Source organism: Hermetia illucens, chromosome 2, assembly GCF_905115235.1.
Source record: "Hermetia illucens chromosome 2, iHerIll2.2.curated.20191125, whole genome shotgun sequence".
Classification (NCBI taxonomy): domain Eukaryota; kingdom Metazoa; phylum Arthropoda; class Insecta; order Diptera; family Stratiomyidae; genus Hermetia; species Hermetia illucens.
Window position 1 is genome coordinate 109,995,360 of NC_051850.1, and position 72,089 is coordinate 110,067,448.

Below are 72,089 nucleotides of genomic sequence, written 5' to 3' on the forward strand. Positions count from 1 at the left end.
TATCAAATATAGTCATGTGGGGCGGGGTATTGAAGGTCCCGGTCGGCACTTTTCGAAACCAGTCTTAGTTTTGACATTCGTTAGACAGGTGGGCAGTACGGGGGATTGAAAGTGATCTTTCTTTTAAGGGGCTATTCTCAGAAACTACTCAACCGAAAATTCTGAAAAAAATCGGGAGACTGCCACTATATGATGCCTGGGCTCATAAATACCTTCCATACCAATATTCGTTCAAATAAAGTTAATAATAGTATATTACTATAATTTTTAGTAATTGGCTGCAAAACCCCTCTTAAATTCATCCCAGCACCCAGCACTATAATATAGAGCACTATTATAAACAAAGTTATAATACGCCAAAGTTGTTGCTTCTTTACTAATTCAATGTCAATATCACCTGAATGTGCATACTCTCATATACATTTGCATATATTACGTGCTACGTACTAGGAAATACACAAAACCTTTCGTACCTGAAGCGTTCAGCTTCCTGTTTCCCGACTTGTTTGTATCTGTTCTTCGTGTTTGCTAATAATATTAAACTTAGAGTATGAAGCGTATGGGGATGACTATTATCAATACAGCGCTTCCCATCAAATGATTTATTTAAATCATTTCTAAAAACTAGAGGGCAATGGAATTTTTAACTATGTGGCATGGAGCTGTCATGCACTCGTCGCTCTTCACATCTTCTTTTTTTTCTTCAGCCTTTGTCCCGTTCAAAAGCGGGGTCAGCTCGTCGTGATCGGTTTCGCCATTTTATTTTATCAAACGCCTGATCTGGATGTAATCGCGAGGCTTTTGAATCCCCATCCAGCGTATCAAGCCACCGTTGTTTCGGCCAGCTTTTTGATCGTTTACCGTTGATTTCGATGTTCAGACCAATATTGGCAAGTGAATTCTCGTTAGCGCGAATTATGTGAGCATACCATCGAAAACGCCTTGCTCAGAGTTTCTCCATGATTAGCGCAACACCATATCGATATCCGTATTTCGGATGTGGTCAAAACGTTGCACGCCACCAGTTCAATGCAACATTTTCGTTTCCATTACTGCAAGACGCCGTTCATTGCCTTTTATAGTCGGCCAACACTCACAACTATAGAGAGCGGCAGACAGACGATATTGCAGTAAATTTTAGATTTGAAAGGTTCGCTGATACGCCGATCACAAAGAACACCAGTTGTGGAATACCACTTCATCTAGATCGCATTAATGCATGAAGTAATTTAATAGCGCAGTTCTCCATTGGTTGATAGCATTGACTCCAAGATATTTAATTTGCTCAGTTCTGGGCAGGTTACTGAAGCTGACAGCACTGAGCAATTTAAATATCTCGAGTCAATGCGGTCAGCCAATGGAGAACTGCGTTATGGTCCTCAGAAAGGGAGACACAAAACCTTTTATACCTGAAGCGTCAAGCTTCCGGTTGCACGACTTGTTTTATATTGGTATCTTGTATTGATACTTTTACAATTTATTACAGACAAAGTCTATCTGAAGCTAACAATCATCTAACCAACCGACGAATTATTTGACAATATCAAAAATTTCTACATAGAAAAGCTTAAACTAAAAAATGTCAGTAACAAGGCAATAAAATTATAGAGTGTAAAATTAAACGTTTCCCAAATCTGCAAGTAAAAAAATCTTTTCCTGGTGAAATGGAAAGCTAAACCTAGTTTTCCGGAATTACGATTATAACTTTAGAATCACAAAAACGGCTCAAGAATGAATCGACGGTGCTGCAGTTTGTGTTTGCCTAAAATGCCTCCTTCGCAACACATGGATCACATAGCCTGGTCACCGGGACAAGAAATGAAACCCCCGCTAAAAGGACACGGAATTGACGATAATATTGACGTTATGTACGCAAAATTAGTTGATGTTATAGGCATCATGTTGTAAGATTTGAATTACTAATGTAAATTTAACTGTTGGTCTGACTTTCTTCTTTTGACTTAACCTAGTTTTGCCTTGGTAATGATGTTCAAATTCTGGATCAAGGCCGCACTATATGTGATCTGGAGCTTCCACGCTTTGAGAAAGGCTGACAGGTAACTGGTTGTGTCCACTTTTTATTATGAAAATATGTTTGCATCCGTCAAGCCTTGATGAAAACTTATTGTTAGAAATCAAGGAAAATTTTTAACAGTTTTTCTTTTCTTCTAAAATTTGTTCACTTAATTCAAATTCATAATCATATAAAACGGTTGTGCGGATGTGGATAATACGTACATTAATAGTTTTTTCGCATGTTCTGTGGTGAATGGTAATAATAATTCTCCAAATATATTTTAGTTATACCTAGGCCAGCCTACTTGAAATTATCTCAAACTTCTATTCTCAGTTTCCAAATGGTAGATTTCTTCATTAAAAAATGGTCTTTAAACGATTTGTAGTTGGAAGGGATATGAAAGTTATTTTCATTTTCGAAAGCAAACTTACGTTTGGGTGAATTTTCTGGGAGATGGATCATTCCATCTGCAATTGAATGGAATTGATACCAATGCTATAGTATACATCAGTTGGGTTTCAACTGACAAACACTATACGAGTAATCAGATTAGAATTAGGAGTTGTCTTCTAGATGTGCGTAACCAGAGAGGCGCTGAAATTGGCCTCGAAACGAATCCCCACCTGATGATTGCTTACCTCTGCTTGGTGGTTCTATCTGCCCCTTCTCGTAGGATTAGGGAGCTCCGACCCCCCAGGTTCAACATTGTTCGCTTGTATAATCCAGCTGCTGCTCGACAATGAGAGAGCTATCTTGCTGATTGGACGGCGGATGCACTGAGTAACCAGGCTGAGAATATCGATGAGTATTGCGCTGCATCGAAAATGTTCTTTTCTCGGGTGCTACGCCGTTCGTCGGCTACGTCCGGAGAAGGACCCATAAGATCTGGCTGACTACGGAAGCGGATCCACGAACGGTGACCGGCGCATAATACTCTCGAAATCTTATATTTAGCTAGTCTGCGCCGTGATAAAGGAGAATTTGTTATTGCGCTGGTCAAGGAAGCGGAAGATGCCACAGAATTCAATCATTTGAGAACTATACACCGCATATGAAAGAGCGTGCATATGGTCGTAAATCTTTCGATGGTTCTGTGAAGAACGTTAACGGAGGACGGAGGCAACTGGAGGGCATTCGGTGAAGGTCCTCCACTTGTGGATGAAATGGTTTGTTACCGTAACATGTGGAAACGGACTGTTCCTCCAAGCAGAAGAGAAATCGTTTTGGCCATGAATGCGCTCAAACGGAGAAAAACAAAAACCGCTGGACTTAATGGCTTCCCACAAAGTTATTTATCGTTGTATTTGCAGTTACTGTAGATTTGCTAAGAGAGTAAGTTGATTTCTCAGGATCCTCCTACATTGACCAGATCAACATCCTACTGATCATTTTGGAACAGCGCACGGAATTTAGATCTTCGTTTCCCCTGCGTTCATCGATTTCAAGGAAGCTTTCGAAAGTGTGAATAGAGAGTGCATCAGCCGCCTTCCGAGAAAGTAATAGGTATCATAAGAGCGACGTATGATGGCGCAAAATTTCACGGAGGATTTTGTGGTCCAAAGCGGAGTCCACCAGAGTTGCATCTTGTCACCGATATTATTGCCCGGAAAATGTGGAGGAGTTCAATGTGCGATGGCATCTTTTCTGAAACATATCGACTACCTGAGTGAAATTACGCACTATTTCTAGCGATTAAATTATTTGAAATAATTAAAACTTGCTCTTTCGCTAGTGTTATTTATTGGTCTTGCAAATACTGATACAGGGAACACTTATTCACTTCAACAGTGCAAACAAGTCTTGTTATCTTAACACGGAGGTCAAGTCTACTCTGTTCTAAGTGTTCTTTCTGTGTTACTTTATGGGAATAGCACATGGAAAGTGAACTCTACTGTTACTGAAAAGTCCCATGCCTCTGTAAAGACCTGTCTGTGGCATATGATCGGAGTACTCTGGCCAAATGAAAAACTTCGTTCCCGTACTTGCCTAACATCCTTATGCACTTATGCAGCAGAATCGACGCTCCCATTATAGCGGATGGGAGAGTCGCCCCAAGGACACTTGGCGCAGAACAGTTGAGAAGGAATGCAAGTGTCTCGAGAAATCGCGAGGGAAACTGAAACACTTTTCAGGTAACCTCGAAACTAGGATGTCTGGAGTTTGTTAACAGGCCTAGTCCGAATACTGATTGTTGCGTGGTTGATGATAATAATGTAAATAAAATAACAGTATACTGCAAAGTTTCACAAATTTACTAAGCTCCATCAACATAATTTCATAATAGTCGTGATAATATAGAGCCAATTTTAAAATGTTTGGTAAAAAGCCTGTTACTACTACTTCTTCCCAAAGCCAAATGACATTAAACTCGAAAGTCTGACTTATAGAAATTTAATAAACACGAAGTTTTTTTTATCAGTTGCAAACTAGAATGTAGTTGTCAGAACCTTTCGTTTAATGATATTTCTTATTTGGAAAGTCAAACAAGCTGTCTTGCAGTTCCTTACTAAAGATTAGTAATAGATACATACCGTAAAAGTCAGGCTCTGTTCTAATCGATCTATTGTCCTTAATCGCGTGCTTTAACCAAACAAAAAGTAAAAGCCGCTAGCAGTTTACTGACAATAAGCAGGAGATTACATGGGGTATTGGGAAGAAAGCTAAAAGAAAAAAAAAAGTAGGCACTCCCTTTGGCAAAGCCAGACCTGACGAGAGGCGGGTGGAAAGAGAACCATACCCGGCGTGTTCGAAATTTTTTTGGGAGCCAGGAATAGAAGTTTCAATGAAAAAAAAAAATGATAATAGGGGCCTGCATAATTTTCACCCCACACTCGTGTTTCGAACAACATAACACCAATGGTGATGGTGGAATGGTAGCACCATTCATAGCAGGTAATTGAATGTTCTCTCTCGGTTTCGGTTTTTAGAGGTTTAACAGTGAGTCCCTAGGCACCACCTAGCTTTCAGCGATCTCATTGTAGTAACCTGAAGCCGAGGGAGTTATACTTGCTTTTATCGATTCTGACAAAATCGTCTACGTATCCCCACGTATCCCATACTTATAGAAATAACGTATCCTCGTTAAAGTATCCAAAGTTGAAAATAACTCCCACAGTGCCACCATGAAGTGCTCTTTTAAAGAAAAAACTCTGGTTTTGACTAGCATGTCTATGTTTATCGGTTGTCAAATTTTCCTGGCGCACTCTAGCTTTTGGAGCCTGTTTTCTCTCATCACTATCATTCACCGAACTGAAGGCGATGAAGATATTTTCTATATTGACAGGGTTCAGTAAAGATTTGTAATCTACTTTTCTGTGAGTTTGCTTGGCCTGTTTCTCAATTAGCGAGACAAGTGCAGCCGATGTTTTTTCAGGATTAGTCGACTGTCTTTTGCACAATTCATTTCCAGAAGTAAACAGTCACTTCTGATGTTCTGATTGTTCCTCCCCTCTATTAATGGCAGCTGTATTTCATTGACTAGAAGGTCTATAGGGATCGCTCCTGTGGTGTTGCACGCTACCGAACCCAATGTTATCCTAAATGTGCTTTGAATTCTGACAGTTCAAGCACGCATCTTGGTACTGTTGTATTAGGCGTCATCATTGCTAAACATAAACGAGTCGTTTTCTCCTTCTACTCTACTTGATCAGAGGCATCCATTATCACCCCTTCAGTATGATTCACGGCTATCGCTTGGCTGTTCGCAAAGCTGATAACCATTGCCTTCTTTTGAATGGGTGTATCGAGTCTTCCGCCGCGGATCACTTTCCGTAAAAGGAAATGTAGATAAACTCGTTCCGTAACAAGGTAGTTTAGTCAAACACTATAGCTGTCTTATTACGACAAAGCCTTTAGTTGTTGGTTCCTGCTGGTCAGTAAGAATGTATCTATATTCACTCGCTTGCTAGACCACCTCCTCAAGTACGTAATGTAGAAGTAAGTTAGGTTTAGGTTACATGTACCTGTTTACACCTGCTAACTGTTCGAGTATATTTGCGCCCTATACTCGTCATCTAGCACACAATTTTTTGAATTGCAGAACGGCTATCTAGAAATGTTATATTAGGGAAGGCTACACAAGCAAAGTTCTTTTTAATGAAAAGGGATCGAGTGTACTTGCATTGTACCGTTGAAGAAGAGAGACAGATTATGATGTAATATAAAAGGATTAGTGGTGACCGTATATTTCTCGATTGTCCTATAATAATAATCATAATCGTTGGCGCAACAATACAATTGGATCACGGCTTTGAAGTGTGTTAGAGCACTTCATTGAAAACCGTAACGGTACACTACAGTACACTGTAGGATGCAATGTGTTAAGCATTGCGCTCGACCGAGATTACTACCCTGATTTGACTCAGGTACTCATTCACAGCTGAGTCGACTGGTATTCGTCCGAGGTTAAATCACGATACAAATTCGACTACCACCAGTGAGATTTGAACCGCGACCTTCCATATGATGCCTTGTGCTCTAACCAGTCGGCTATTTGGATTGTCCTATGAGGAGCGTTAACAGTAGGCTGATGATGAGCAGCTGAAGAGGTAGAAGGAACACTTTGCCATGATTCTTAATATCAAAATACTCAGTGAAGTTGCAGTTGCTGTGGATGATACGGCAAGCCTCCGTAACACCCCAAACAAAGGAAAGCCCTCGGACTCTCTGTAGTTTCTAAATCTTTCCTTTCTAGGAAGAGGAAAAAGGTGATGATATTTAGGACTCCAACCATTTTGAGTGCGGCAATTGGTTTTGCATGTCTTCAAATGCACCGATGGCAGTTCCTTGCAGTCTCACCGAGTCATGACCGGGTCAAGTAATTTAGGAAAGGAAGCAAGCAGAGTCAGACTGAAGATAAATATCGACAATACCAAGGTTCTTAGTGTGACTTTCTATCGTATTTGCATTAATGGGCAGAATATTGAAGGTATCGAAAAGTTTATAAAAACGTTTCTGCCGATGGCGGCACTATTGGGTCTGCACTCGCTGGTTTGCCAAAATTAAGGAAACTTAAATTTAACACAAATATGGAGTTGGCAGTCCGAGAGCGAACGGGATTTTGTTCGTTAGTAGAAATAATAATAATAATAATCGTTGGCGCAACAATCCATATTGGATCAGGGCCTTGAATTGTCTTAGAGCACTTCATTCAAGACCGTAACGGTACACTAGGAGGCAATATGGTCAGCATTGCGCTCGCCCGAGATTATTACCCTGATTTGACTCAGGTACTCATTCACAGCTGAGTCGACTGGTATCCGACGTCAAATCACGATACAAATTCCACTGCCACCAGTGAGATTTGAACCGCGACCTTCCGTACGATAGCCTTGCGCTCTAACCACTCAGCTATCCGGACACCGTTAGTAGAAATACTCGAGTTTTAATGAGAACCACTATTTATTTAAGCTAATTTTGCCCGTATGATATACATATATATAATTCCACTTCTCGTCGTCATTTTGGGGGTCAACTTAAGTTATCGAATACATGGAGCAATCTGTCAGATTAAAGGTTTCGATGCATAGAACAAGATTTTATATGTCTACCAAGCAAACTTTGGCCGCAACCCTTACCACCCCCATCGAAGTTTTTTGCTCCACTGGTCACCCTTCTTTATCAAAAACATCGAGAAGGTAATATATGATATTCTGAAGACAAAGAAATGTTACGTGGGCAACCATATTCAACCAAGCAGAAGAAAGACCTACCTGGAAGTTGGCTTACGATATTGCTGCCGTGAGAGGCAAAATTCTGTCCAAGATTGGCTGCAATAGAACAGGACAAGCTGAGTAGGTGGCTATGTTGCGTGGCACGATCTTCGCTGGCAGTGAGTAATACTACTTTCGTTGAAGTTAAACTGAATTGGTGGGGTCAACGATTTGGACGCAGTATTTAGGGAAGTATTCATTAGGTATCTAAATCTAACGAATGGAATTTTGGTACTGTTTTTGATGATGCTAAAGCAGCTGATTGCGGCACTTTAGGTTGATTTGAAAGGAGCAGCCGCTCTTATATTTTTTGCTGCATTGAGAACAGTTTCACTGCCAGCGGAGGGGGGAAGAAGGTTTCATCCATGTTCTTACAATGTACAGATAACTTAGCGTTAAGCTGTTGCTCTGGCAGGTGGTTTCGCAAATCTCACTGATGACAGAGGGATGTTTATCGTGGTGGGAAGTAGGATATAACTAACCCCAACTGCAGATGAGCACTTGAGTAAAATCAAATACTTGACCTCCTAGTGTATCGTTCTAGCCTCCAAAACCGAAGTCCAAACTGGGCTGCTGAATCAGTGAATGAAATATATTTTTGGGTTTGCATTTCAGGTAGGTGCATTATTGTTTTTATTTAAAATTTGGTTGGTTGAATAGGGTCTGGAGCAAAACTTGTTATTTTATGGTATTTATGTACATTTTGGCTCTTAATTTCCCCGTTATCCAGCTGATATTGAAAGTTAGGTTAGTTCTAATAAGTTCTTATTTAACCCTTTCATTTGGTGATGATATTCTGGTGAAAATGTGTATCTCTTACGAGAAGCCCCCACTCTTTAATATCGTTGTGGTATTCCTGTTCTACCCATCAACGCTGCCGGTTCCCGAGAATATGCTTCAGCTGCCTTCACGATTTTTCGAGAAGCTTGCCCTCTTGTAGTTTCACACTTGGAGTTCCTCAAAATACGCATTTACAACATTGATAACTTCCTCGTTGTCCCTAAATGCATGCAATTTTTTACGTTAGGAAACAAACAATAGATGGCGGAAACTGAATCTAATAAGTGGGTGGGAGAACAATTCGATTTTAGCCATTGCAACGATTGATGTATCGACGAGTGCGTTGTCATGGAGAAACCAGAGTTTTTCCATTGTCAAGTGCGATCGTTTTCTTTAGACTTCCGTCGCTCTGATAATAGTTGTTAATATGATTGGTATAGGAAGATCCAAATCAGAAACTCGCCTACTCTGTGTTGATCCACTTTGCGAGGTGTTTCTCTATGCGCTTGATGATGATTTTAGATAACACTTAACATATAATCATGCCATTTTTTGCGTGTATCCACACACTAACTAGCAGAGAGAATCGATTCGTCTTATACAAAACCCTAAGAATTCCATATTCAAAGACGGTATCCTGTTTCCATTCTTCTGTCAAGAAAATAATAACATAGTCGTTGCCTTTTTAAGGTTTTGTTAAAAACAAATCCTTGTCAAAACCGGTTTAATGTCTGTCTGTCTGCGACGTATTTTTTCTAGAAACGGTTTTAACTTTTGACACGAAATTCGATAAAAAGGTTGGAACTGTGAACTCTCCGAATATCGTCATGTGGGCTATCCAATGAAGGGTCTCGATTAGTACTTCCCGGAGAAAATATTAGTTTTAACATTGGTTGCAAAGGGGAGGAGGGAGAGGTGATCCGAAAGGGGTCAATTACTTCAGAGAATTTTTCTCAGATACGTTGGTCCATGCATATGGTACCTTGGATCTAAAATATTCTACGCTATGATAACTGCTCAAATAAAATTAATAATAATATATATATAATTAATAAAAAGTAAGCTCATGCTAGATCCGTGAAGTAATATGAAGCGCCATACTGGAAATTTATGTGGAAATCCTGCTATTATTAACAGAGTTATAGTAGGTCAAATTTGGCTCTTTTGCTTCAAACTGCTACTCCCTAAGAAATAAGATGTCACTACCGCATCGAGTTGAATATAGGGTATATTCAGCGTATACACTATGAGTTGCATATAAATGGAACCATCGTGTACCCAAACATCCTTACATAATTGAGCAAGACGTTTCATGCCGGAAGCGCCGAGCTTTCGGTATCTGACTTGTTAAGGTTTTGTGTAACCACAAAACCTTATTAAAATCGGTTTACTGTCTGTCTGTCTGTCTGTCTGTCTGTCTGTCTGTCTGTCCGTCACACGCATTTTTCTCGGAGACGGTTATAGCAATTGACACCAAATTTGGTAGAAAGGTGGGAACTGTGAACACTCACGCATATAGTGACGAATTTAAGGGGGCGGTCCCCATACATGCAAAAGGGGGGTGTAAATTTTTTTTTCATCAAATAAAGTCATGTGGGGTATCAAATTTAAGGTCTCGGTTACTATTTTTCGAAGCCGGTCTTAGTTTTGACTTTTGTTGAGAAGATGGGGGTGCAGGCGGTTGAAAGTGGTCATTTTTTTAACGAACCCATTCTCAGAAACTACTCAACCGAAAAATGAAGGGGCTGTCACTGCATGGTGCCTAGGCTCCGAAATACCCTGCATACCGATATCTATTCAAATAAAGTTAATAATACATTACTATAATTTTTAGTAATTAACAGGAAAACCCCCCTTAGGTTCAACCTAGAATCACAAAATTTTGCAGCAATGTACTACAGTATAGAGCATGATCCTGCCAAATTTGGTGAAAATCGCACTATTACTAACAAAGTTATACTAGGTCAAAACTGTCGCTTCTCTGCAAATTCAAGACTATGAATATCAATATCACTTGAAAGTGGCTATTTTCACGTAATATATACATATTTTACGTGCTAATGGGACAAATGCACACTCAAATATCTTCATAAAAGATATACACAAAACCTTTCATACCTGAAGCGTCTAGCTTCCGGTTTTCCGACTTGTTTTTTTTTAAGGTTTTGTGTGAAACAAAACCTTATTAGAATCGATTCGATGTCTGTCTGTCTGTCTGTCCGTCTGTCTGTCTGTCTGTCTGTCTGTCTGTCACAGCCGATTTATTCGGAAACGGCTGAACCGATTGTCACGAAATTTGGTAGAAGTATGTGATCTGCCGTTCCCTTTACATGCAGCAACTGACGCCATTTTGTGTTAAGTTTAAGGGGGGGCTCCCCATACATGTGAAAGGAGGGTGCAAAATTTTTTTTCATAAAATGTGGCCATGTGGGGTATCAAATGAAAGGTCTCAATTAGTACTTTTAGAAACTGGTTCAATATTTGATATTGGCTGAAAAATAGGGGCGTGAGGACTCAAAATATGACCCCCAAAAAGTGTAACAGGTCTCGTTCTCAGAACCTATCCAACCGAAAAATCTGAAAAAAATCACGCTGATGCATCTCTACGAAATCTAGGCCTCGAAATATATCCGGTTCCGATATCTGCACAAATAAAGTAAATAATAATATATTTCCACATTTTAGAAATTTACCCGGTACTCCCCTTACGTTCATCCCAGAAGTACAAAATTTGGCATACGTATAATGAAGAACATAATGCACAATTTGGTCAAGTTGGAAGAAAATCCAACTATTATTAACAAAGTTATAGGGTTACAATTTTTTGTGAATTTCGTGCACTCTACAACCTGCATGACGTCATCATCACATATCAATTTGTCAATACCACAACGAAGTAGGTTCGTATGAATTGGGTGGAAAAGAATTATTTTGTTTTAGTTCTTTAATCATTTGTATATGAATATCAATTATTCCAACGTGACATGGGTGTATGTAGGCATATAGTATATGCGTGCTAATGAACTTTGCGGGTAGAGCCTAATTCAGATAGATATAAGAAGTAAATCGGAAATATGGGTACGATCAATTATACGTGCATATATGTGTACAGTATTCGGAAACAGGCAGTTTGTTTGTTTAGGGTGAATGTAATATCTACGGCTACTTATGTCTTGTAATTTTGTAGCTGTATACGGGTAGAAAAATATGCGTTGAAATTTCTTAGATAAGATGAACACAAAACCTTTATACCTGAAGCACGAGCTTCCGGTATTCTGACTTGTTTAATATTTTCTACGAGCTGTGCTGTGCCTGTGAAAATAGTTGAAATTACTTTCTGCAAGCTTGGCTAATTAATCTCAATAGATTTTAAAGCTCTGTTTTCTTGATTAATATTTAAACTTATCTAATTTTACACAAATTTTTATTTTCAGGGAAATACAGATCACTCTAGTGTTCATGGCTATTCTTATCTTATCCTCAATAACTTTTAATACTGTTTTCGGTAAACGCTATTCGGTACGTTGCAGTTAATTATGATGATAGCAAGGATAACATACTTGTCGGAAGTTCACAGAAAAGGATTCTTCCTATGGAAATCAGCAATAAGAGCAAATGGCGATCTGGAGAATCTTTTGCATTTGACGAATCTTTAAATATCAGTGTTGACTTGTAGTAACTCTGAAGCCGATCGATCGCCTTAATGGGAGTCGTATTTTTCAAATCGTAGTAATATACAATGCCCATGCAGTGTAAGACGTTACACCTTGGAAGCTGCGAAATAGTAAATACATATAAGTATATATCCGCCCTTTGAGGTGTAGTTTATGTGGTTTTTCTAAAAGATCCTTATCTGCGAAATTTTATTCAACAATTTCCTTCTTGATTGTGCGAAAAGTTGTTCCCTTTAAGCAGCAGCAATATTTATACCCTATTACCTAACGGGCTGCACTAATTTTCGTGAAATTTTTATATCTCCCAGCCACAAAAGAATTATGTAATTCAGACCACATTTTGAAAATGTTGCTGCATAAAAAATTACGAATCTACGAGGCTTGCTGTAAGGAATCAATGTTGATTCGGCACGTATGCCTTGACAATACTGGGTGAGGATAATTTTTCAGATAAGCGATTATTAGAAAAACAACTTATTTACGAAGATGGGTACTACTCATAGCAGCATTACTAGCTGCTGCTGCGAGTGGTTTAAGGTTTTTATGCTAAATTAGAATATTTCAGACAAATCACTTCTAACTAGAAATTTAGGATAATTGAAAATGTAAAAAGAAATTGTAATAAATTTTAAATGAATAAAAATTGGCAAAATAAATTATTGATAACTAATTTGTTATATATAGTACAGGAATGGCCACTTCATTTCACCCCGGTGAAGTTTTGATTACATTTCCTGCCCCTAATCAGCAGCAATCCTGGAATGATTTAAATGAAATATAATTGTTTAAGTCTCCGTGGAGTGTGTAGCATACCGGCTTAGGCACTTTCAGCTCATCATAGCAAAACTCGGTCAATTTACTTTCTCCGGTATCGACTTTTCCAGAAGTACTACACACGGTGTTTCGGGGACAGGAATAAATTATGCCTCCAGGGTAGTTTCCGTCGGAGCAAATGGCGAACTTGCTTTTTCCGACACATGCAAAACCTTTGCTCTTGTTACATTTCCCACAATTTTTATCGCATGATGGAGGCGCAGCTTTGTAGAGAGGCTTGCAGATTTCAGGTGATTTTTCAGTACATATGCTCCCGATAGCACAGTTGAAGCGGGTTTCCGTAAGAAAGCCATCTGAAAGTAAGTAAATGCCTTTACTGAGATCAATATTATTTACATTATGGTCAAAATGGGAAATTGCTCGTTGGAAATTTTTATTCAAGTCATAACTGAGTATGAATTATTTCGTCGTTGATCAGCCAAATACCACAGCAACCGAACAACCCATAGCAATACGCAAGTCAATACGATCCAAATGGCTAAGAACGTAAAGCACCTTAAAGTGAAAACCAAGATGCAGTAAAAATGTTTGCCCGGTTGATTCAACTTTGATTATGCAGGAAGAAATCCTAATCCTAAAAGCTGTTTGGCGTCCTGGTCTACGCCATTGCTCTATCTGAGGCAGCGTCTGTCATGCCTTTCTTTTCAAAATGCAGAATGCCCTCATAGACTTTCGGGGATGGCTCATCCTCACCCATATGGTTTAAGTGACCCGTCCAGCGCAACCTATTGGGTCGGATTTTATCCGTAACCAGACGGTCGTGATACCGCCTATAAATTTCGTCGTTATATGGCTACTGTCTAGGGGACCGAAAATTCCATGAGAAATACATGGGGATTGGCATGTGCTGCACAGTAAGAGCAAGAATACTACATACAGGAAAAGCAGATCAAGCTTCTAGGGAACATGGAATGTCATTGCGTATTCATGGAGTAGGTACGAGGTAGCTAATTGGCCTTTGTGGTTCATTTATTGGTGTGTCGATGGAATCTTGATGACTTTCTTCATTGTGTTTCTCCATTCCATAAACAGCTGGTGCGTGACCTTACATGAATTCACTGCTTAACATACACGGAACTAACATTAGCGTAAAAGCGCGAAACATTCCATGCGAAAGTGATTGAAGAATGTAGAACATGAGTAATGATTTTCTTCCCCCATACAACTTCAAGCAATGCGTCGGATATGGACCTCCCGTGTGCAGCCTTCTTCAGTGAGACGTTTCGAACCGAACAGTTTTCGTAAGCTAAAATAGGCTCTGTTGGCTGCCAATAACCGTGCCTGAGTTTCATCGTCATAGCTGTTATTGGTTGTGATTTTTGGCCTAGATTTTTCTCAGTTGACCAATGCTATTTGATGTTGTTCCTTCGTTCGTTTCTGGCGCTGAAGTTTCCACCTAGTATTTCATCTTATTTTTATCGATGAGTAGCCCAAGATCTCGCACCGCCCCTTTCTACAGTTTTCGTTGCTCTTCTTTTGATAGCAGCATAGATTAGCATTTGGGTGGAATTGAAAACGTTGGTGCCTCTTGCATTTACATCAGTATCATGGATCATTCTTTCCATACATAGATGATTTCTCAGGTTTTATGTTCCGCCGTGGGGCCCTAGGGCATGTGCTTGTGGATTAGAAGATGCAGGTTCAGCGAAAATGGAACTAAAACTGAGTTGATGCTATTCACCACCAAGACTTGGGTACACAAATTCCATTTATTGTGGCTAAATCGATACCGATTGTCACTTTCATTCAACATAAAGTATCCGAGTATGATTCTAGATCCTAAGTTAAATTGAGAATTCAGCATAGAATTGAGGATTAAGAGGACGTTCAGCGTTTCGCTCCTGCAAGAAGATCTTCCTAAAGAAATGGGGTTTTGCTTGAGGATGGCTTATTGTATATACAAAATGGTGGTTTACCTATCCTAACATGTGGGAAAATTGGTTGAGCAAGAATTAGAATAGAACAAAGCTTAATATAATTCCAAGAACCGTAAGTGCGGTAGATGAGGTGACTGGACTCCTGCGAATCCTCACCTGGACTTGAACGCTAAAAACCCTGTAGTGTACGGTGCTGTCAGTATACGTGATTTCGGATCTTAGCTAGCAAATTTCTACGGTTATAGTAATTTGCTAATTGACGTGCCTCGGGACCTCTGGGTATTCCCAACGGAATACGCCACTCGTAAGTCGAGTTTCAAAAGGAATATTCCTCTGGACTTTCCAACCAGGACAACGTGGAAGACCGACGAAAAAGATTCTGACACAAAAATGGCCTGTTGTAGCGGGGTTTTCTCGGATATGCACAATATATCATAGCTGAGTGATACAGTCCTTTCGGTTTTGCAGGTATACTGGAGGCCGTCAATACTTTCTGGAGGTCTGATGCGGCTAGATTGGACTTCTCTACCAGCGATTATTGGGGTGCCCCGAGTAGCCACCGATGCCTACCTACCTCTTTACTTACCCGCATTCATTTGAAGTTGAAACAAAATATAGCTAGCGATTCATACGGGCTGATATCATTCTCGTGTCGAATGGCGACCAATCGTACCGTAATGCGCTCATCTAGAAATCGTTGGGTAATTCAGTTGGCTTTGATGGCAGTAGATAATATGGTTTCCAGATTTGCTTTCAGTGGTCATACTCTGTCGTAATCACCAATAAGTCGAAATACTAGAAGCTGGTGCTACAGACATATATATTATGCATTCGACAGAAAGTTTCTGCTTTAGCGTGTTCACAATTTGAACTTCGGGTGTCTCACTGGGGACGGCATAGTTCCGGTAAACCCTCTACACTTTATTTCTCACCCGTCTGCCGGCATTGCTAGTACTGATCTGGATCAGTCTAGCAATGCCCTACCTTAGTCAGTCCCGCCAGCGTTCCAGACGAATTTTCCATGGTGGATCTCTTCGCCACTCAAACTAATAACGGGAAAGCGAATCTTCCGACCGTGGAATCTGATAGCTGTAACTGCACCACAATACAAAGGTGGTTGTAATTGCAGCAGCGACATATCAGCACACAGTCGAGATGCATCCGAACATCACGGCTAAACATGTCTACTATTCGCAACAGACTTCTATGGTGGTCGTCAGTACCAGCATACAGCTTGATGTCGTCTAAATACATCAAATGTGTCTGTTCGCACTTAGCACGTAGGCCATATTTGATTGCAACCATGCCTTCTAGCATCATTAAGTAGCCATGAAAGAGGGCTCAGTGCCATTTAAATCCAAAGGGGACTCATTGAATCCCCTTGGAAGATGCCCCTCCGTATATGGATGGACTCTGAGGTATTAGCACCCTCAGATGTACACACTGATAAGGTGGTATGCCACCTTTCCATGACTGTCGCCAAAAACTTTATTAGTTTGTGATCAATACGATACAGATGTAGGATATCGATTAGCCAGATATACGGAACGCTATCAAAAGCCTTGGCATAATCGATATAGCAGCTGAAGAGGTTTCTTTGGCCTCTAGTTGCTTGTCCTACAACTACCAAGTCGATAATGAGTTGCTCTTTGCAACCCCTTGACCCAACTCGGCAGCACTTCTTCTCCTCGGACAAAATAAGACAAAGTAAGCAAGTAATCGGACTTGTGCCTGCGGGGTCCTGCACCGTGTCCTTCTTAGGGATAAGGTAGGTAATCCCCGCAGTGAGGAAGGGACCTCATTTACACCTCCTCATTTATACTGCATGCCAACTCACTGTGAATGCTGGTAAATTTCTTATACCAGAAATTCTGCACCCGATCCAGACCTGGGCCCCTCCAGTTCTTCGAGCTGTTTGTGGCTCGTCAAACTTACTCTTCGGTAACTTCCGCAAAACTCATGCCAGGCGTATTGGCATAGCGAGTGCCTTCGGCGGTGATCCACTCAGCATGCTGGGCGGGTAACCTTCAAAGTCCACTCCAATACTCTTTCGCTTCCTTCACCGAGAACTGTATTGTCTGGACGCTCTGTTGGGATTCATTGAGAGATCTGAAAAAGCTCCGCTGGTTCCTCGCGTATTTTATATATTATTTATTTCCGAGTTATCACAATCTCGGCAGATGCCGGATTTTACCTAACACTAGCACTAAGTGCCAAGCATTTAGGCTCGGACGATCCTACCTACTTAAAAACTAAAGGGGCACTGGTGGTGGTGGCCGGTGGTAGGTCAGTGGGAGAATCCGTCGAGTACCCCCCCCGCAACATCGAGCACGTATGCAGAATGGTGTACTTCTGCATAGTTTGAACCAGACTTATTATTTATTATTATTATTTATTTAATTAAAGACAAGATACAGAAAAGTGAATTTAAAGCTAAGTTCAAGAGTGCATAAAGTGTTAAGGAGAGATCAATTGAGGCAAAGTCGGAGGAGGAGCGTGGGATAAAGCCAGACATTTTGGAAGCTCCATTGATAAAGTCAATGACGTGGGAACTGAAACGAAGTTTGTCTTCGAAAATTACGAACGAAGGTCAGCAGTGAAAGGGTTGGTCCGCCAAAGAAGTAGGGGAAGGATTTTGATTAGCCCATCTAGTGGAATTTGCAGACATTAAGAGTCAGCTTGTTAACCGAGCGCCAATGGACCAAACTGTGAAGGTTGGATTGCAAGCAAGCACAGCCAAGAGGAGATGAAACACAGGCAAATAACTTAAAGTCGTCAGTGTACAGCAAACATGAATAGGTAAGAATCATTGATAAAAAACAAAAATAGTTAGGGGCCAAGTATGGAATCAAGGGGAACGCCATAGGAGGGAGAGAAGAAACGGGATGAGTGCCCATGAAAAGAAATTTTGCAGGAGTGGTATGAGAGGTAGGAGGAAAGGCAAGAGATGTTTAAGGTGGGAATGTTGAGTAGAGAGGGTTTGGAGTGGAGAACATTGTGGTCAACGGTGTCAAAGGTTTTGAATTAAGGTAGCAACGAAGTTGGTAAAGACCAAAAGGTTTGAAACCGTGGATCGATGTTGCTGTTCTTTCACAATGAGGTGACCGAAATGCAAAGTCAGCCTATTGTAGACGTATCGAGAATTTTGGAGGATTTTGAAAAAAGACGAAAGAAGAGAGATGGGATGGTAGTTCGCAGTAGAAGCTCTCCGCTTTTGAGGATAGGGATGATAAGGACCTCTTTTCAAAGATAAGGAAAGTAGCATTCTTCTAAACTATATTTGAAGATTAGACACAGAGGGAGGGAAATGTGTTATTTACAGTTAACAAATCAAGGAAGACGTGAGGAGAGGAATCGCGGGAGATACCGAGCAGTCTGGATTAGGAAGAGGCGAAGAGGACGCAGAACTTACTATTGGTTCTGTCTTGGTTCATTTTCTGCTACCATCTGTGGAAAGTTGGATGTCGGTTAAATATTTGGTGAAGCCTTCAAATAGAGGCGAATATAAATAGAAATTCCTGGGCTTCGCCGGTCTAGTAAGTTTCCGCATCACCGAAGAGTCTGAGTTTAGGAATTTAACACATCGATGGATATTTTTTCTTTTAATTCTTTAATAAGATCAGTACTTTCTTTTTGATTGAGAGAGAGAAAAATAAAATGTGGAAAAAGCAGAAGTGTCTTGCTAGTCCAGCGAGTAAAGTCTCTTGGCATACACAATACAATGCAAATAAAAGCACAACATTTTCGACATAAATAATGCAGCGATTTCTGGCAGAAAATCAAACGAAACCAACGAAAGTGAGAATTCTTCCTCTATTCTCTTGACTTTATTAATATCCCTCATGCTGCAATGCGAATTTACCTCTTTGCACACATGGTATTTTCAACATCATTATATGATAAAAATGTTTATGCGTTCAACGGTTCATAGATGACTTCCTTGTTAACTTTTAATGTACCATTAATTCAACTTTTTGAATATCATGTTCGAGCATATTTTTTGTTCAAAATGACCTTCTAAGAAAGGTGCGATAACACCGTATTATCTTCTTTCAGATTGCACAATAATAAAATTACAAAAAAGTTCTAGAGAAATTTTGCTTTTTATGTGTTCCAGCTTTGTATAGCTAAATTACATTTAGCAGAAAGCTGTTGGGTACATACCTAATAAATTGTTAGATTCTAGCGTCATCCCCGTTGCGATAGCGGATGTCATAATAATTTTAGGATATTAATAAGAATGATTTAATAAAAAATGTATCACAACGCTAATTCTGAAGTAATAATTTTACTGATTTTCTACACAGGTAAACAATTCATCATCATCATCAACGGCGCAACAACCGGTATCCAGTCTAAGCCTGCCTTAATAAGGAACTCCAGACATCCCGGTTTTGTGCCGAGGTCCACCAATTCGATATCCCTGAAAGCTGTCTGGCGTCTTTACCTACGCCATCGCTCCATCTTAGGCATGGTCTCCCTCGTTTTCTTTTTCTACCATAGATATTGCCCTTATAGACTTTCCGGGTGGGATCATCCTCATCCATACGGCTTAAGTGACCCGCCCACCGCAACCTATTGAGCCGGATTTTATCCACAACCGGACGGTCATGGTATCGCTCATAGATTTCGTCATTGTGTAGGCTACGGAATCGTCCATCCTCATGTAAGGGGCCTAACATTTTTCGGAGGATTCTTCTCTCGAACGCGGTCAAGAGTTCGAATTTTTTGTTGCTAAAAACCCAAGTTTCCGAGGAATACATGAGGACTGGCAAGATCATAGTCTTGTACAGTAAGAGCTTTGACCCTATGGTGAGACGTTTCGAGCGAAACAGTCTTTGTAAGCTGAAATAGGCTCTGTTGGCTGACAACAACCGTGCGCAGATTTCATCATCGTAGTTGTTATCGGTTGTGATTTTCGACCCTAGATAGGAGAAATTGTCAACGGTCTCAAAGTTGTATTCTCCTATCCTTATTTTTCTTCGTGTTTGACCAGTGCGGTTTGATGTTGTTGGTTGATTCGTCTTCGGTGCTTACGTTGCCACCATATATTTTGTCTTGCCTTCATTGATTTGCAGCCCAGGATCTCGCGCCGCCTGCTCGATCTGGATGAAGGCAGTTTGTACGTCTCGGGTGGTTCTTCCCATGATGTCGATATCGTCAGCATAGGCCAATAGTTGGGTGGACGTGAAGAGGATCGTACCTCTTGCATTTACATCAGCATCACGGATCACTTTCTCGAGGGCCAGGTTAAAGAGGACACATGATAGGGCATCCCCTTGCCGTAGACCGTAGTTGATGTCGAATGGTCTTGGGAGTGATCCTGTTGCTTTTATCCGGCATCGCACATTGCTCAGGGTCAGCCTAGTCAGTCTTATTAATTTCGTCGGGATACCGAATTCTCCCATCGCCGTGTACAGTTTTACCCTGGCTATGCTATCGTAGGCGGCTTTAAAGTCGATGAACAGATGGTGAAACTAATGTCCATATTCCAGCAGTTTTTCCATCGCTTGCCGCACAGAGAAAATCTGATCTGTTGCTGATTTCCCTGGAGTGAAGCCTCTTTGGTATGGGGCAATGATGTTCTGGGCGTATGGGTCTATTCGGCCTAGCAAGATAGTGGAGAATATCTTATAGATGGTACTCAGCAACGTGATACCTCTATAATTGCTGCACTGTGTGATATCTCCCTTTTTATCTATGAGACAGATAATGCCTCGTTGCCAATCGTCAGGCATTGATTCGCTGTCCCATACCTTGAGCACAAGTTGATGAACCACTTGGTGTAACTGGTCGCCTCCATTTTTAACCTATTTGGCTGTAATTCCATTGGCTCCTGGCGACTTATGATTTTTTAGCCGATGAATTGCACGGACTGTTTCTCCTAAACTTGGTGGTGGCAGTATTTGTCCGTCGTCTTCAGTTGGCGGGACCTCCAACCCGCCGATGTTCTGGTTGTTCAGTAGCTCATCAAAGTACACAACCCATCGCTCTAATATGCCCATTCTGTCGGAAATCAGATTTCCCTCTTTGTCTCGGCATGAGCATCGAGGTGTATAAGGCTTGATCCTGCTGACTTGTTGGTAAAACTTGCGCGCCTGGTGAGGTTGCTCCCTGCACTTTTCTAGTTCACAGACTTGTTGGTTCTCCCAGGCTTCCTTTTTCCGTCTGTGAAGTCGCTTCTCCGCTCGACGGAGTTCGTGATAAGTCTCTGCGCGTGCCCGCTTTCTTTGAGAATGCACATTACTCGGTATGCGGCATTCTTCCGTTCCGTTGCCAGCTTACATTCATCGTCAAACCAGCCGTTCCGACTCCTTTTGCGGCTGGGGCCAAGTATATTTGTGGCCGTATCCATGATAACGTTCTTCAGGTGATTGTGAAGATCATTTGTGGATGCTTCATCTCCAGGTACTCTGTTGACTGTGGTTATTGCGGCATCCGTTTCCCTCTTATAGGTGTCGCGGAGGGTTGTGTTGTGGATGGCTTCAGTGTTCACTCTCACCTGATTGTCAGAGGGGATTCTAGGTGGTATTGTTATTCGAGCTCGGAGCACCATGCCAACGAGATAGTGATCCGAGTCTATATTGGCCCCCCTATATATTCTGACATTCATCAAGGCTGAGAGGTGGCGGCGTTCAATCAACACGTGGTCAATTTGGTTGAAAGTGGCCCCGCCTGGAGAGGTCCACGTATGTTTGTGGACCGCTTTCCGCGCAAACCAGGTACTTCCAACAACCATTTCGTGTGACCCTGCTAATTTAATAGTCCGCAGTCCGTTATCATTTGTTTTTTCGTGTAAGCTGTGGGAGCCAACGTATCACCTGAATACGGGCTCCTTCCCTACTTCGCTGCTAAAATCCCCATGTATGATTTCGATATCATATCTGGGACAGGCTTCGAGGGTTCGTTCTACTGCCTCGTAGAAGGTATCCTTCTCGGACTCTGCAGTCTCCTCTGTAGGGGCGTGAACGTTAATGAGTCTTATATTTCTAAACTTGCCTTGCAAGCGCCGTTCGCTTATGTTTCCAAAGCTGATAACAGCAGGTTTTATTTTTTGGCTGACTAAGAAACCTAGTCCGAGCACATGGTTTACTGGATGACCGCTATAATATATGGTGTAGTGGCTCTTCTCCAGGAAACCCGTCCCTGTCCATCCCATCTCTTGTAACGCTGTTATACCAGCCTTATATTGGAACAGGGTATCGGCTAGTTGCTCATCAGCTTCATCTCTGCACAGGGAGCGCACGTTCCATGAGAAAAAGCGCAAATCGTTATTCCGTTGTCGTTGCCGGGTCCGTCGTTTTAAAATCCGTCCTGTCCGAGGCTCCTGTTGTGGCGTAACAAGTTGTTTTCCGTGTAGGGTTGTCAGCCCTACCAAACCCCCAACCTGGAGGACCAGTTGGTACAGTTTGTCCAGTTTTTAGGCGCGGAAGACTTGCCTTCATCCTTCTCCGTCTGCACTTTTTCGTTAAGACCAGCGGTCACCACGTGGAGGTGGAGGTAGGGTTTGGTAGTAGAGCTATTGGTGTTGGTTCAGCAGGCATTTCCCAGGTTTTATGCTCCATCGTGGGTACGAATCCCCGTTTCGCCGTGGGACCTATACTACCCTTTGACCAAACAAGGTAAACAATTGTTAATGTAATTTACATACACACTGAATTACAAAAGTTGCTTTGTTGATAAATCAAAAACCACGTTGGTAGAGTTGATTCGGAAGATGGCTCAAGCCGGGTTCCCGTCTTCAGAAAATTAGCCTAGAACTGTTTAACACATTACTTCGGGCTAGCCTTCCCGCTCTCCCTATTTGGGGGGGCTTCAAATAAGGAAAATCCTTTCACCAACGAAGGGGAGAGAGAAAGAGAAATAAGAAGAACTCGAGGCTAATGCGCAACATGACTCTGTCAGCCACCGTTCCTCAGCATCTCTCTGACAATCTTGTCAAGTTTTCGACAGGAAACCGTGTGATCCGTATCGTCCGCCACTCCGAGACACACAAGGATCGTGCCTTATCAATTTTGCGCCGGTAAGATTCAAAATCTACATCCCCACTTAGAAGTTGGATAAGGAAATAAACAGCTATCGATTCAGCCACGGATTTAACCTGCCGCATTCAACTTACTTCTGGACTCATTTTGCCAAGAGAGTTGTCGGTTAATGCTCGTTGCAATTCTTCACGGGCTACCACCCTTCAAAATTCTCTCTTCCATGCAGCAGTAGATGGCCTGGGGTTCCTTAGTAAGAAGGGCCACAGGGATCCCACTCGCGTTCATCATTACAGCCGTTTCTGAAACAGTGCGATATGCAGACGCCACTCGCAAAGCTCCCCGTCTCTTCACTTGGGCAAAGCGCGTACGATGCATCTTTTTTCTGAAAGCATCATTCCATATCTCCGTGTGAAAAGTGGAGCAGACTTTTTGTTTCTATAAGAATACGTAACTTGGTGGATATAGGGCCTCCAGCATTGGCAATTAGCCGACTTAAGGTCAAGACTCTCGTTACCGCCTTGTCCACTGTTGCTTTGATTTGTTCGAAAAGCTCATCTTCAAGTCGAGCGTTAAACCAAATATTTAACCGTTGGTTTTGGCCCAATAGTGAACTCGCCTATCGATGGGGCTTCCAGGCTGTGTCAAGCATACAGAGTGCCCGGTATACAGACGACAGTTCAGTTCCTTTCCCTTTGCCAATCAGCGCAGCCTCGTAACCTTCCATCGGAGCTATATTTCAGGGAAGCATTGCATGTAGCAGCAGTAGGTCTGGCCGATTGTTGAATAGCAGTTTATATACTTTCGCTGGGATACCATCAGGACCTGGCGCGTACTCTTTCATGGTGAAAAGCGGGCAGTCGCCTTCCGCGTTGTTACCATGAACGCGTACGTGGTGTCTGGGTTCGTACAATGTGATGCGTCTGGTTGGTACTAAGTATGCAGGGTTTCCACAGAGTCCCGATTTTCCGAGTGACAAATTTATAACCAAGTCCCCACGGATACCCATTGTGGAGTTTGTCTCCTCTCGGACGTTTAATATTTGTGCCAAACGGCGTTAATTTCCACCGTCTGCTAGCAACTAAAAGACTTGTTATAGCTGGAGCCCTTCCGGGATATGGAAGGTTCACAGCCCGTCGATACCAGGTTCACCACTGAATTAACGACAATGTCAGCCAACGCTGCTACCCCTCGAAGTGCCCTCCAGTGCGATTTTGGTTGTTCCAAGAATTTCGACCAATCTTCGATGTTCATCCTCTGAACGTTCCGCGCGTAGGAGGAGCGCTAGGCTAGAGTACTCCGACAAATGGCGTCAATCACTTCGAACCCGATGTATTGCTGACCACTTATAGATAATTCTTCCAAAACTCGCTACGTGTCCACCGTGATAGGTGCATTAAAATAAACTGAACGAATAGCCATTATTAATTTGCATTGTATTACTGGAAACCATGTCCATAGATTGTACTGACTTCTGCTGCAGATAAAGTACCTCAAGATTCATCCGCTCAGCAACAGTTGTACCCCCTGTGTGTCAGAATAATCGATTGAGTCCTTTCTTGTAAAACAGTCATATTAGACAGGAAGTGAAGTATAATATTTGGACACCTACTTCAATGCGGAAAAATTATACAAATGCAATCCTATAGTGTACCTTTACGGTTTTGAATGAAGTATACCTTAAGACCTACATCTAATTATTATTGTTATTAACTCTTGCACCCCTAAATGCCGTTACCCCCCTGCGTCACATGTTTTTAGAGCAACCCACAAGTCAATCACTATGGGGTGGCGCATTGCACTGCATGGTATAATCAGCAATGGATTTGCAGGCCTTTCTTAGGGTATAGCTTAGACACTGACCCGCACGACAACGTTAGTCTTTGTGCCAGGTTGGGATAAGCCAGAGTATCCTGGTAACATAGCGGAGACATGTGCTCCATATGGTAATAATAATAATCGTTGGCACAACAATCCATATTGGATCAGGGCATTGAAGTGTGTTAGAGCACTTCATTCAAGGCCGTAACGGTACACTACAGGAGGCAATGTGCTCAGCATTGCGCTCGCCCGAGATTATTACCCTGATTTGATTCAGGTAAAGCTGAGTCGACTGGTATCCCACGTCAAATCGAGATACAAATCCCACTGCCACCAGTGATATTTGAACTTGAACCTTCCGTACGACAGCCTTGTGCTCTAACCACTCAGCTATTCGGACACATATAATAGGACAGAGGGAATATTGGCGTAGAAGAACCTCAGTTTGGTCGCGTAACATGGTTGAGCACCAGGTGGTGGTATGGTGCAGACCTAAGATACGGTATGGTGTGGTGTAGATCTGAGATGAACTTGACAAGTGATAGAGAAAAAGGCGTTTTTGATGGCTGCTTAATGCTTACAAAGCTCCGCGCTCTTGAAAGTGGGCGTAAATCCAGGTGATGTCTTTTTGTGAGATCGATGTCTGTGGTTATTCAAATTATCTTGTCTGAAACCAATTGCCATATAATTAGTGTGGCTTCAATTCACGTTTACTTCTGACTGGCTTTCAAGAGTGCGATAGAATCAAATATGGCTTACGTGGTTTGTACGAGCTGACACACTTGAGGTACTTAGATAATATCAAGTTGTATGCTGGTACTGACGATCACCTCTATTGGGAATAATAGACGTGTTTAGCCGTAATACTCGTATGGAATTTGGATTAGACCAGTGTCGGGCTCAAGTCATCCGTAAAGGTCACGACTGGACATAGTCATGGTGACCTCCACATCGAAGCTATGACCGAGACAGACTTCTACAAGAATCCATGCTGGAGCTGGTGATCTGGAGGATACTCTGCTGTCCGAACTCCTGCGACGTGTAAAGCTGGTACTGAAATCGCATGGACGAAGACTGATCTGGAAATCTTCCAATGGTAGATCCTGGTTACTATCTTCAAATTCTGAAAACATCACACAAACTCTACCGTGGAGCGGATTAAACTGCCTCGTGACACCGGAGGCAGGAGGGGTGGTTGACTTGGTGGCAAAACATCATCGTCAAGCCGACTCGCTGTGCGCTTGCTTTTACAGCAAAGAGCAGGCGAGTCCCTTGCATGCGGCTGTTTATAGGGCAGACTTTGACCTGATTCCACTTAACTTGAAAAATCGATCTTTCAATCTTTTGAGTAGGATGAAGTCAGATCAGGAATAGAAATCGAAAGTAATGCACGGAAACCATGGTAATTGCCTGTGACAGTCATTCGTCGATTTGCATTTGTCGAAAAGATGGCTGTGTACTGGGGAGCTCTTTGGTGAAACGGTGGGATTTATGTGTGCCGTCAAGGATGGCGTGGTCGCCACCCGAGCTTATAAAAAGGTCGTAAAGAACGGGTGGAGAACGACCAGTGCAGAATATGTGATTCGGTTTAGAGGCATTGGACCATCTCATTTCTAGCTGCACTATTATGGCACCGGTGCAATGCACGAATAATGCTGTATGTAAAGTGATGTATCAAACCTTTTACCAGTATGAGCCGTAGGCAGTACTCGATAGTTCTGCTTAAGGCATGTATTGGGACCGGCAAGTTCTAACTGGTCGCCAAATAGCACACAATAAGCCTGACCAGCGCAATTATTGATATTGCTATCCCCCATAATTTAAAAATTGCAAATACATCTAAAGTAAGGTGAATTATGAGCCACTGGCGTGGGAAATCAACAAAATCTGGTGTTCCGAGAAAGTGTTGGGGTTCCCTTAATCTTGTTAGTTATAGGTGTCGTACCTAAATCCCTCACAGCTTCCGTTGATGTGTTGAAATTTTCACACAGTCAGGATGAAGCCATGCGGAAGTACAATAGGCTGCATGTCGATGTTACGACGAATTCTCGACAGATTCTATCATTAATCTACCACTGGTCACCACCTTTATTTTTAAGTAGGTACAATCGCCCGAGCATAAATGCTTGGCATTTAATGCTAGCCAATCCGGCATCTGCCGAGATTGTGACAACAGGGATGTAATAATTGTGTTGGCCATGACATTGGAGAAAATTTTTTTTTATTTTGACATCGGAAAAGAAGTAAGAAAGACAAAAAAAAATAGATGGACTGACTACCACGGTTTACGAAGCCGCTAACTTAATTGATTAATAGAATATAATGGAAGAATTACTTAATTAATAAATGAGTTATTATAGGTGCATGTTTATAACACGTCCGCTGAGCGTTCGGTTATCCGGACGAAAGACGGCGCCTGATGTGAAATTTTGGGAGCTCCCCACAGTACATCACAGTTCATTGTAGGATTCCTTGATGAACACTGACAGAGACAGGAAACGGTTCTCTGACACTAGGTGTTGCCGCAGAGCATGTCAGATAAGTTTGTGTGACACACGGTCAGATACCTTCTGTAGATATAGAAATGCAATGTAGTGACAGGATGATACTTCTCAGTGTTTCGCTGCGGTGTGTATTGGTCAGTAGTTGCCCACTTCTTGACAAACCCGGCTGCGTTCACGATTGTTTAAACGATGTCGAGAATGTGTTCAAAAATCTTCTTGGTGTGAACCTTCCGTTTGACTGCTTTTCTTCTTACATATTGTGTTCTAGCCTCCTCAATAGCCTGGTTGAGCGACTCACTGAACCACATTTTTGAGTCCCAGGTTTTCGCTTTCCAGAACTCAACTGCGATGGGTAAAATCAAATATACTATATATAAGTTAATTGGTCATAAATTCCCGATCCCGGTGACGGCACTTGTTATAAGCTTTCTCATTCTGATCACCTGATAGTTATTTTGGGAATACCGCGGAAATCCGTTTCAGGGACAACAATGTCGTCGCTGCTGACAGCTTATTTTCTGAGAGCAACGAAAGTCTGTACTTTTACATTTTAAATACATGTGTGTGAAAAAAGGTGTGACCAAAGCCCAGAAGTGCACAAAAAAAACCTTTTCTAGAATTGATATCCTTTTGAATATTGCGAGCAGCCATTTTTGTCCCAAATCTCATCTTCACACTGTCAGACTTGCATGGCAGAATCACTTAATTAGATTCAGAAAGACTCTGAGAATTAAACCCTGAAGTTATATAGAGGTGGAGTCACGTGAATGATGAAACCTTCTCGGCCAAGTCGATGAGCGGACTAAAAAGCAAAAAAAAAAAATCTCCAAGCATTCCCCGATTTAAGGAATGATTAGAATTGTTTCTTTGTAAATGAACGCTTCTTTGCCGTAGCGCTGATAAGCTTCTTTTTACTACCCGAGTTTGAAAACAATTCCTGGAAAATTTGCGTTCCCAGTTAGTTGGAGAAGCTTCTCCAAATATTTGTAATGTTTAAAAGTATATGACTTTCTTCCTAATAAATTGAAAATGTGGAAGAATGAATATGTACGCATAGAATCACCTGTGTCACACAGTCCGAATGTACTTTGATCGATGCATATCACTCCGGATATTGTCGGACATCCTCTGATTGCTCCAATTACCTCATTTGTTTGCCGATGGAGAAGCCATAAAACAATCAACTATGAAATCACACATGAATGAAAGCCTTGAATTATTGAAGATTATGGTCTTGGTTCACGTACTCGCACGGCAACTTCACGCATTCCGCTCATATCCAATCAATCAATTAGCAGATATCGAAACTAAACAAAGCTCTTGGATTGCTATGGCCGATTGTAAAGATAAAGATGAATACTAGATACGATAAGATGTAGCGTCATTTATATACCTGTACGCATGGCTATTCCTAAGCAAATGTTTTGATAGGAAGAGCGGCATAAATACCAATTACCTGCTGCATTCGCAAAACGTGAATACTTGCAACGTCATGTAATTATTGCCGGATGTGCACACCTTCCCGTCAATGGGAATTTCACCTCAGAAGGTTGAAATTTCAAGTTTCTTTGAAATCAGTAGCAAATCGACAAAAGAAAATAATGCAAGTTTGGAATTTCCATCCAAAAGTAAGCTAAACTTCCAAATTCGCTGGAAATGATTCATTGTTTGGTCTAATCTGGTATGATGTAACCAACGGAAGCAATATCTGCAAATAGTCATCCATTTTTGTTATTGAGACCTTTAAATTGCTCAAAATATAACATTGAGAAATAACAATAAAATAATAAAGGGAACAAGTGCAGATAATGAATGGTTTTAAAACACCAATTTTTGGCTTGGTCCAAATCGATATAAGAATGTTTATACCGCCACAACTGCCAATAGACGTTCTGTTACCACTGTCAGCTCTGGTTAAGGAGCACCTCTACGATTATTTCGTAATAAGTTATTTTATTTATTAAGAAATTAGAAATTGTAATAAGCTCACGGCCAAATACAAGGTCAGCCTCGCAAAATGATGCGACTGCCTGTGCAGAGATGGCAATTCTAGAACTCTCCCGTGCTCTTATTCCGGAAAGAGACACAGAAGGCATCCTTGAATCTAGCCACGTAGCTTAGGATTTAAGGAGAAACCACATTAGGAGGCTTTTGGAATCGACCTTTTCTAGTGCATAGATCTTGAGCTTAGTTATCCCGGGATACGTTGCAGAAATTTCTAAGCCAAATTTATGGTCCTTTAGATTTTATGGGTATAGGACCGAACGATTATCGGGTGCAGGTACAGGGTCCACCGCCCGAAGTTTACGTGGCCAGTGGCTCATAGTTCACGTTCTCCTCCACGTATTTCCGTTTAATATTGCTAATATGGGTGATAACAACATCGATCAGTCTTGTCAACTAAGAGTACGTCAGGCTGGTGTGAAATACGGCGATCACTCAGAATATGCCGGTCCCAATATATGCTGTAAGCAGCACTACCAACTACTGCTTGCGGCTCATATCGGTAAACGGGACATGTTCCCGTGATCAGCCCATCCCTCTATGCAAGGTTTTGATGGATTACCTTACATACAGCATTATGCCTGGTGATGTATTGCGCCGGTGACATAACAGTGTAGCCAGAAATGAGATGGTCCAACGTTTGTAACGCCGGCTCACACATTCTTCACTGGTTGTTCTCCCCCCGTTCTTTCATGATGAGCTTTTTATAAGCTCGGGTGGCGACCACGCCGTCCTGAATGGTACACATGAATCCCTCCGTCTCAGCAAAGAGGTCCCCTGCACAGAATGCAAATTCAAATCGACAAATGGCTGCCAAAGACAATTCACGTGTTTACCGTGCATTGCCTTCGACTTCCATTCAACGATCCGCTCTTGGTCCGACTTCACCCCACTCAGAGGATTGAAAGATCGATCCTTCAAGTTAAGTGGAGTCAGTCCACAGTCTGCCTTACAGACAGCCGCATGCAAGGGACTCGCCTGCTCTTTGCTGTAAAAATAAGCGCGCAGCGAGTCGACTTGGCGATGATGTTGTGCCGCCACCTCAATTAAACCCCTACCTTCGATATTACGAAGTATTTTCATCCGCTCCACGGTAGAGTTTGGATGATGCATTCGGAATTTGAACATAGTTATCCGTATCCCCCGCTGAACGTTTTCCAGATCGGTCTTCGTCCGCGGCAATATTCCGAGTGCATAAGCCAGTGAAGGGATAGCGAAATATTTAATGAGCTTATATTATTCTTTCCCGAGCGACGCGATTTCAGTATCACCTTTACATGTTGCAGGGATTGGGGCAGCAGAGAATTTTTCAGATCACCAGCTCGAGCATGGGTTGCTTGCAAAATTCCTAGGTATTTGTAGACGTGAGTCTCGGTCATAGCTTGGATGTGGAGATCACCAAAGCTATGTCCAGCAGGCGGCTCATGGTGAGATATGCGGATGGCTTGGATTCGACACTTGACCAATCCAAACTAAATTCGAATATCACGGCTGAACATGTCTACTATTCGCAACAGACTTCTAAGGTGGTCATCAGTACGAGCATACAGCTTGATGTCATCTAAGTACATCAAATGTGTCTGTTCGCACTTAGCACGTAGGCCATATTTGATTGCAAAGCCATGCTGAAGTAGTCGTGCAACGGACCAATCCACCTGGTCGTCATGGCGCCTAGGCGTCGAACCGTTTCACGACTACCGCTGCAGTTGGAGCACATCAGCACCAAAAATCTGATGTCTGAGGCATCGCATAGAAAATGTTCCATGGATTGCGCTTACTCATTACAGGATGGACATGTATCACCTTGGATAGTTCCTATTCTGAACATACCCCAGCTTGTGGATTATGGCCTGCCAGAATGCCTACAATTCTTCTGCAAGTTTTCCTGCATTTTGACAGGATAAACTTTGCAGTATGTTTGTTTGGTTCTAACAGGAAGAGTTTGATCTGTCCAGCAGCCCTTAGGCTCTGCCACCTGCCATTATGGGTATCTTGCTCCCAGTTTTTGATAGCAACATCAGCCAATGCAACCGACACCTCAATTGCTGGCTCCGGTCCGGGCATGGGAAAAGTTGAAGCCTCTTTTGCTAAGGCATCCGAGAATTCATTTCCCTCCCCACCACAACGACTAGGAACCCAGAGTAAATCCACCGTATTGAATCTAGAATCGGTTTCTACATCCCTTAACGATTCTTGAAGTGATCAAAGTACTACGCAACGCTCTCAATGCAACTTGACTATCGCTACAGATTGCGATGGGTCTGCCTTTCAACCGCTCGTCAATCATCCAGGATGGCATACACTTCAGCTTGAAAAACCGTTGTGAATTGTCCCAAAGGAAAAGCCCACTTCCCATTTTTATTCGATATGTAGACTCCTGCTCCAAAACCATTTTCAGTCTTTGAGCCATCGTTGTAATTTTACTCAAACATCATTTTAGGATGAATTTAAGTGGGATTTAGAGTCAAATATTACTAATTATAGTAACATACTATAATTAACTTTATTTGAACATATATCGGGGTAGATGGTAGATCGAAGCCCCGCGGTATATTGACAGCTTGGTGATTTCTGCTTGATCAGGGAGATTCAGAGAATGGGTCCTGTAAAGAAGAAATGATCGTTATTATCAGTGCGAGATTTGGTAGTGATCAATAAAAATATCGGAGGATTTTGAAGTCCACCAGGGTTGCATCCTGCCACCGATAATATTTCTTCTTCTTATCGGTGACGTTTTTCACGCTGCCTTGTTGGGAAGACCTGCAGGAATTTAATGGACTATGAAATTTTTCTGCAAACACCTCGAATGCGCGGTTGGCATGTGTTTGCCCTCTCATCGGGTCATGGACCATGGTTAAGTGGCCCTGGATTTGGAAAGAGAAGCGAGTAGAGTTGCGCTCATAAATATCAATAAAAGCTAGGTTCTCAGTTTGACGTTTTATCAGACCTTTACTATCCACGTTAATGGGTAGTACATCGAAGCGCCTGAACAATTTGCGATTATTGAGGTAACCGGCACCTTGACGCCATTTCCGCAGGAGCGCTGGCTTTTGGTGGAAATATCAAGTATAATGATGTCCATATTCTTTGAGTCGCTATGGAGTTATAATAGTAACTTGTGGTGATGACAAAGAACTGGCTATGATTACAAAGAATATCGAAGAAATTTAGTTGTTCTCATACGAAACAACAATTATTATAAAAGAGTGCCTGAAGAATCATCATCATCAACGGCGCAACAGCCGGTATCCGGTCTAGGCCTGCCTTAATAAGGAACTCTAGACATCCCGGTTTTGCGCCGAGGTCCTCATGTAGGGAGCCGAAAAATCTTCGGAGGATCTTCTCTCGAACGCGGCCAAGAGTTCGCAATTCTTCTTGATAAGAGCCCAAGTCTCCGAGGAACACGTGAGAACTGGCAAGATCATTGTCTTGTACAGTAAGAGCTTTGACCCCATGGTGAGACGTTTCGAGCGGAACAGTTATTGTAAGCTGAAATAGGCTCTGTTGGCTGACAACAACCTTGCGCGGATTTCACCATCGTAGCTGCTATCGGTTGTGATTTTCAAGTTTCAAAGTTGTAGTCTTCTAACTTTATTCTTCCCGTATGACCAGTGTGATTTGATGTTGTTAGTTGGTTGATTGGTTTTCGGTGCTGACGTTGCCACCATATGTTTTGTTTTGCCGTCATTGATGTGCAGTCCAAGATCTCGCGCCGCCTGCTCGATCTGGATGAAGGCGTGAAGAATGCTGCATTGAAACATGCAGTACCTTTCCAGGCCCCTTACAGCCAAAGTGGCGAGCTGCACATTGTCTTACATAACGCTATTTTGATGAACCAGGAGTAGCCAAACAGCCGTAATCTGTTCAGCACTCTATGTACCTACGTAGTTGTTTTCATATTCCATTATGATCGTAATAACAACTTTAGAGTGAAGAGGAGGATCTTCTGTATTGATTTAATCTATCCAGGAAAGAAGTTTATTCCTCTTTGCGTGTGTGGATAATACCAAAAAATATTTTGTTACTTTATTTTTAGGGTTAAAAGGCATCAGTGCAAATCACTGTGAATATTACTTCGATGCCGCGGAAGAACTTGACACCAGTTTCGGCGAACTTTTCGAAATCTAAAAGGAAGGAATATATTATCCCCACAAAGGACTTAAAGACGGAATTGTTGCTTATTTATAAGTGTTACCTCATTTATTTGTCGTTTTGTACAAAAGTGTCGTAATCCCAGTAGACTCTTAGGTTACCAGTGACATTCCCTTGATGGTTATCCATGCGCTAACTTTTCAGAAACATTCAAACATGTTCCTAGTATATTTGACTTGATCATGATGAACACTATTGCAATAATTTTTGGATAAGCCATTTCAAACTTGAGTCAAAATAATTATCTAGGCAGTCGTTAAGATAAGATAATTCTCCCAATAAACTATTAATCGAATTTTACTGTAGTTTTGAAAATTTAATATGAAGGAGTCGGTAGGAAGCAAAACCTGTTGTTTACTTTTGTTCATTGAAATTTTATGGAATTTTCCGAAATAATTCGCGTGAAATGAATGGTCTGGCTTTCAGATGAGTTTAAATTAAAAATGTTGTTTGTCGCTTTGTGAAACAGAACTTAGCTCTGACATTCATTGCAAAGTTAAGTGATGAGAGGTATTGTTGCTGGCCCTCCATACTTCATCGTCCGAAACCTACTTTAAAATTTTTAACCCATTGAACATGGGTTTAAAATACACTAAGCATATTTCTTGTTTGTCTTAATCGGTGGTTAAAAGGGCTAGGAACTGGTGGGCTAGCAACCTGTAATTTTCTAAAATTTCTTATTGCCAAAAGAATTTAGGTGTGCATTTCTACCTCCTCATTCTTTCCCTTTCACTTCCAATGACAAAACTTACACCAACTTCGGTCAGTACTAATCGGGACTTTTCATTTGATACCTGACATGGTTATATTCGAGTGGAACAGATTGCATGAATCTACCCGCCTAAAATGTCAATCACTGCATCCATGGTAATGCACTGTTCGATAGGTTTAACTACAGGGTGCGGCAGCATAACTTCCTTTTTAAAATGCGCGCCACTCAGTTAGTTGATGTCATAGCGGAGCGCTAGTGGTCTCGTTCAAGAGGGGATACTGTAAAGTTTTGTCCCGACGCGGTTCAGTCGCCATCATGCGTTGGAATAGTGAGGAGCGTGCCTTTGCCATTGAGGTTTACTTTTCAAGCAGATGTTCGGTTATTGCAACACAGCGTGCATTTCGGAATCGCTTTAATTTAGCCCCGTTGGCTCCCGTCCCACACCGCAAATCAATTGTTACATGGGTCACTACATTCAGACAAACTGCAAGTCCGACAAAAGGAAGAACTGGAGTCCCTCGGCCCGTTAGATCACCTGAGAACATTGAAGCAGTTGCGATCGTCACGGCGTTCTGCGCGCAAACACGCATCTGCCCTTGGACTGTCCGGTCGTTCTGTGAGAAGAATTCTTCGTGATGATCTTCATTTTGATCCCTATAAGATAGCGATAGTGCAGGAACTTTCAGAACGTGACTTCAATTCTCGGATGAACGCGTGTGAGCTTCTTCTTGATGTCGTTCCCGAGGGTGCTATTGTGTTTTTAGCTATGAAGCCCATTTTCATTTGTGTGGGTCGGTTAACAAACAAAACATGCGCTACTGGGCTGACACCAACCCTCGAGAATTGCATTAAAAGCCTTTGCATTCACCCAAAGTCACAGTGTGGTGTGCCATTTCCTCAGCTGGAATTATTGGTCCCTGGTTTTTTGAGGAAAATGAGGTTACAGTGACAGTGAATTCGGACCGGTATGTAAACATGCTGCAGAATTTTTTTTCCCACGGCTAGAAAATTTGGATTTGGGAGACACTTGGTTCCAACAACACGGTGCAACAGCACACACTTTAAGAGCATCGATGGCTGTTTTGAGGGAACACTTTCCAGAGCGCCTTATCTCAATTAGAGGCGATTTGGAATGGCCGGCACGCTCTCCCGATCTTGTCCCCTTGTGATTTCTATGGGGTTTTTTGAAATCCCGTGTTTATGTGAACCGTCCAAGAACCCTACAAGATTTGAAGACAAACATCCAAGAAGAAATTGCCAACATAACACCTGCTATGCTAACAAGAGTCATGCCAAACGCCAGAAATCGGTTTACGCAATGTATGGAGAATGGGGGACGTCACCTAACAGATTTGATCTTCAAAACAATGTAAATAAAAACTTTAGACATGTACCTACATTATAAAAAATAAATAAATATTTTCCGATGCATACAATAGTTTTTATTGAGTTTTGAAAAAAGGAAGTTATGCTGCCGCACCCTGTATTTCTAAGCAAGATGCAACTGACAAACAGATAGAACGGAATAATGAATTCTTTGAAATTCTGTCGGCAAGTCAGACATGTGGCCAAGAAAATAGTGGTGAACATTAATCAGGAACTGAAAAGGCCTGAAGAAAAGTTAGCTATACAATGAATCAAGAGAGGCTGCTCCAAATAGCTTTGCACATGGGCGGATACAAACCCAAGGAGAATTGCATAAGAGCTACAGGGGAAGATTAAACTCAAGTGTTCTATGGAAATCACGTATTAAGATCTTTCCTGAAATTGATCGAAGGCTTATCTCCTCAAGGCCATAAGCGTGGCAACAGAGATTCAAAAGTGCAACAACAACCTCCTTAACAAGGCTGGGGGCCCCGGTTGTAAGCAAAACAAAGCTCTTAAGCAGGTTGTAAGTCAAAGCCATATATCTTTGTGGAGTTGTTATAGACGTGCTTGGTTGGATGTATTTTCTTTGGGTTTGATGCCAGAAACTGGGAATTTCTTGATCACTGTGAGGAAAATGTAAATGCGTAGCGACCAATCTACAACAAATTGCTTCCCATTGTCGAGTCCTGGAGGCTTCGTATTGACAATTCTGTTTTCGTATAGCAAGAACAACTATCAACGCATTAATCAAACTGTTTATGAGTTATAATGCACGAAATACATTCTCTTCAACCAATAAGAACCTGATTGGAAGATTTCTAGCGATGATTGGTGTATCCATTTATCATACTTAGCTGCACCTATCAACGGAATGATGAACCCACGGAGCGCGTTGCGATTATTCTTGGAAATCATGCCGCTGATGTCGACTTGTGTTTCTTTAAAATAGTCACAGTTCCAAAGGGGTGGTGGAAAAATGTAGGCCTGACATTTGCAGAGAGGAATCATAAAGCGTGGTAAGGAAATGGCCGGACGCATCACAGTAGGGTACCACATCATCAATTTAAGGCGTTTGTCCTATGTGACACCCAATATTTGTGTAAAACAAAACCTTATTAGAATCGATTCAACATCTGTCTGTCTTCCCTATTTACTCGGTGCCTTTGGATAGGATTCACCAGCTCAAAAGCAGGCACAATAGCCCAAGAACCGCAAATAAAGCAACAAATCCAGCGGGGTATATAAAGTGACATGTCTAGATTGCGAGAAGAGCTATATAGGACGAACGCAAAGACCGGTTTCTATCCAAGTTTTTACCAATCCCCTGCCCCGCCTCCTGTATGCACTTAAGAGATGATTGTGCTCTCGAGTGACCACCTCTGGTGTTATCTCCTTCGGAATCCAAAGCTACCGAATTTGTTGCTGCATTTCACCCTCATAGTATGATTGGCTCGCTAGTGTACGAACCTATTGAATCCCTGCAGTTTGATTGAATTTTCGCTAAAGCGATTAATTCATTGCAAATAGTTCGCGTATTGAAATCCAAATCTAACGCGATCTTGTTTCTTCTCAAAGTGTTTCGGTACAAGCCTTTCGTATATGTAATGATGAACTAGAATCTCCGAATGCAGCTTTTCTGAATAGCAAAATTGACGCTTCTTATGGACTATGTTTGTCAATGGTGTAGTCAGTAACGCGTTATTTTGGACAAATCGCTTATACCATCGACGCATTCCAAGGGGCCACAGTTGGACAATTTTTGGATATTGAAAATTCAAGGTGGCACGTACCTTGTCTGCATCAGTACAAATCGTCCCATTTGCGATAATGTTCCCTAATATCGAACCTCGTTTTTTACAAATATATTTCTCATGTCTATCTGTGAAGGCAATTTCTCAATGGACGCCTCATCCAGCGCAATTTGCCAGATTGCATCCTTTAGATCTAGACTCATGATACATTTAACATTTGCGACTGAAAATTTAGATTCCGCGCATCAAGGGAATGGTGAACCTTGCCAACTTTTACCACAACATGATCGTCGAAGACCAGGTGCTCTACGAGCTTTCGTTAGTTCCCAAAGCCAGCATCTTGTTGGTAGCAAAGACCGAAAGGTTTCTCTGCTTAATTAGTTTATTATCACCAACATTGATGGCCTGTGTTGTAAAATTTATACGCCCATCAAAAGACGTAAAGCTGTCAAAAGGGTGTGTCTTCGATTGATGTTGGTTCTCAACATTTTCGATTGAAGAGATAGAAGGTGCAAATTAGTGTGCTGCCCTAAAGATTCTTTCTGGCCGCAGTCTTCTACGCAACACCGCAACTCGCCTTGTATGTAGATGTAGGTGGATGGGCGAAGACTGGCCTTGTCAAACTTTAAGTGTAATACCAGTTCAATGCGGTCACTTTTGGAGTTACTGTGGAAAGAACTGTTACAATGTCCTCGCAGTACCGTGCGCCTCAAACAAGAACACACTGATGACTGGTGCTGCACCCTAGTAACTAAATTAACCTCCGTTAAGACATTTGCTCATCATCAACGGCGCAACAACCGGTATCCGGTCTAGACCTGCCTTAATAAGGAACTCCAGACATCCCAGTTTTGCGCCGGGATCCACCAATTCGATATCCCTAAAAGCTGTCTGGCAGCCTGACCGACGCCATCGTTCCATCTTAGGCAGGGTCTGCCTCGTCTTCTTTTTCTACCATAGATATTGCCCTTATAGACTTTCCGGGTGGGATCATCCTCATCCATACGGATTAAGTGACCCGCCCACCGTAACCTATTTAGCCGGATTTTATCCACAACCGGACGGTCATGGTATCGCTCATAGATTTCGTCGTTATGTAGGCTACGGAATCGTCCATCCTCATGTACGGGCCATAACTTCTTCGGAGGATTCTTCTCTCGAACGCGGCCAAAAGGTCGCAATTTTTCTTGCTAAGAACCCAAGTCTCTGAGGAATAGATGAGGACTGGCAAGATCATTGTCTTGTACAGAGCTCTGACCCTATGGTGAGACGTATCGAGCAGAACAGTTTTTGTAAGCTGAAATGGGCTCTGTTGGGTGGCAACAACCGTGCGCGGATTTCATCATCGTAATTGTTATCTGTTGTGATTTTCGACCCTAGATAGGAGAAATTATCAACCGTCTCAAAGTTGTGTTCTCCTATCCTTATTCTTCTGTTTGACCACTGCGCTTTGATATTATTGGTTGGTTTGTTTTCGATGCTGACGTTGCCTTCATATACTTTGTCTTGCCTTCATTGATGTGCAGCCCAAGATCTCGCGCTTATTGCTGCCTGCTCGATCTAGATGAATGCAGTTTGTACGTCACGGGTGGTTTTTCGCATGAGGTCGATATCGGTAGCATAGGCCAGTAGATGCGTGGACTTAAAAAGCATCGTACCTCTTGCATTTATCTCAGAATCACGGGTTATTTTCACGAGAGCCAGGTTAAAGACGACGCATGATAGGGCATCCTCTTGGTGTAGACCGTTGTTGATGTCGAATAGTCTTGAGAGTGATCCTCCTGTTTTTATCTGGCCTCGCACACTGGTCAGTGTCAGCCTAGTCAGTCTTATCAATTTCGCCGGGATACCGAATTCTCTCATGACCGTGTACAGTTTTACCCTGGTTATGCTATGATAGGCGGCTTTAAAGTCGATGAATAGATGGTGCAACTGTTCTCCATATTCCAGCAGATTTGCCATCGCTTGCCGCAGAGAAAAAATCCGATCTGTTGCTGATTTGCCTGGAGTGAAGCCTCTTTGGTATGGGACATATTTACTCCTAGATTGAAATTATGAAATGGCTTCCGGAAGGACGGTGTCCTAACCACTTAGTTCGCCCGAAAGACTAGTGATAGCACCGGTAACATTTTATATGGCAGCACGAAGTCTCCTCCAAGGTTGTATTGGTCAACGATTCTAGAATCAAATTTAGAAGAGTTCGCGTGGCCGAGTGGAAAAGGGAAAAAAGGCAACGTTAGTTATATCCAGAGAAAAGATATGACGTGTTTATATCGCCCAAAATCTTTGGCAACCCGAGGGGGATTGAAAATCATTCCAACACCAGAAAATTAGAATAAAATTTCAAAGACGAAAACGAGAATATAAACGCAATAATTAGTTCAAGGGGTTAGGCCATTTTAGCGGCCTAATAGATAACTTTTTTTTGGGATTTTGTTTTGAATGGGAAGTAAATTGAATTAAAAGAGGATGAAGATGGCATACGGTTTCGTACCATGGCAGAGACAACTCATCAAACACTGCCTCATCTTTAGCCTGAGAGAAGCGTGATGGAAACCTGATTAAAATCAATTCAATGTCTGCCTGTCTGTCACACCCGATTTACTTGGAAGCGGCTGAACCTGTGGTTAGCGAATTTGGTGAGCAGGTGTGTTTTGTGAATCCCTTTACATATAGCATTTTGTGTTGAGTGTTTTCACAGAATATGGGCATGTTATCTTATTTCTGATATTGAGTGAAACATAGGGAAGTGAGCGTTCAAAATGTGTGCCCCAAAAAGTGAAGCGTTCTCAGAACTCACTCAGCCCAAAAATCTGCAAAAATTCAGAATGGTGCATCTGTGCGAAATCTAGGCCTCAAAATACATCCCACTCCGATACCTTCTCAAATAAAGTTAATAATGGAATAATGGAAACCCACCTTAGGTTCATCCTAGAAGTACACAATTTGGTAGTAGGTAAGAATGTAACTTGTTTATATTATGGTACATATTATAATTTACATAGTATACCATATATTACATAAGATAAATAAGTTAGAACGCAATTAACATAACAATTAATTAACATAATTAAGTTATAGAAGAAAGTTGTACATTTCAGATGAATTTATTATATTCTAAGAAGCATATGACGTCATCATCATATAAAGTGAACTCATATGAGCGGCACGGTCCAGTTTGCATTTTTTTGCTTTTTTAGTAATTTGTGTATCAGTATGAATTACTTGAAACAGAGATGTGTATATTTATGTGCTAATTAAGTTTACGTGTAGTGTTCAATAGGGCAGATATGTGTATACGTTAGTACCAGTGACATTTACTTTAAGTACTAATATGTATGCTCTTCTCCACGGGGTAAAGTGGAAATGCGCGATGATGCGTTAATTAGTGAAGGAATACTTTGCATTTTTAGCTATGTACGAATGAAAAACCACTGCATAGAGAGTTGCTAACATTAAATGAACCAAAAATCATTATACCTTAAGCATCCAGCTTTCGATATCCCGACTTATTTATAATTTGCAAAATACGACATGGGTGCTTCAGACCATAGCTCGGCTGAGCTGGAAAAAAGGCCAGCTTTGTTCTGAAGTGGGGGCGGAATTACGTTCGATATAATTTGCACCCATGCTGTGTTTTTCGAATTATAAAAAAGAGCGCATAACGTTTGTGAACCGTTCAGTCACGCTGCTTCCAAGGCAGAAGTGAGGCAGTGCCCTGGTACGATACCGTAAACTGTCTTGGTCCTCTTTTAATTTTTTGAACCTTGGGTATTAAACCCAAAAGGAGGAGTCCGTGAACCAAAAACAGTGCGAATAAACTGCACTCCATTTGGTCTCGCCCGAGATCAAGTAGATGCGGACTTCCCGTATATAGAGAGAGCATTCGACAATGTTAGTACCAAAGCCATCTAGGAAGCTCTAATCAGATAGGATTCGAAGGGTGTCTCACGCATTGAAAAGCGTGGGGCCGTCTCTCCGGTGCTCTGGGTGGTAGCGTGAGTGAGTGAAATCATGGAGGCCGGGTTGGGAAAGGGAAAATCAAACTAAAACCGATGCTATTTACCACCTAGACTAAAGTGTCCGAATTACACCTTCAGCGGCTATGAGAATAAAGATTGGCTTTTTCCTCCAATGTAAAGTATCTGGGTGTGTTCCTGAATAATAAATTAAATTGGAAATTAAACATAGGACTGATGATTAAGAAGGAAGGAAGGAAGTTTTCCACGCCTGCAAAAAGGTCTTTGTTAGAAAATGAAGTTTCCAGCCCAGGATGATTCTCTGGATGTACACAGCCATGGTATGTATGAGTTATTAAGAAGAATTTTGGTGTGGACTTTCCAACGAAGGTCTAGTAGAGGGACCGCCAAATGTAGCAAGTTTGTGATATAATACTCTTCATCAACGGATCAAAGATGGTCTGCGAAGCCGTGGCGGTGGTTTGCTCGGATACAAACCGTGTGGCTGAGTTGTACGGTCTTCCAGGATTCGTCAGTATCTAAGCGGAAGTACTAGCCATTATGGAAGTATGTCGGTGGGTGAGGCGTGATCCAAGCCCAAAGTGAGACACAATCATTCTGACCGACAACCAGGCGTCCACTAAGGCTTTGTACGCAGTGATGATATCCTTCAGGCTGATGGAGCAGTGTAGAGATGCGCTGAGTATTCTGTTGAGCAGTCCCAAAGTCATCCTCCTCTGGGTTCCTGGCTATAGGAACATAAGGAGGAATGAGTAGGCGGACCGACTGGCCTGGCTTTCGGGATTTCTTTGGTGGGTGTAGTCTGCGAATCACTCGACACTCTCAAGGGTTTAATCTGCTCGCACAACCTAACAACCACCGACTTCAGGTGGAGAAGGCTTTCCACCAGTGTCAAGTCAAGGAAGGTTTGCCTTTCTCACAACAAAACCCGATCGTGAAAAATTTTGGGGCAAACTCGTGTAAATGCGTGCAAGGTTACGGTGGTCCCCAGGGGACCTGCATTTTAGGGTACTATGCCATCAGTTTCGGGAAACCTTACAATGTGCCAAAGCTGCGGAGAATATGCAGAAACCCTCTGGCACTTCCTTTGGGATTATCGATCTCTAAATAGAGCCAAACTTAGGACACAAGGTAAGCAAATCTGAAAAAAATATCGTATTCCGCGCATATATCTAGGCCCGGAAATATTCTCCGTTTACGATATCTGATCAAATAAAGTTCCGGTTTCCGTTGTTAGATTGAAAATTTGCCGTATATTTCCCATAAATCCATAGCGCGTCTGCATTGAAGTTATAGCAGTGATGTGAATGTCCCCCCCTTTCTTCTTTAAGGAATACGATAACGAAAAGAGAGTGTTTTTGGGCCAACCAGATTATTGTCCTTTTTCCTCTCTCTCCAAACCAACCTGTATAGTCCGGACAGTTCAGTGCTGAGAACTAGACAAGCAACTGATTTTTTTCATGTTGGATGTCAGGAAAGCAAGTAAAAATATTACGTCAGCGAAAAATCAAATGGAGTGTTCAAGAAATATGTAGATGCCGCTTTCACTGTATTTCCGTTTCAAAATAAAAGTGACCCGTATTGTGTATATGCTTATGCAGTCATGATAACTTTTAACAGTTTGCTAGATAAATCTAAACAAACAGATATACGTAGCATTGCTCACATTAGAGCTGTCATATTTTTCGCAGATTTTTTAAAATCGGCTAATTTATTGGATCAATCTTATCTGGACGAATATAAAGATAATCTGGCTATAGAATTTTATTATTCCCAAAAAGTTTGTTAGAATGCGTTTGAACTTGCACAGCCTTATGTATAAAAGGCCTTGGGACACCGGAAAAAGAATTAGTTTCATATCAAAAGGCTAGAAGAACGCAAACGATAGTGTCCAAGTTGTTATAAAATCTAAAGAGACAAAATGCGTGCATTTTTTGTAAGTTTGCAGTTGAAAATAATTTTGAAACAAAAGATTAATGTTAGTTGCTGATAAGGATTGGTTTTCCAAACATATTCTTGTATTAGAAATCCTGAAGTCGAGTTTTTATCCCAGTGTGTTATTTTCCGGTGACCCTTTTGCAGTTGACTTGAACTAACCGAGTTTGAAAGCCTTATTTTGAATTATTTAGTGTTTCCATCCAAATTTTGAGAGTAAGACAAATCAGTTATATAATTATCCTTGTCAGGCTCTACTGATCGTGTTCGTAACCGTGGACTACGCATTTGGATCTTGTGGGGTATGTGGTTCGAAATCCAAGGTGGTATGCAGAGATAAGACAACGTTTTCATTCTGTATAGATGGTACGCATTTTCAACTTCAGTGCTCGAAAATTGTTATTTCGATTTTCTTATTATCCACTATTTCCAGATAATAATGTAGATTCAGCGGTGTATTCTTGCCCATATGGATTGGTTTGTGGTAACGATATCAGGATATGCGCTCCCGAACCAGAGGAACCATGCAACCCAGCATGTGGAAACTGTACATCCCGATTTGCTTGCCTCAGTGAAACCACTTATGCTCTTTGCTTTGGACAAGCCTATCCATCGGGAACTATTTACCCTTGCCCAGAGGGTCAGTTATGCAGCACAAAGAAATCGAATGGATTGAACTTCTGCGTTGATAAAGACAGTGTTCACCATGAGGTTCGTATTTTCTTTAATTACAGTATAGGCAGCCGATTTACATCAAATTTTATCCGTTTTAGGAGATCGACTGCTACAAAAATATAGTTGTCACAATAGACGAAAGCAATGGCGGAGTTGTGCTTTTACCACCTGTTTACTAAAATGGGAATGTAAAATTTGTGATTTTAAATTGTTCTTACACAAGCTGGAAATAAAGTTATTCTAAATTATGGAAAAACAAAGCCATCCTTAATGAAGAATAATTCAGAGCAGATCATTCGCCGGGAAACATTACATTATAATTCTTCCTCGAGGATTTCTCCTGCTGAAGCAGTTCTAATCATGTTGATATTTCTATTAGGATTAAGCTCACAGCACTGTCTGGCCAACGATCATAAGTATAACAAAATATGCCGGCATGAGAATATACTTCTCAGAAGTTCTTGGAAAGGATTGAAAAGAGGTAGTAGTTGCTGACAGTCTATGCTGCATCTGTGAGTCAATGGCGACCCTACATTGGGAGTATAAACTAGTTCGTTCCATTATTAAAGATTCGTGCAAAGCAGAACCTTATTAAAATCGATCCAATTTATTTGCGCAGGTGAAAACCTTTAATAGACACTAGCCTATACCCGCCAGTGTATGTAAGTTTTATCCACTAAAACCAACTCGAGACGCCTTGCCCCGTGGAACCAGCATAAAGTATTATATCATCGAAGGGAGTTAGCTCACTCTTGCTTGATCTCTTTTCCCTCTACGAAACATTCGTAATCGGTCTGTTCCACCTTTCATATTAGAACCAATCATGTTAATCCTAGAGTTTCCTCTAGGTTCCACCTTTCTTTCACAAATGTTGGACAGTATAAGAATGCATGCTCTAAGTCCTCTGGGACTCCATCTAATTTGGAGTTTAAACGTGTGCCTGTACTGGCGATATCCTCCATGCTCATGAGAAAATGGCTAAGATTAAAGTTGATCTCACCACGCAGTCTCTCCAAACACTTCTCAATGGTAAGTACTAGTCTGTATATTCATCGACCCTTTCTTGAGCGCTCCCAATGCTTCTCCCATCTATTTACCCATCTCTCATTTTCCGCCCTCTTCGTCTGCGATCTGCCAAAATGGTATTCTAGAGACTGCGAATGTTACATCATCTGAGACGGCCAGAGGGCGAAAGGTACCCTTAAGGTTATTCTTTTATAGACCGGTACACTGGATAATATTTGAAGTGCCCTACCTCAAATTAGAGCTGCATAAAGTAAAATGATCTATTATCGTGCCTCGTTCGTATCAATAAGACGTGTCAAACATTAAACGCATTTTTCTCTCTGACATGTAGCATAACTTCAACAATTTTCAATGTTTTTACTTGAAAACGTTACCACATCTTCACAACAAAATTTCAAAGAGAATGTCGTATTGAATTTTGGATGATTTCATTGCAACAATTTTTAATGATACGTTAAAGTCATTTTTTTTGTGGAAAATTAAAAAACTTTAAGCAAACATCCGCCTACTTTTTAAAAATCAATATAAGTACCTAAAATTCCGTATGTCATTCCCTAGCTACACTGATGTAGATTTTTCGTTTTTTTTTTAAAGTACTTATAGTGCGTGCGGCAGAGTATTTTGAATTCGACAGGCTTTAGTAGAATAATTGCCGCCATTTTCGGAAAACAAGACCTTACTAATATGGTCTGTCTGTCTATCTACCTATCTGTCTTTTTTAAGATTTTATGTGAAACAAAACAAACAAAAATATTAGAATCGATTCAATGTTTGTCTGTCTATTTTTAGGAGGAGGTGGATATCTTCAAAAGACACTGGCCTGGACGCGTCTGCGTGTGGGATTTTTACCTACTTCGACTCCGCTATCATATCACCAGGCGGGGTTAGCTCCTTCTAGCTTGGTCACCTTTCGTCTACACGCGGTGTACGTAACTGCGCGTTTTTCGTCTCCTCTGGCTTTTGCAGTTGGGTCTGAATAGTTATGGAATTGATCGCATCCCAGTCTTCCCGACATGCTAGCTTTCTTCGCACCAGGCACCAGCATTTAGGGTTTCCTCTAGGTTCTTCATTTATTCTTCAAATCTTGGATAGTGGAAGAATACGTGCTCTGAATCCTCTAGGATTCCATCATCAATGGATAATCGGGTGAGATATCCAGTTTAAACCTGTACGAACACTGGCGATACCCTCCATGCCCAGTGAGAAACCGGCTAAGATTATACTTAATCTCACCGTGCCGTCTCTCCAACCACTAATTGATGGCAGGGATGAGCCTGTAAGCCCACCGACTCTTTTCCGGGCGTTTCCAACGCTCTTGCCATCTATTTAGAGATCTCTCTCGCTTTCGGCGTTCTTCGTCTGCGATAAAGGAAAGATTAACTTTGCATTGTATATATCCACGATGGGCATCATTTGCGAGATGATTAACGCAGCATCATCTGAGATAGCCCTAAAGTCAGAGCAGCATCATCTGAGATAGCCCTAAAGTCAGGCTGTTCTTTTGTAAACTGAGCACAGGGGGTTAGCGTCAAATGTAACTCGCAATGGCTTCTCCCAAAATGGTTCCGCGTAGATCAGTATCGAACTTATTAGCCTACTGCCGGCAGCCTGAAAGTATACCGTGCGCAACCCCCCCATCTATTCCCATTCCCATTGATGATATGATTCCCAATTTGGATACGGGCATAATTTCTTTTATAGGGCTTGTAGGGTTTTTTCGTCCACAAGCGTTAGATTAGAACTCTCTAGCCTACCCTTAACAGCACTGATCGTTTCCCGTGAGTATAAGTCAGCATCTTCAAAATCCTTTGTGACTACAACCAGCGCTATATTGTCGCCGTAACTTCCTCCGGAACCGTAAGATGAAGATCGTTGATGTTCCACAGTAGTTGGTCCAGTGCAGAGTTCTGTGGGATACACTCTAAGACATACAGGTCTGTAGGAGGTTGGCTCACCTGGACATTTATCAGCTTTAGGAAGTAGTACTATCTTTTGCCGCTGCTTTCCCGCAGGAAATATCCACTGTCCGGTCTGGATTTCATGAAAAGCTTAAGAGCCCTATTTGGTACGCCATCCAGACCCCGAGCTTTGTCATCTCGCATTCTACGCAGATCTCCACCAGCTCGCTCCTGCTGACTGGCGGTATTTCCGTCACATTCAGAGAACGCTGGAAGTAGGCTCTTCTTGCTGGGGGAATAATCACTTGATGATTTTTAACAAGAAGGTAGATCTGCGAAGATGAACGGCCTCTGAACTACCTCATCATGATTCTACAGGCGCTCCCCCATCGGTTTTCATCCGCTTTCAAACAGAGCTCAATAAAGCATACCATCTTGCTCCGTTGGATGACGAGCTTGAGAGGCGTGGTGGCATCAAATGAAAGGGCTCGATTAATACTTTGCGCGGCCTCTAAATATACGCCCCGAAAAATATAACAGGCCTCGTTAGCAGAGACTATCCAAACGAAAAATCCGAAAAAATTCACAATGGTGCACTATTACAAAATCTAGGCTTCAAAATGCATGCCATTCCGATAACTGCTGAAATAAAATTTCCCAGAAAACTCCCCTTAAACTCATTTTTAGAGTACAAAATTTGGTACCAATAATATGACACAATCTTGGGAAGTTTGGAAACAATTCAACTATTATTAACAAAGTTGTAGAAGATCAAAATGGTGTCTTTCACGTAGATTTATCGCAATATCTTACATAAAAGGAACTGACATGAACTTCGCATTTGGATATACCAAGAAATATTTTCAATTTTTAGAATCATCCAGCTTCCGGTATTCCGACTCGATTTTGGCTGGAAAAAATCCATAATGGATACGTATCTAAAGTCGAGGACGTGCATGCCAGACCCTTACCGACTAAATTTTTTTCATACTCTCCCCGCGGGATCACCGCTCTGGTATTGTTTCGCGGGGCTATTCAGTCACTAAGTGTTCATGGAATTCAGTTTGTAAATAGTTGTGCGAAAATTCTTGGTGCTATTTTCATTGTCAGTTTCAGTGCCTTGTTAGGGATTCGATCAATATCGGAGACTACGTTATCATAGACTCGTTTTACTGCGTCAAGAACTTTGTCTTTAGTGATGTCGTAGGAAGTATAATTTCCGTATTGTAGTCAAACAGAGTCAGAACTCTCTCCCACAGCAATCTGGGACACATAACATATTGAGGCATTTTGCCTTTTACTGCAGACAGCATCGACTTGAACGCAGCTCCCCATGGGTCAGAATACGTCGCATGTTGGGACAACTGCGATAGCTTATCTCGCTCCAGTAAACGCAGCACTCAAACACAATACCTCCAAAAATTATTAAGTGATCCTGATGGTCAATCTGATTTTGGTCTCTTCATCATCAACGGCGCAACAACCGGTATCCCGCTTAGGCTTGCCTTAGTAAGGAACGCCAGACATCCCGATTTTGCGGCGAGGTCCGTCAATTCGATATCCCTAAAAGCTGTCTGGCTTCCTGGCCTACGTCATTGCTTCATCTCAGGCAGGGTCTGCCTCTTCTTCTTTTCTACCACAGATATTGCCCTTATAGACTTTCTGGGCTGAATCATTCTCATCCATACGGATTAGGTGACCTCCCCCCCCCCCCCCCCACCCCCCTTCACCGCAACCTATTGAGCCGCATTTTATTCACAACTTGATGGTCGTGGTATCGCTCATAGATTTCGGAGGATTCTTCTTGTGGCGCAATGTAAAATGCCGTTGATTGGAACAGAAGAGACCGACTTATTTCCATGCGGTCCTTACTGTCCCAATCAACGGCATTTTTCCACCGCTAATTCTCCACTCCCCCGGTGCGTTCAGAAAATGAGTGAGTGGAGAGTTCCGCGCCATCTACCCGTCCGCATCCGCAACTTTCGAAATAAATTTCGAATGCTGCAGATCCTGCCGCGCCACATTCTCTCGAACGCGGCCATGAGTTTGCAATTTTACTTATGTTTGTGGACCTGATTTCCGCGCAAACCAGGCACTTTCAATAACCATTTCATGTGATACTGCTAACTAAATGATGAGCAGTCTATTATCATCGGTTCCTATGTGAGCTATGGGAGCCGACAGATTGCCTGAATAAGGGCTCCGTCCCTCCTTGACTGATAAAATCTCGAAGTATGATGTCATACTTGGGACAGGCCTTGAGGGTCCGCTCAACTGCCTTGTAGAAGGTAAACTATGCAGTCTCCTCTGTAGTGACGTGACCGTTTATGAGGCTTATATTTCTAAATTTGCCTCGCAAACCCCTTCTACTTATATTTTCAAAGCGATAACACCAGGTTTATTTTTCTGGCTGACTAAGGAACCTACTCCGAGCACATGGTTTATTGGATGGCCGCTATAATATATGGTGCAGTGGTTCTTCTCTAGGAAAGCGGTCCCTGTTTAGCACATCTCTTGCAATGCTGTTACATCAGCCTTATTTTCGTACACGGTATCGGCGAAAATCGTTATGCTGGTGTCGCTGTCGCTGTTCGTCCATCCTGTCTGAGGCTCCCTCTGTGGCTTGTAACGTCGGTTTTCCGTGTAGGGTTGATAAAATTGTCTCGTTTTTAGGCGCGGAAGACTCTCCTTCTCGGTCTGCAGTTTTTCATTAAAAAAGAACTCTCAGCGATCGCCACCTGAAGGTCGAGAGAGGGTTTGGTAGTAGACCTGTTGATGTTGATTTGGCTGTGTGTTTGCTAGGTTTTATGCTCCGTGGTGGGTACCAGCCCACGTCTCGCCCTTTGACCTATACTATCCTCTGACCGCTTGGTCTCTTCAGGTTAACATTTATTGTTCTGAGTAGCTTATCCGTGGTGAAGTATATCGCCTGATGACCCCTGAGAGTATAATTCTGGTTAAAAGTGTGTATGCTTGACCAGCGAGTCACTTACGAAAGTAGGATCTACGATGGGGCTTAACTCTTTACGCCTAAACGTTTATGTTTCCGACATTGGCCAGGGTGATGTTTAGGCAGCTGAACACCTCGAGTAATATTCTTCTCCTTTCATTTGCTTCGCGATTTCCCCACTTATGTGCCCAAGCATTAATGTGGCTCTTGTTGCTGTGCTCTATGGCGTCCCTCGCTAGTCAGTCAAGCATATTGCAATATTCTGACATTATCATACTTGATGCGTCGTCGATCTTATCCCTCACAAAATCGTTTTTGCAGTGTTTGTCTATCTATCCGTCTGCTACGCTGTCACATGCACTTTTCGTAGAAACAGTTTTAACTATTGTAAAGTACTTTGGTAAAAAAGGTAGATCTGTGAACGCTCATACATGCTGTGAATTATATTGTTCCACGCTGAAATTAAAGGGGTCCTATACACGTAAAAGAGCGGTAAATAATTCTTTTCCGCCGAATATAGCCATCTAGGGTACAAACAAGTACTTTCCGAAGCCGGGATTAGTTTTGACATTGAATCCAAATTGGAGGAGTGAAGACGTTCGAAAAGGGTCATTTACTTCAAGAACCCGCAACTAGCCAACTGAAAAATCTGGAAAAATTAGGGTGGACAATGTACATGGTATCTACGCTTCAATAAACGGTCTGTTACGATTTCTGCTCAAATAAAGTTAATAATAGTATAGTACTGTATTTTGGAAATTTATTGCGAACGCTCTTAAGTTAATCCCAGGTCCTTAAAATTTTTCATTGATGTATTTTTTCATATAAAGCCATCATACTGGAAAGTTTTGGGGAAATTCTGCTATTGCTAACAAAGTTGTAGTTGGTCAAATCGCCTATTTCCAGTCAGAGATAGAATGTCAGTACCGCAACGAAATTAATATCGTATATCGTGAACCGAAATATTCTTACAAAAAAGATCAACCAAACCTTTCATACCCCTTTCCCCCCCTTCATATCAATTGTGTAAATTTAAATTCTTTTTCAAGTTTTATTGAAAACATACATGAAATTTGGCTGGAACGTGAGAACTGTGAACATCCACGCATGCAGTGAATTATCTTATTCTATGTTGAATTACAAGGCTCAAATAAAGTAAATAATCATCACCACCATCAACGGCGCAACAACCGGTATCCGGTCTAGGCCTGCCTTAATAAGGAACTCCAGACATCCCGGTTTTGCGGCGAAGTCCACCAATTCGATATCCCTAAAAGCTGTCTGGCGTCCTGAACTACGCCATCGCTCCATCTTAGGCAGGGTCTGCCTCGTCTTCTTTTTCTACCATAGATATTGCCCTTATAGACTTTCCGGGTGGGATCATCCTCATCCATACTGATTAAGTGACCCGCCCACCGTAAATAAATAATAGTATTTATAAATTGACTGCGAAACCTCCTTAAGTTCATACAGGACCCGTAATGCATTAATATGGATTTTAACATAAAGCAACATACTGGAAATTTGGTGGAAATGCTACTATTATTGGCAAAGTTACAGTAGGCCAAAGTTGCCTCTTTTGTATCAAATTGCTACTCCCTAAGAGATAAAATGTCAGCACCGCATCGAATAGAATATCGGATATATTCAACGTATATACACATTACCAGCTATTTATAGATGGAAACAACCACCGAAATATTGTTACATAAAAAGTCAACAAAACCTTACATACTTGAAGCGCCGAGTTTTTGGCTTCCGACTTGTCTATACAAGTGTGTATATCAGTCACATTTGCTATAGACGAGACAATTATATACAGGGTGCGGCAGCATAACTTCCTTTTTTAAAATGCGCGCCACTCAGTTAGTTGATGTCATAGCGGAGCGCTAGTGGTCTCATTCAAGAGGGGATACTGTAAAGTTTTGTCCCGACACGGTTCAGTCGCCATCATGCGTTGGAATAGTGAGGAGCGTGCATTTGCCGTTGAGGTTTACTTTTTAAGCGGATGTTCGGTTATTGCAACACAGCGTGCATTTCGGAATCGCTTTAATTTAGCCCCGTTGGCTCCCGTCCCAGACCGCAAATCAATTGTTACATGGGTCACTACATTCAGGCAAACTGCAAGTGCGACAAAAGGAAGAACTGGCGTCCCTCGGCCCGTTAGATCACCTGAGAACACTGAAGCAGTGAGAGCGTCAATGTTGCAAACACGCATCTGCCCTTGAACTATCCGATCATTCTGTGAGAAGAATTCTTCGTGATGATCTTCATTTTCATCCCTATAAGATGGCGATGATGCAGGAACTTTCAGAACGTGACAACGTGACTTCAATTCTCGGATGAACGCATGTGAGCTTCTTCTTGATGTCGTTCCCGAGGGTGCTATTGTTTTTTTTTAGCGATGAAGCCCATTTTCATTTGTGTGGGTTGGTTAACAAACAAAACATGCGCTACTGGGCTGACACCAACCCTCGAGAATTGCATCAAAAGCCTTTGCATTCACCCAAAGTCACAGTGTGGTGTGCAATTTCCTCAGCTGGAATTATTGGTCCCTGTTTTTTTGAGGAAAATGAGGTTACAGTGACAGTGAATTCGGACCGGTATGTAAACATGCTACAGAATTTTTTTTTCCCACGGCTAGAAAATTTGGATTTGGGGGACACTTGGTTCCAACAAGATGGTGCAACAGCACACACTTCAAGAGCATCGATGGCTGTTTTGAGGGAACACTTTCCAGAGCGCCTTATCTCAATTAGAGACGATTTGGAATGGCCGGCACGCTCTCCCGATCTGTCCCCTTGTGAACCCTACAAGATTTGAAGACCAACATCCAAGAAGAAATTGCCAACATAACACCTGCTATGCTAGCAAGAGTCATGACAAACGCCAGAAATCGGCTTACGCAATATATGGAGAATGGGGGACGTCACCTAACAGATTTGATCTTGAAAACAATGTAAATAAGAGCTTTAGACATGTACCTACATTATACAAAATAAATAAATATTTTCCGATGCATACAATAGTTTTTATTGAGTTTTGAAAAAAGGAAGTTATGCTGCCGCACCCTGTATAAATGAATAGGAAACTTGCGGAAAAAAATTTATGGACATATATCAAAGCATGCTTTCAGTGTGAGTGATATTAGCACTGTTTCTACGCCTTTCGTAACGTTAGAATTGTGGAGCTCAAAATAAGACTTTGTTTGCTGTTTGATCTTTTTCTTCGAGTAAAATCTCTGCTCTCTGCTCGGTGGCCACGTTTCGAAGGAGGAGGCGTCCAGTGTAAACCTGCACTGGTGCTGGCAATATCCTCCATGCCTCGTGAGAAAGTCGATAAGATTATAACTGACCTCACCCCTCTATCTCTTCAGCCATTCCTTAATGGCAGCGATGTACTTGTGTGTCCATCGACCTTTTCCTGAGCGTTTCCACCGCTCTTGCCATCTAGTTACATATCTCTCACTTTCGGCATTCTTCGTCTGCGATAAAGGAGAGATTGACCTGATGTTGTATATGTTCGTCATCTAATCTGCAGGATATCAATCGGCATCATTCCTGAGATGACGACGGTAGCTTCAGCTGAGATAATCCTGAATGAAGAGCAAACCCTTCGAGCCTTCTGTAGGCTGCACTCAGAGAAATCTGAATTACTTTTCCCCAAACTGGAGCTGCGTAGAGCAAGATTAAGCTCGCCACCCTGGTTATGAACAACTTGAAAGTATACCATGACCCTTCCACGTTCGGTATCATCCTTACCATAGTTGCTGTAGGTGTTTTGACAGAAACATCCTGTATGTGTTGTTTATAACTGGGGTTCAGTTGTAGTTATAGTGGCTATTGTTAGTTGCACGTATTTGATAGCCGCCTTGGCAGTGATCACATGGTCTTAAATTTGAATACGGGCTTAGTGATGAGGATTGCTTCCGTTATTTCGTCTGGAAGTGTCAAACCAGAAGAATATATAATAATAATAATCGTTAGCGCAACAATCCATATTGGATCAAGGCCTTGAAGTGTGTTAGAGCACTTCATTCAAGACCGTAACGGTACACCACAGTACACTGTGGGAGGCAATGTGGTCAGCATTGCGCTCGCCCGAGATTATTACCCTGATTTGACTCAGGTACTCATTCACAGCTGAGTCGACTGGTGTCCGACATCCAATCACGATAACAAATTCCTCTGCCCCCAGCGAGATTTGAACCGCGACCCTCCGCTACGATAGCCCAGCGCTCTAACCACTTGAGCCATCCGGACACTAGAAGAATATAGCCAACCCCTTAACAGTACTAAGGAGAGGCTCACCTGGACGCCCAACAATTTTAGGTAGCAGCAGCAACTCGGACATGCACGCTTCAGGCAACGCAGCGAACATATCCGGCCTGGAATTCACGGCAATTTAAAGGGGTCATCCCGTCTATCGGATGCAGGGAATCGATTTTTTTTTGGCATCAATTGTATCTAGATATAGTGCAGAATATATGGGCGAAGTGATTTGTTGATATTCGGAGTGTTAAACAGTGTTAAAGATGTTATGTTACTTAAAGAAACCTAAGGTTTATGGACTAGGTATAGCAGATTAATAGTTAGTTAAGATTTTATGAGAGGTTAGATATTGTCTTCTATTTGTAGTCAAGTCTACAAAGCTACCTTTGTACTGATGAAGCGAGTAAGTTGCTCCCGAAATATATATATACATAATAAAATTGTAGTTTGGAGTAAGCTACTGGTCTATCAATTTAAGATTTTATGGTTACTACTTCTACTTTTTAAATGCGTTTTTCTCGAAACTGGAAGTTGAAAATCTGTTGCCACCATAGCCAAAAATCTATCCAACGAAATTCTTTGAAATTTTCACGACTTATTCAGAACATATTTCTACGCTCCAAAAATTGGGATAATTGCGATTAATTTGGTAATTTCTTTTATTCATTAAAGAAACCTTGAGGAAAGACCAAAATTTACAGAAAAAAATTTAACAAGGCACCAAAAATTTAGCTTTCAATATTTTTTAGTAATTCTAGTTTGCGGACTGTGGTTAAGTCCCCACGTTAAAATGCCGTTTACACTTTTTCTTTAAGATGGTCACAGCGTCCTCCACTGTGGTGGCAGAAAAAACACTTGTTTTGGAGATAGGTGTATAAGTTGCTCTGTATTTCAATAATGAACTATGCTACCGGGCTGGAATAATTACTACGCATGCTCAAAATATTAATAAATAGATGGTAAAAAATTAAGATTTGTACCTTTTTCTAGTTCATCACAAAACGTTTGTAAAAAAAAGCGAAAAAAGGGCCTTCACCCTGCCACGAGGGTTTGCTCGTTCAGCCTGGCTTTGCATGTGATGTTTCCCTGCCATGTGGTTGTCTGTATAATTGGAAGACAATTGCCTAGTGATTGCTGAGCGCATATTCTTTACTTACATACTAGGACAAACCACGCTGGCAAAGGTGCTATCATCACATTCATTTGCCATAGCTATATCTACTCTCCCTGCTTCCCTACTCCAGAGCCAAAGCATTGAAGTCACTGACAATCACCTCTGGACTTCGTCCCCCGACCGCCAGTGCATTGCTGACAAATGTTGGGCATATGATCGAGATTGACTCCCCTTTCCGAAAGATGTTTATATTACCTTCGTTTTCCAGAACTATATTTAACTGGGCAAAGGCCTCTAGTAGACTTCGGCCTTTTGCATTATTCTCTCTACTTCCCCATTTGAGAGTCCACGCATTAAAATCATAAACAAGGTTGTCTAGTATGTTTTCAAACTGAGACAATTTGAGACTGGGTGGGGCGTATACGTTCTCACCGTTTATTTTCACCTACATAAAGCCACTGGCGACTGACTCATGGTGGATTGTATAATTTGGCGACCATAAGCCAATATCTCCTCCCCACCAGTCGAATTTGTGATCCATACGTCACCGTGACTGTTTCTGTATGATCCACTTATAATTGCAATTTGCATGTAAGATTTCTAGGCGGTCTGCTCAAGTTAATCCTGAGGGACCCTGCATTGAGATTTATTTGAAAAAACTTAATTTTTCCATTGCCGTCAACGCCTTCCGAGCATTTGCCACTTCATTTGCCGGCATTCCGGTTATCACGTCGCTTAGTAGGCATTTGGCATCCCAATTGTACTCTTTGACAATATTACTTTTCTCCGCCCACCTTCTGCTTCGATCTGACCGATCAATTCCGCTGGTGTATTCCTTCACGAAGTGCCCATACAGAAAGTATTTGAAGTGCCTCCTTAGTGAAATCCGTTCTCCCAGACGGCAGACAACCCATCCGATTCGAACTCTAGATGTTACTTTGTCGGAATCCTTTTATTATACCTAATATAGATCTCGTGTTTTTGGGCTGTACTGTGGAATTCTCTCCAAGTGAGTTCTTAACTTGGTCACGAAAACTATTAGTTGTGCTCAAGCTAGATTCTTTCAGCTTAAATATGAGATTGCCCTTCTGCATTATTTGGATGTCCTCCACATTTCGCAGTTAACTTTTGATAGTTGCGATCATGGAGCTAATCGCATCCAAATTACCATTCTCTGGACACAGCCGTGTTCCTCAAGATAGGGCTGCATAGAGCAAGATGGAACGCATCACCCTGACAACAAGCAGTCTTCAAGAATGCTGCTATCAACGCAGTGCGAGTTTCTTTCCTGAATGTTACTTCGACGAGATCTTTGCGCTGAATATAGATTTCATGTTTTTAAGCCATTCTTAACTTGGTTACGAAAGCCGTCAGTTTTACCAAAGCTAGTTTTCTCAACTCAAACATTCAGACATTTGCGCCTAGATCTTTTAAGTATCTCTGCGTTCGACGGATTGCCTTTGCTGGAAATAACAGTTACCTCTGGGCGAATTCGCACCATCGCTTCCTCCTTGACCTCTTTGTGAATGACTTTGGACCATTCACCATTTTCGTTTCACTTGCGCTTCGCCTACGTTACTGACAATTGCATTTGGGGTACAGACTTCCTCTATTCCGTACTTTTGGTTATATTCTTCAAAACTACTAGTATTCCTTTTCCACTTCGACGTCTGCTGATTCCCTAGTGGATCGCGCTCTTTTATTTGAAGGCAGGTCGATGGCTCAACGGTTAGATGTCACCAGGGTCGCTTGCTCCGTTTGACTACCATCTTCTCCAACTCCAAATTATTTGTAGCATTAGATGCCACGTCAGCCAAGTTATTCCCCACCAAGGCAGTGCGGTCGAGGAATATCGACGGCCCACTTGCCAACTCCAAAAAGCCACCTGTACTGTGGTCATGAGTGCCTGCAACGTAAGTTTACTTTTTCTCATTTTTTCCAGGTTGATTTTATTTTCTGGGTATCCTTCCCATAGTCATTTTGGCCCACTTACCAGAAGTGAGCATACACGTTACCATACATAGTCATAAAAGAAAGTAGATGAACACATATTTACATATCAATAAGTAAAACCCTATCCGCCATCTGGTGGTCAGAAACTACCCAAACGAAAAATCTGAACAAAAATATGGTGGTCCATGCGCATAGTATCTAGGTCTCAAAATACTCTCTGTTTCCATATGTGCTTAAATAAAGTCAATAATAGTATATTATTATATTTTGGAAATTTACTGCGAATCCCCTTAAGCTTATCCTAAATCCGTAACATTTCAGTAAGATAGACTTTAATAGGAAGCATTACACTGAAAAGTTTGGTGTAAATCCAGCTATTATTAAAAAGGTCGAATGGGATACCTTCCGGTTCTCGACTTGTTTAATGCTTACTGTGAAACAGATCTAAGCACTGCTTTGAATTATGAGTGCTGATGTTGTTTTTAATTGGGTTTAAGAACTTGAGGCAGCCATCGTGCACAAAGTCTTTTTATATGCAAAAATTCATGCAACTTGTGTGTGTAGTGGTGGAGAAGCTATAGCTTCTGAGCACTCAGGCCGTGGTGGCCCATTGTACTCGCCACCCCATCTAACGGAATATTCCTGATTCGTTAACCGTCACAACTGGAGAACATCGGCACCAAAGATCGGTTGGCAGGAAAAGTTTGATGTGTCTAGCAGCATATAGACTCTGCCACCTGTCTTCGTGGGAAGCTTGTTCATAGTTTTTGAAAACAGCCTTAGCCAGTGCTAATGGTCCTCCTGGTTCCGGCCCTGTCATGAGGGAGATTGACCGCTCTTTCGCTAAAGCATCCGAGATTTCATTTCCCTCTACGCCACAGTGACCAGGTACCCAGAGTAGTTCAACTGTATTGAAGATATATCTCTCTACACACTGTTCCAAGATCCCGATCAACAAAAAGCACAGCCACATCATCAGCATAAGCTTGAGCGTGTATTGGCAAATTCTGCAGTTCGCATAGTAGTAAGTCGATCAGCATACTCCACAGAAGTGGCGACAGCACACCTCTTTGGGGGCAGCCTTTCGTTGCTTCTGCTGTTTGGTAGCGATCAACACCCTCTTCAGTACTATGCGTTCTGGCGGCATCACAAAACTTTTGGCCACGAACACCCCCATCGCGTACTCACCCTTCAGAGTTGCATCCTTTATCTTTGTAATCAAAGAATGAAGAGCAGACTCACATTACTTTCCACACTGGTAAGCATGTTGGTTTTCATTAAGTGGGCGCGATCTAAGTGCGTTCCCACGAATTTGACAACCAGTCTCTCCAAACCATTCAGCAAGACTTAAGTTTAGCTGACCTATTTGAAGTTCTTTGGATTCTTTCCTAGGTTTCGGTACGAAGACTACCTTAACCTTGTGCGAAGAGGTAAGCACATAGCCCAAAGCAAGACTTGCTAGAAAAATATTTCTTAGCAATCGCTCAAAGTGCTCCACACCATCCTTTAACACTGCTGGATAGATGTCGTCCATGCCAGATGCTTTCGAGGGATCCAAGGACAGAATGATAGCTCTCATCTTTCCTTATGTAACAATCGCATTCAAGTTCAAGTTCCCCTTGCAGCACTTGTGTGTTGAAGAGGTTGCAAGAACTGTCAACTCTGACCCCTAACACTTCTCTAACCCTAAGGACTCTCTCTTAAGTTCCTTGCAGTGCGCTAAAAAAGCCTCATTTGGAACACCTAACAAGCCTCGTATATTCATGCTGTGAGTTCAGGAAGTTTAACCAGTCTTCGTTCTTATTGCTTTTGCAAGCATTGTTCAGAAGTCGCGTGGTTGATTCCCTGAGTTTTTGCAATTCTTCGCAAGCATCTTCATAGCACTCTAAAAGTGTACAGTTCAGAGTTTCCAATTTATCTTCCAGCACTTTATTGTTAAGAAGTTTGAACCTTCTCCAATCGGTTTTCTTGGGATTACGCCTTTTTATTGCAGACTATTCTCCCGGCAATAGTCAGACTGAATTCTAGGTATCGGTGATCTGACAGTGAAACCTCGTCTAGCACCCGACAGTGTGTAATCGACTCTAACAATTTTGAGGTACAGATTGTTAAGTCAATTACTACGTTTGCAATCATAAGACTTGCTGAGGCTCTTGGGTTGCATTTGCTGCTGCCCCAGCAAATATGTCGAGCATACGCATCGGAACCTATTAAGAATTCGAGACCACTTGATTCCGCGTACGCTACCAGATCCCTTAGTTCGATGGCTGCGTCGTTGGAGGATACAAAGAATCATAGGGTAAATAATCGGAGGTGACTATGATATTTGGCCTCTAGCCATTTATCTGATATTGTACGCTGACCAAAACTAAGTCCTGGGAACAGAATTGTCTCTGCATGGTTGCCTCTAACTGTCCAGATATCAGTACATAGGCTCTCGGTCTTATGGATCTTTCATCGTAGAAGATCCTAGCTCCCTTTACTGATCCAATGCCACAGATTCTATAAAATCGAACCCATAGCCCTTGCACCAGAAAAATTTAGGAGCAGTCCTGCAGCTTTGTCAGCCTCGCTGATAGGAAGAGGCTTTGCCATGCTGAAAATTCATTTGACCAATCTTTATGTCTTTCGACATAAACTTGGTCTAATGTGTAATGGAAAACTATTAAAAGCGTATGTCGCGGTCCGCGTGTGACGGGATTTCCGCACACCGTACCGCCAGAGTCTCAATCCCCCCGTGTTTGATTTTTCTAAGAAAAGCCGCACTTGGTGACACACTAGTTCCCATGTCGTCATCCATGAAAACTCTTATCTCATCCCGCAGAACATTTGTCTTTTTTCCACTTAGCACCTTGACTAGTTTGCGGTGTCCGGTTTGCATAGATTCGATCACTCGAACTGGCATCAAGTCACTTCCATCCACATCTCTGACTTCTCCTTTTTACACCAGCTCTTTGGAACGTGTAGGAGAAGTTTAGCAGGTAGGATTTACTCTGTAGTCCTTTCACCAATGCGAACTCCATACGGAGGTTCTGCACTATATGCACTATCCTCCGCGCGCAGCTCCATTGTGGGAGAGCGCATCGAAGATGTTGCAATTTGCTCTATATTGTGTGAGTCGAAGACCATTATTGTTCTTTGCTCTGAAAATGTAGATGATGCTCTACAGTTTCATGATCTGATTGAATTCAATCCAAATAGGAAAAAGTGGAGCATCATATGGTGGCTGGAACCCTACGCCTTTTGTAGATTTGTCCTTCTTGGCATTCATGAACTGCCCTCCAGTATTCAAGGTCCATGCCTGGGTTCTGTTCACCCAGCATGCGGATGATGTCCTCTGCCTTTCTTCGAGGGCCTGGTAACCAACATCCAGCATGTTCTCTCCTGCGCAGCTCAGTGTTCACAGTAGTGAACTTGGGCCGACCGCCAGAATACAAAGCCAGAATTACTTGCTGGAGCCACATTAAGGTAATCAGTGCACTCCAAATGGAGAAGCCCATCGTGAAAACCTTCATTGTTAAATCTTGGCTTATCTTCTAAAACACTGAAGAAGGGGAAAGTTGGTCCCCGAAATACGTATTTGTTACCAAATACCTTTAGCCAATAAAAAAGGAAAATACCTTCTAAGCTAATATTTCTCCGTAACACTTCCCAAACCGCTGTTTGGGCCTTTATTTTTCGACTTTAAAGAAAAATGTTTAACAATAATGAAAGTGACAAAACGTAAACGCGTCGTGTATTAACCCTGAAATCAGTCAGCGCATTGTCTCAAACTTAGGAAGTAAACTTTTAAAGGATGGTGCTATTGAAATATAATAACACATAAGAAAAATATAGTAGACATAAATAACACAAAATATATGCCAAACACACCCTAGTCAACGAATCTTAGATGCAACCCAACTAGCTAACCAATTTAACTATACAATCTCTATCAACACTCGAAAGTTCAGTTCTAGAAATAATTTCAGTGATTCAGGTGCTTCCCCCAATACTACATCTGTTTGCAAACGTAAGCGGTTTGCCGGAGATTTTAAATGGTTTTATTTAAAAATATTTAAGGTAATACACTCAAAGGCGCTAATTTTGAATATAATGGTGGCAGATCTTATTTTCAGAGAAGAAGTTGATGGGGCAAATACTGCATTTGATCTACCCATATCTTCCAAAAGTGAGGTCGCTATTCTCTCTGCATAAGAAAGCCCACAAAAAAGTGTGTGAGTGCCAGAGTCGAGTTTTACCGGAACGGTTAAATTTTACAATACGTTAGGTGCAGGCACTCACTTCTAATTTATCGGGGAACATTGCATCGCTTTTCTATTTTCATTGCCTTCTATAGTCGTAGTGGAATACATTTTCAATTTTTCGCTTGGGAAAATCAATCTATAAAAGTTAGTTATTGCTCTCTGCTGTAATGACGGCTGGTGTTTTTGGAGGTGGCTTCCCTCAAAATTGTTGAGGCGTTTTGCCCTTTTTCTTTTCGGAGAACGTTGTGGTTCTTCAGTAACCTCCCTATTCGATTTGTAGTGCTCTGATGTAAGCTTACCGTTCTGGCAGTATCCAGCTTAAGCTTCCCTGCTTCAGGAATCTCACCTGTGTTTGAAGGAACTTACATTTCTCTCTAACGCGGCCTCAAGGAGACGTCGAAAAATGCACTCGAGATGGGCTAAGTGCTCAGACTCTGAGGAAGAAGCGACCAAAATATTATCCAAATATACGAAACAGAAGTCGAGGTTTCGCAGGACCGAGTGGATGAATCCGAAAGTCATCCGGGTGAGCTCGAAGAGTCCAAAGGGTGTGTATATTGCCGTCTTTGGAATGTCTTCTGAAGCTACAGGGATTTGATGAAAAGCCTTGGTTAAGTCCAAGGTCGAAAAGATGCGGCAATTCGCAAGGTGATGCGCAAAGTCGTGGATAAGTGGAATTGGATATCGGTCAGGAAAAGCCTGTGCATTTAGCCTTCTGTAATCCCCACATGGGCGCCATTCGCCGTTTGGCTTAGGCACCATATGCAGTGGGGAAGACCAACATCTGTTTGAGGGCCTGTTGAACGAGTTGTTTGAATTCTTTCCGCGCAATAGCGGAGGCACCTTCGAGAAGATCGGGGAACCAGTAGTATTAATGTGGTGCTGCACATTGCGCTTCACAGATTTGGAGAGACTACACTCGGTAGTAATCTGGCTGAACCTTTGAAGAAGTGCCCGAACACGAGAGTCGGTAATGTCTTCTAAAAGAACGGAAAGATTATTGCCTGGGTGAGATACCATATGTCCCGACGTATTAAGGTTGGTCGTGGAATCTATAAGAGACTTGTTTTGCAAGTCCACCAGCAATCCATAGTGACACAAGAAGTCTGCGCCTAATATGGGGAAGCTGACATCCGCCAGGATGAAACGCCACGGAAATGTCCTACGCAAGCCAAGACTCACGTCCACTTGCCTATACCCATAAGTGTTGATACGGTAGGAATTTGCCGCTGTTAGCTTCAGGGATTGTGGAAATAGATTATGGTGTTGGGGTACGGGAAGAACCGAAACTTCTGCACCAGTATCTACGAGGTAGTTGCGCCTGCTGAGAGGGTCGTCAATTGTTAGGCGAAGTGGCGCTGCGTTCTGGGTGGCCGTCGCCAGGACCCTCCGCGGGACTTGTTTTTTGCGGCAGGCGTGAATTTACAAGGGATTGTACACTTGGTGGCTTTATCGCCGAATCTGCTGTGGTACCAGCAAATCCCTCGGTCCGTGGACTGTCCCGACGACCTACTACCTGATCGCCCTTTTCAAGTGGCAGACCGCGAGTGAGCCCGTGATCTGGCGCCCGAACGCTGAGCGTCCAGCGTCGCCCGCATCTCGGCCACACTGGCTGTTAAGGCGGCTATTTCGCGCCTTAAGTCGCCCACCTCGTCCGATGGCTGTTGCACGGCCACTATGGTCGGGCGTACGTGCACCTCGTGCATTTTGGCGTCCGCAGCTGCCAGTGCCTCCAAGAAACCTGAGACGCACGCGCGGACCGCCTGGGTGCCTTCCGGGAGCCGACTCAGCCAAAGGGACTTCATCAACTCGTCGTCGATCTTACTCCCACCCAATTGCTTCATTTCGTGCAGCAGTTGGCTGGGAGCTCGATCTCCCAAAGTTAGGCCTGCCTGCAAGTGATCCAGTTTTGCTGACTCACTTACTGGCAGGCGCCTGATTAATTCAATTTTGAGGAGTGAGTACGAAGCCGATTTCACTACGTCTGACACCAGCACGATGGACTCTTCGTCCAGGCCGACCACCGCTGTGATCCCGGACATCTAGAACTGTGCTTCCAAATGCATGAACCACAGTTCCGGGTTCCGCCGCCAAAACAGAGGGACGCGCACGGCGAGGGCGGTCACTTGCGGGTCCGATGGACCTGCCGCGTCTTTGCCGTCAACCGACATTTCAAAAGACTAATAACTACGACGCAAACTTATGGGAAGGAAACTGCGGTAATATCGACTTTAGCTAAATCCCTAAACGACACGACAAGCCGCACCTTCAAATGACCGCACGAGCGAAAACGAAACACCAACGACGTACTCGAAAGTGAAAAGCTCGCCAAAAGAGCGGAGAGCAAGCGAAAAGAGATCCACCGATACAAACACCTCGACGCCGTCTCTTGCGGCGATTTGAATTTTGTTTTTACTTGCTTACCCACCGATGAGCTGCGAAGGATAAGTGGTGAGAATATTTCGAGCAGATTTCAGCTAAAGAATTTGTTCATCCGCAACTTCCACAAGCATTTCCGACATTTTGACCAATTTCACCTGTCAGCGTCACTGAATTCGAGAGAGCATTAAAACAAATTAAATCGGAGAAATCAACAGGACCTGACGACATAGCATCTGAATTCTGGAGAGTGAAAAATTTAGACCCAACACTGTGGCTGAGTGAATCCTTCAATCGGTTTATTGAGCAAGGTATAATACCACCTGATTAGCAAGAAATTGCCACAGTTCCAATATGGAAAAAGAAAGGTAGTCCAAAGAACTCGGGAACTACTCATAAAATAGACGCTGTGCGGTTACTTACAGAGAAAAACCGTGAGAAGCATCGATCTCTCTATATTGCGTTTCTCCATTTGGAGAAATCGTTTGGGCGTGTAGCACACGAACGTACATCGTATAGTCTACGACAACACCTAGTGCCTGAAAAACTTGTTCGCTGGCTTCAATTGCTCTACCACGATCGGAAAGCAAAGTTCGAAGTGTGGCGGGTGTATCGTGTTCATCAAGGAAGCGCCCTCTCACCACTCCTCTTTATTTTTGTTATGGACACTTTTAGACCGGACATCCGACGTCCAGCGCCCTATGCACTGCTTTATGCACTGATGTTATCCTGCCGAGAACTGAGTGATTTAAATATCTCGGGCCATTGCTATCAGCCAATGGAAAACTGCGATCAATAAAGTTATATCAATCTTGGAAAATTCGAGAGAGAATCTTCCATGGTATAGAATCGTTCCTAACATATATAAGGCCGGCTATCCGACTAAGGTAGTCACGTAATCAAACGATGTATTCTAGTGAACAGAAACCTAGCCAGAATAAGCACAGAGCCTCCTGCTGAGCGGGAAAACCAGGACCGAGATATAAAAATACATTAATGATGTATCGTAATGGGATCAGGAAAGAAAAGAAAATTCTGCGAAGTAATTGAACAAACCACACAAGCATCCGTGCTATAGAGAGATAAATTCCGAAGGTAGTGGAAGAGCATCATCATCATCAACGGCGCAACAACCGGTATCCGGTCTAGGCCTGCCTTAATAAGGAACTCCAGACATCCCGGTTTTGCGTCGAGGTCCACCAATTCGATATCCTTAAAAGCTGTCTGGCGTCCTGACCCACGCCATCGCTCCATCTTAGGCAGGGTCTGCCTCGTCTTCTTTTTCTACCATAGATATTGCCCTTATAGACTTTCCGGGTGGGATCATCCTCATCCATACGGATTAAGTGACCCGCCCACCGTAACCTATTGAGCCGGATTTTAGCCACAACCGAACGGTCATGGTATCGCTCATAGATTTCGTCATTGTGTAGGCTACGGAATCGTCCATCCTCATGTAGGGGGCCAAAAATTCTTCGGAGGATTCTTCTCTCGAACGCGGCCAAGAGTTCGCAATTTTTCTTGCTAAGAACCCAAGTTTCCGAGGAATACATGAGGACTGACAAGATCATAGTCTTGTACAGTAAGAGCTTTGACCCTATGGTGAGACGTTTCGAGCGGAACAGTCTTTGTAAGCTGAAATAGGCTCTGTTGGCTGACAACAACCGTGCGCGGATTTCATCATAGTAGTTGTTAGCGGTTGTGATTTTCGACCCTAGATAGGAGAAATTGTCAACGGTCCCAAAGTTGTGTTCTCCTATCCTTATTCTTCTTCGTGTTTGTGTTTGACCAGTGCGGTTTGTGTTGTTGGTTGATTCGTCTGGTGCTGACGTTGTCACTATATATTTTGTCTTGCCTTCATTGATGTGCAGCCCAAGATCTCACGCCGTCTGCTCGATCTGGATGAAGGCAGTTTGTACGTCTCGGGTGGTTCTTCCCATGATGTCGATTTCGTCAGCAGGCCAGTAGTTGGGTCGACTTGAAGAGGATCGTACCTCTTGCATTTACCTCAGCATCACGGATCACTTTCTCGAGGGCCAGGTTAAAGAGGACGCATGATAGCGCATCCCCTTGTCGTAGACCGTTGTTGATGTCAAATGGTCTTGAGAGTGATCCTGCTGCTTTTATCTGGCCTCGCACATTGGTCAGGGTCAGCCTAGTCAGTCTTATTAATTTCGTCGGGATACCGAATTCTCCCATGGCCGTGTACAGTTTTACCCTGGCTATGCTATCATAGGCGGCTTTAAAGTCGATGAATAGATGGTGCAACTGTTGTCCATATTCCAACAGTTTTTCCATCGCTTGCCGCACAGAGAAAATCTGATCTGTTGCTGATTTGCCTGGAGTGAAGCCTGTTTGGTATTGGCCAATGATGTTGTGGGCGTATGGGGCTATCCGGCCTTGCAAGATAGAGGAGAATATCTTATAGATGGTACTCAGCAACGTGATACCTCTATAATTGCTGCACTGTGTGATATCTCCCTTTTTATGTATGAGACAGATAATACCTCGTTACCTATCGTCAGGCATTGATTCGCTGTCCCATACCTTAAGCACAAGTTGATGAACCACTTGGTGTAACTGGTCGCCTCCATATTTAACCTATTCGGCTGTAATTCCATCGGCTCCTGGCGACTTATGATTTTTTAGCCGATGAATTGCACGGACTGTTACTCCTAATTTTGGTGGTGGCAGTATTTGTCCGTCGTCTTCAGTTGGCGGGACCTCCAACTCGCCGATGTTCTGGTTGTTCAGTAGCTCTTCAAAGTACTCAACCTATCGCTCTAATATGCCCATTCTGTCGGAAATCAGATTTCCCTCTCTGTCTCGGTTTGATGAGCATCGAGGTGTATAAGGCTTCATCCTGCTGACTTGTTGGTAAAACTTCCGCGCCTGGTGCGGTTGCTCCCTGTAATTGTCTAGTTCACAGACTTGTTGGTTCTCCCAGGCTTCCTTTTTCCGTCTGTGAAGTCGCTTCTTCGCTCGACGGAGTTCGTGATAAGTCTCTGCGCGTGCCCGCGTTCTTTGAGAATGCAACATTACTCGGTATGCGGCATTCTTCCGTTCCGTTGCTAGCTTACGTTCATCGTCAAACCAGCCGTTCCGACTCCTTTTGCGGCTGGGGCCAAATATGTTTGTGGCCGTAAGGGCATGGTAATGTTTAAGCCACTGAAATCGCCCAGAATGAATCTGATTTTCCAAACACTACTTCATAGGGGGCTAGAAATCATCCTATAATCTCTTCGAAGGGTAGTAAAAGAGAGCCTAGCATTAGAATATATGCCAAGAGCATGGGGGCGGCAAAAGTGGCTTTTAATACGCAACCAAACAAAGGGAATTGTGTTCAACTTAAATCTTTCAGATAAATTTGCCTGACATATTTTGAAATTAAAACAGTAGAGAAGGTTTTAGACAATTTTATTGGAACAATTCTTCTAACACGTAACGCCCCAACACATATCCACGCAGGAGAAACCCTGACCTTTTAGATGGTCAGGTTGTTAGAGAGTAGGCGAATAGAAGGGCCAATAGATACAAACTCTACTATTGTTGTGGACACTACTCAAGGCTGTTCACATGGTGGGGTATTATCACTGCTAATATGGAGTACAGTAGCTGATGAGCTCCCAGCAGGGCTAACAAATACTAGATATAGGGCCAGAGTTAAGCTGACGACATTCTATTAACTTGTAGTAGGAAGTAGAATAAATACAATACTTCTTCTAAGACGCAGGGCAACTTCCCTTGACAATATTATTTTTACCATGCACACCACGGGTTCTGTTCCTGCCTAGACATTCTAAAGCATTGTCTTCGCCCTACTCCCAGCGATCATCGATCGGGCGTAACAGACCCTGGAAGCAAAGCTTCGTCTACCATTGTGGTCTTTTTTGAGGCAATTCTCAACGCCCTCCTTTTCGCATATACCCATAAAATAAGCCCAGTATAAGTCGCTAGTCCAGAGCTAGTGGATTCGGACATGAACCAAGTGTAAGTGCAGTCGAGCGTCCTAGCTAGAGCCGAAGAGGAATGGATGACTCATCAGGACATGCACGAAAGTGGTGAAGCAGATGTGATCGCAACGTTCCTCAGAAGAACGGTAGCAAAGGTATTAAAAACAGGCTAATGGAATTGGAGGAAGTACTGCATTGCATCTCCTTTTACACGCAAACGTGAACATCAGCTGAAGACGCCCGGAGAGCAGAAACAGCCATAATTGCAGCTGAGAACACTATAAGCGCCAAACTGATCGCAGACAGGAAAACGAACTAGGAAAAAACGGAAAGAGGAAGGTGTGCCCGAAGGAGACTTTTTCCATGTAGTTCCCAGAGCCAATAACAAGAAGGCAAAGAAAAATAACAGTAAAGATCTCGCTACACCGCCAAAGACCTGTCTCTCCAAAAGGAAGGAGGGTTTAAATAAAAAACCAGCAACAGAAAAGATGAAGGAACGATCGTCATCTCAGCTCATTAATCCGACGGAAGGCTAGACATTTTCGGAAGTTCTCAGCGAAATCCGCTACAAGATGAAACCTGAAGATAATGGAGTAGAAGTGTCTTCCATAAGACGAACGAAAGTTAGCGGAGTCTTCATCGAATTAGGTCCAACAATCACTAGCAACGAAACGGTCAAGGGACAACTGGGGAAGGAGGCTCTGGTTTCTAGGCTTGAGCCTATGTTCTTTCTAGAAATTCGAGATCTTGACTGCCTCCTAGGAAAAGTTGAAGTGGAGGAGGCCAGAAAGCATGAATGCCCAGAGGTAGTCAATGCACGCGTAGGTATCACTTCTGTGAATGCTTCCAGCCAAAAACTTGTCATGGTGGAAGCCTCGGGTATTGCTCGGAGGGTAACAGTGGGAAAATCAAATACGAATGCGATAACCTCCACCAAGTGCTACAGGTGTCTGCACTGTGGATACATATCAGTAACTTGCAAGGGACCCGACAGGAGGACACCATGCCGTAGGTCAACAACCCTAACATGAAAGCGAAAATTGCGTTCCCTGCAAGGATCGTAAACGCGTTGCACATACAGCAGGTTCGGGGCGGTGTCCAAATTTTAGGGCGTAATTAGGAAGGCCTAGGACGCGGTTGGTATGATCCGCATCCTACAAATTAACATGCACCGGAGTGCAAGCGCTCAATAGTTGCAGTTGGCTGCTAATCAGCGCAATACCAGGACAGGGACCCGGCTTGTCGAGTACCGCTTCATCTGGGTTCACGACGAGATTCAGCTCCGCTCAAGACTGAAAGAATGGCTTTGTCTGGATTTGGTGTTTTGGGATAACGTCTTTTGGCATTTATTTGACGTTGAATGAGCCGATGCTGGACTTTCGGCGCCAGCTTGAAGCTCTTCGAATAGGTAAAGTCGCGCTGGAGGGCGCTTCGGGCGGTGACAGCTTTTCAGCTGACGCTGTCGTAATTTCAGTGATAAAACTGATAACGATGGCGTCTGAGGCTTCCATGCTTTGGAGCCCCAGCAGCGACGAACCTTCTATATACTGGTGGACGGCAGAAACAACGATTTCACGCCGGCGATGGAGCACACGCCATAACGGCAGAGTACAGATTAGCAAAAAGAAGACTCTGCAGTGCGATAAATAAAAGCAAAGTTGACGGCTAGCAGAACCTAGTCAACGAGGTAAATGTGGACCCGTGTGGATTGGCCATAAAATTATCTCCCGGATTGATGTCAACAGCGCCGAGGATTGCTTCTTTTTCACAATAAAAGGGCTCGACATAGCAGTTCTCAACATGAAAAACAAAAAAGCGTGTTCCGCTAGACTTGATGTTCGAGGCGTTCAACGCCTACCTTAAGGAGGGCATTTGTTACTGTCGCTGAAAGGTGGCAAGATTGGCGCTAATCAGCAAAGGAAAAGGAAACTCTGAACTGCTTTCTGCATACTGACCGCTGTGTATGTTTGACACGCCCAAGAAAGTTCTCAAAAACCTCATCAGGAGTGGACTCGCTAGAGCAATTCGTGCTGCCGGACTTACCCCGAAGGCAGTTCGGGCTCAGAGAAGGGAGATCCACGGAGGATGGTGTAATGGAAGTCTCGAATGCAGTTCATCGAGCCGAGACGCACAGCCGTCGACCATGACGGATAGTGCTCCTAATAACACTTGATGTCAGAAATGCGTCCCATGTCGATCAGCGAGTTGACTATAGAGTCAAAAGGAGGCGCTAAATATTTTGGTTTTAATGCTCGATTCGGAGATGGGGAATTATGGAAAAATTACGAGGGCGACGTTTTCTATGACGTAGTCATACAAATTACGTAGCCAAAAACCTACTTTTTAAGATTAGTCTGAACGCAAAAGCCGATCGAGACAAAGATGACTTGATAAAAATAGGACAAATCCGACCTTGAAAAGCTGACCTCCTACAGTACGAGGCAAAGGCTGAAGAAAAAAATGAAGAAGAAGAACTTACGTCTTATTGCGTAACTAACATAAAAGTGCCTTTAGAAAATTGTGAAAGCAAGGCCAGAAAAGAGGGAGGCCACGATGGACAGCGTCTAAACTTGTATGGATTTCGTCAGCAGTGAAAATGTGACGGCAAATTTCGGCTTATCAACACTAGTCAGGTGGCGGTTTCAGGCAATTAAGTGTCGTTGAAAATGAAAAGTCTACAAGATTGTTCCATCGACCGAACATGATCCACTGTCAATACCATTTTAAAAGGTGCGATCCATCCTAATTTGAACTCCCACCGGCATACGACAATTTTTATCCAGAAAATTCAGGCCACCAAAGTAACATTCTTACTACCCCTCAAAGAGGAGGATTTGGACACACTAGCGCTTTCAATGAAGCGTTACTATGCAGTTACCCTTTGATTTCAGATTTCCTCAGAGCCAAAGCAAACCTACCTCATTATGGCACTCCTCGAAGAGGAATGTGCCTCCAAGGGATTAGCAAACTCCCGCGCCTGCCAGAAATTACCTGAATAAAATTGCTCGAAGAGAGAAAAGTTGAACTACAATAATCCAAGTGCGTAATGCTATGGTTTCCCTCATCGCTCTGACCTGCCTTACAATTACTAATGTAATAAAGGAGAGTAGTAAGGTTCATCAAAAAGCCGTTATAGAAAACACAGGCATGTGATATTAGGTGTTCATCTCCGTAAACTTAAATTGAATTAAACGGGAAATCCATGTGGTTATGAAAATTAATAAAAACTAGATTACGTTCGGTTAGATTTGAATTGTTTGATGGCCAATAATTTTATTTGAAGTTGTCTAGTCTATCGGGAACCACTTTTTAGCAATTACTTTTATTAAAATATCAGTGAAGCCTGTCACCGGGGAATGAGGAGTTTCTCTGTTTATCCTTTCATCTAATACATTTTTCAGATACTTGGCTTTACCAATGTCAACAATGATGCAATGCTCGAAAATATAAACATTGCAAAGTTTATTTCCCCATAAAGGTTTATTGGCGACTCTATTTTAGTAGATGATATTGCTATTTTTAAAACGCACATAGAAGAGTTAGTTTGGAATGTACTGACGAAAGTTGGTTACATATTTTATGTAGAAGTTTCTATCTAGACGCTGGGGGGCTGATCTAAGTCGGCGGTTGATTATGATGATAGCTCGAATTTCGCGCATTAGTTTAGATTGGTTATTTGGTTAATTTCACCACAAAGTTTATTGGTTTATTGTGCGTGTTTACTTGTATTCTTTTAATGGTGTTCAATGAATGTTAGAAATTATGGCAGTTCCTTTCAATAACGTTCAATAAATATGTATTCCAAATTATGATATATTCACCTGTAATTGAGAGACTTTTATGTCAGTGAAAAATTGATATTTTCTTTATTCTACGACGTTATATTATTTATAGACTACCAGACAAATGGCTTAGGCTGAAATTTGTAGTCAAAATTATTTAGCGTTCAGTTTTCACTTCCAATATCACACACTTGTCGCTGATGTCGATTGAATTTGATTTCCTGATCACGCCGGCTTATTAACTCCGAAAGGAAATATCTTTTAAAATACTGTCCTCGTACTCGGTTATTGCTTTGCCTGTCGTACTGCTTTTGACGGCTGCCGTAAAACGACCTGAAGATTCCAGTCCAGGTTAAAGAGCATCACAATTGCAGAGTTTTATGCACCATTGGAGATTTTCGATATGGTATAGAAGGATGCTTTCTTTGATCAATTAAATGTAGTTCAGGGAAGTTTCCCTAAAAGTGACGTGATCATGAAGATTGACCATAATATAAGGTGGGCTATGAAAACACTTTGCTCGGACATGTGATGGAAAAATATGGTCTTGGGCTTGAGAGGTTTGTGGACCTCTGCAGCCACCTGGTTGTTGGTGGCACATTGTTCGAGCACAAATCCTTCCATAAAGTCAGTTGGGTTTTAACTGACCGACACTGCACGAGTAATTAGATACACCATTCTAGGATTATGTCGTGTCCGGATAAGTGAGTGGTTAGAGCACAAAGCTGTCGTACGGAAG

General features: G+C 42.4%; 3 protein-coding genes across 5 annotated transcripts; 2 read left to right on the forward strand and 1 right to left on the reverse strand.

Moving 5' to 3' along the window:
* Positions 1–1,451: 1,451 nt before the first annotated feature.
* Positions 1,452–12,631, forward strand: LOC119649440. 3 transcript variants are annotated; one of them, XR_005249132.1, is made up of 4 exons: positions 1,470–1,904; positions 1,971–2,057; positions 11,943–12,292; positions 12,491–12,631. XR_005249132.1 is itself a non-coding variant. In XM_038051590.1 (3 exons), the coding sequence occupies exons 1-3, from the start codon at positions 1,732–1,734 to the stop codon at positions 12,040–12,042; spliced, it is 324 nt and encodes a 107-aa protein (XP_037907518.1). In that variant the 5' UTR covers positions 1,452–1,731; the 3' UTR covers positions 12,043–12,409. The 3 variants fall into 3 exon arrangements, 2 of the variants coding, with proteins under 2 accessions (XP_037907518.1, XP_037907517.1); XM_038051590.1 differs by lacking the exon at positions 12,491–12,631 and having other exon boundaries at positions 1,452–1,868; positions 11,943–12,409; XM_038051589.1 differs by lacking the exon at positions 12,491–12,631 and having other exon boundaries at positions 11,943–12,409.
* A 28-nt stretch (positions 12,632–12,659) lies between these two features.
* LOC119649438 lies at positions 12,660–28,563 on the reverse strand. The gene is made up of 4 exons (XM_038051587.1): positions 28,448–28,563; positions 28,264–28,384; positions 12,996–13,309; positions 12,660–12,938 (listed from the first exon to the last, which is right to left on the reverse strand). The coding sequence occupies exons 1-4, from the start codon at positions 28,475–28,477 to the stop codon at positions 12,927–12,929; spliced, it is 477 nt and encodes a 158-aa protein (XP_037907515.1). The 5' UTR covers positions 28,478–28,563; the 3' UTR covers positions 12,660–12,926.
* A 14,386-nt stretch (positions 28,564–42,949) lies between these two features.
* On the forward strand, positions 42,950–44,033 carry LOC119648736. Its single transcript, XM_038050554.1, has 4 exons — positions 42,950–43,103; positions 43,354–43,468; positions 43,536–43,813; positions 43,876–44,033. Exons 1-4 carry the CDS (start codon positions 43,089–43,091, stop codon positions 43,954–43,956), a joined length of 489 nt encoding a protein of 162 aa, XP_037906482.1. The 5' UTR covers positions 42,950–43,088; the 3' UTR covers positions 43,957–44,033.
* The last annotated feature ends 28,056 nt before the right edge of the window (positions 44,034–72,089 follow it).

Coding starts and splice junctions, on each gene's coding strand:
- LOC119649440 (XM_038051589.1), top strand. CDS start 1,732: ATGAATCGACGGTGCTGCAGTTTGTGTTTGCCTAAAATGCCTCCTTCG. Junction 1,905..1,970: donor GATGTTATAGGCATCATGTT/GTAAGATTTGAA, acceptor GACTTAACCTAG/TTTTGCCTTGGTAATGATGT. Junction 2,058..11,942: donor GCTTTGAGAAAGGCTGACAG/GTAACTGGTTGT, acceptor TTTTATTTTCAG/GGAAATACAGATCACTCTAG.
- LOC119649438 (XM_038051587.1), bottom strand. CDS start 28,477: ATGAGCGGAATGCGTGAAGTTGCCGTGCGA. Junction 28,385..28,447: donor TGCGTGAAGTTGCCGTGCGA/GTACGTGAACCA, acceptor GTGATTTCATAG/TTGATTGTTTTATGGCTTCT. Junction 13,310..28,263: donor ATTCGGACTGTGTGACACAG/GTGATTCTATGC, acceptor ACTTACTTTCAG/ATGGCTTTCTTACGGAAACC.
- LOC119648736 (XM_038050554.1), top strand. Junction 43,469..43,535: donor GTTTTCATTCTGTATAGATG/GTACGCATTTTC, acceptor CACTATTTCCAG/ATAATAATGTAGATTCAGCG. Junction 43,814..43,875: donor AAGACAGTGTTCACCATGAG/GTTCGTATTTTC, acceptor TATCCGTTTTAG/GAGATCGACTGCTACAAAAA.